Source organism: Bubalus kerabau, chromosome 1, assembly GCF_029407905.1.
Source record: "Bubalus kerabau isolate K-KA32 ecotype Philippines breed swamp buffalo chromosome 1, PCC_UOA_SB_1v2, whole genome shotgun sequence".
In the NCBI taxonomy this organism is placed as follows: Eukaryota; Metazoa; Chordata; class Mammalia; order Artiodactyla; family Bovidae; genus Bubalus; species Bubalus kerabau.
The window spans coordinates 184173152-184242757 of NC_073624.1; the positions used below are offsets into that span (position 1 = coordinate 184173152).

Genomic DNA, 69606 nt, shown 5'->3' on the forward strand with positions numbered 1-69606 from the left:
TGTTTTATGGGGCAATTTGGAAGAGCCCTCTAAAACTATATATGATGAAGCAGTTAAAATCTATAAACAATTCCTAGAAAGGAGAAGGCAAGTAGAGAAAAGGGGTGGGGGGTAAGTTTCCAACATCTCTAGTTTTTGGTTTTGAGTCAGAGGGGAGATGTCATTGGCCAATTAGACGATTTGGAAGGACAGATAGAATCTTCTTTGGGCACCAAAGAGAATATAACAATCAAAATTTGAGAGAAATTTAAAGGAGATGTGGGATTTCATTTTTAGGGTGGGCGTGGAGGCGGCTCAGCTCTTCCTGCCACAAACCCTGCAGCCTGTCCAGGACCAGCTTTGGAAAGAACTGGAATCTGAGTCAGGGCTTCATGGGTTAAGAAGCCCATGTCACATCGGCCGTTTGAAACTCCTCCTCTCCAAACTCCTCCTCCCACAGTGAGGTGAAGATATTTGAAAATCACCCCACTGCAAACTCCTCCCTCTCCGGGAAACCTCACATAGAAATGCTGCAAATGACTGACGCACCGCGTGCAGTCGCGTCCGGGCCGCGCGAAGCCCGGGTTTCCAGAGCGGTCACTGCGAGCGTACAGCGGCCTGCGCCGGGGCGTGACAAGCGGAGGCTGGGATCATGAGGCTCGCGGGCTGGGGGCTGCGCTGGGCCATCGCCCTGCTCATCGCTGCGGGGGAGGCTGCAGGTAAGGCTGGCTCCGGAAGCCCGCGCGGGATAGGGGTGAGCTCCTGAATTGGGGGAGCCCCTTGGTATTTTGGGGGGCCGGCGGGAGAGAAAATGAAAAATCATTCAATCCATGGAAGACGTGGGAAAATGGCACAAAGTCCTTCCCCAATGGCTGCATTGGGAAAAGGGTTCGGGGGGATAGGTGTCTGAGGGGTCTGGGAGGGAAACGCGACGCGACTTTCCCCACAAGTATCCCCCCAATGGGGGACCACTCTCCTTTTCTTAGAGCCGGGTACGCTTTAGGAGGACGTACTCCCTCCCAGAGTTATTCCAGGGGTGAGACGGACCCAAAAACGGGCTTCTCAGCCTGGAGGCTCCACGGGCGCTCCCCCACACCGTTTCACCCTCAGGGGTTACGGCGGCGGTCAAGTTGGCTTTGTGCTTCCCAAGGGCGCTGCTGCCCCTCGAAGCGGAGCGGGACTCGTCTAACCTTCACCAAGCTTCCGCCCTTAGCCACCTCCTCCAGCCCCGCCTTCAGCCCTATGGGCCCTCCTCCGAGCTCCCATTGGACGCCATTCGAACAGGCGAGCCTCGAGCCGCACCCCTTGGCCAATGGGAGGCGGTAGTTGCTGAGGCCCGGGCGGCGCGGGGCGGGGCTGGCGCACGCCTCGCGCCTCGCTAGATCTCCGGGAGGATGTCGAAGGCGATTCCTCGGGTCGTTCCGGGCTCCCGTCACAAATGATGCGCCAAGTCCCGGGCCCCTGGAGAAGCTCTGCAAGCATGCCCGCCGAGCGCTTGAGCCCCGCTCGGCCAAGGCCTGTTTCCTCCTCTATCTGCAATGATGCCTTCGTACCCACTTTGTCCTCGGGAGCTTCTCCGACCCCGCCCGACTGGGACCAGTTCGCTGACATGACCCTCAGGCCACCTTCAAGGCCTCAGTCCCTTCCCAGTCTGAAACGTTGCCTAGAAACTCCAGTCCTTCCCGGATCGGAAGTGAAGGGCGCTTAACGGAGACTTTCATCCGTGCCTGGGCAGGGACCGAGAGTTGGGACCTAATGGACCCCTTTGGGGTTGCCTTGTCTGTTCATAGGCGCTAAAATGAGTTCAGTTGAGCTGCTCTCATGACAACATGATAACCTTTCATTTTAAGGGGTTTGAATTTTAGATTTGGGCAAGAGGCTAGTTGGTGCAACATCCTGAGTTATCCAGTGGCTGAGAGAGACATTTGACCTCGCCCTGGATAATAAAGAAATGGTCCTTTTCCAGCTTAACAACCATCTGGGCCTAGAAAAGTATTGGAATTGTCCCATGAACAGGATGCAGGAATCTTTTTTTTTTTTTTAATGGGGGGAAGGGGTGGCTTTGAGCGGAGACCTTTGAACTCTTGGAATCAGTACCTGTGACACACACATCAGTTTCCTCTGGGAGGAAAGGAAGGAGAATTTCAGCCACACGGCAGAGGGTTATTGTAATAATTCGGCCATTGGGTTGTGTGAAGCAGAGGGATGGTGGCTTGGAAAAGAGACAGTTGATGAGCCTGTATTTAACACACAGATCCACTCCTTCCCTAAGAGGATATTAATGGCAGTGAAGTTTCATTGAGCAAGATATGTTGCTTCAGTTTCCTTTTTCACTAGGCAGCTTGAGGAAATGATGTATTTTGGTTCTCAAGGAGGCTCTGAGTCTGGGTGTGTTCCCCAGACTCCTGAGAGTGAGTGGGCAGCTACTAAATATCTGCCTGCAGTGTGGGAGACCTGGGTTTGATCCCTGGGTCTGGAAGATCCCTGGAGAAGGACATGGCAACCCACTCCAGTATTCTGCTGTGTATTTCACTAAGTATCTACTCTGCTGTTAACTTGATGATAGACATTTGTAGCAGCCCTGGCTACTCCAGTTTGCCCCGAGGGAGCGGGAATTTCTTGTCTGTTTACTTTGGGAATGGTAGTAATTGGAATCTTAACTGCTTGCTTTCTTTCCTTTAGCCAAATCAAAGTCAATTAATTGACAGTTGTGTGTAGGGTATCAAATATGCCAGGGACACACCCAAACCCGGAAAGTAGAGTGTTCCCACTAAGTTGTGTCTGCTGTAACAGAGGATAAGATGGTTAGATAGCATCACTGACTCAACAGACATGAATCTGAGCAAATTCCGGAAGATAGCAGAGGACAGAGGAGCCTGGCATGCTGCAGTCCGTGAGATCGGGAAGAGTCAGATACAACTTAGTGATTAAACAACAACTGCTTTAACAACAAGCCCCAGTGGGATTCACTGGTCATTGTCAGGCATATTTATCTTTCAGGGCAACACTCACTAAAGATAGAGCGAATGTTTCTGAGATATCTGCCTCATGCTGTCTTTCTAGGGCATTCCTGCTCATATCTGTAGGGTTCCTCCCCTTAATAAGACCCAATTCTAGATGCCTTTTTTGCTCAGTGCTTTGATTGCCTTTCACATTCCACATTCAGTATGTTAACATCATCCACACTGCTCCGCTGTCTAGCAAGTAACCATGTGTTGCTAAGACACCATGCAAGTAGTCAGCAGTGGACAGTGATAGAAACTGGCTACCCCTCCCTCAAAAGGAGCAGACAAAAAACTACCACGGAGATCACCTCTGGGGAAAATATCTTGGTGGTCCCTCTTGTGGAAAAGAGCACTGGCAAAAGGATTTTTCATTCATTTTCTGCTAAGTCTCTTAGCTTCAGACATTTTTTTTCTTTTTAAGATTTTTTTGGTGTGGAACATCTTATTTTGAAAGTCTTTATTGAATTGGTTATGATGTTGCTTCTGTTTTATGTTTTGGTTTTTTGGCTCTGAGGCCTGTGGTATCTTTGCACTGGAAAGTGAGGTCCCAACCACTAGACCGCCAGGGAAGACCCAGGCCATTTCTTTTTCAAGAAAATGATTCCAAGTATTTATTTTTTAATTTTTTTTTTTTGTCCATGTCTCTCGACTTGTAGGATCTTAGTACCCTGGCCAGGGGTTGAACCCAGGCCCTGGCAGTGAAAGCACGGAGTCCTAACCTCGGAACCGCCAGGGAATCCCCTCCATGTATTATTTTGGTTTTCTTGAACAACCACTATCTTCAGTATCCGCGGAAGGAAAACCTTGAAAGCATTTACCATCTCATATGTGTACTGGAGAAAAAGCAGAAATGTATATTCTCCTTTTCTGTTTCGATAACCTTGTTTCTGATTCCTCACCCGTGACAGGAGAGGTCTAAGGGCTAGAGTTTCGATTGCTTTCTTTTTTTGCGGGGGAGGGGGTGTGTTGCATATGTAATTTTAGGCATCCCCAGTATGAGGAGGAGAAGGCAATGGCAACCCACTCCAGTACTCTTGCCTGGAAAATCCCATGGACGGAGGAGCCTGGTAGACTGCAGTCCATGGGGTCGCGAAGAGTCGGACATTAACTGAGTGACTTCCCTTTCACTTTTCACTTTCATACATTGGAGAAGGAAATAGCAACCCACTCCAGTGTTCTTGCCTGGAGAATCCCAGGGACAGAGGAGCCTGGTGGGCTGCCGTCTATGGGGTTGCACAGAGTCGGACACGACTGAAGCGACTTAGCAGCAGCAGCAGCAGCATTATGAAGAGTTATGGGATGTAGTGCTCTGGTTTGCTTTTGCTGAAATTCAACTGAAACCGACATACAAAACCCAAACCTTGCTTGTGGAACTGGGAGGAAATAAGAAAGAGCTGTTTGTTTCTCTGGGCTGTGGTGTTTGAAATAGGACTAGTTCTGACTCCTTACTCAGGTGGGGGTTGCCCACTGCCGGGACACCCATCTTGAGGTGCTCTTCTGGGTGCTCACCGTCCCTTATCCTTGGCCATATAAGCAAGGCCAGGAGATATTTCCCAGCTGACTGCTGTCGGTAATGGTGAAATCCATTCACTTTTCATTCAGATGTTACAGCTGATGGTCAGCTGTTGGATGAACAGCTGTTCAGGTAGAAATATGTAGTAGTAGGGTCTTCTTGTTGGTAGGGTCTTCAGCCATCGATGATGAGAAAATATTTGATTAACTGCTGCCCAGGGAAGGGCTCATTGGTGTCCAGGGAAGGGGGTTGTTGTTCTTTCTCTCTTACTTTTGTTATTACTGTAATTTTTATTTTTGGCTATGCTGGATCTTTGTTGCGAGGTCGGGGCTCTCTAGTTTGTGACACATGGGCCTAGTTGCAGAATGTGGGATCTTAGTTTCCCAACCAGGGATCGGACCCAGTGCCCCTGCATTGGGAGTGCAGAGTGCAGAGGACCACCAGAGAAGATCCTCCCTGGGATTTCTTTGGAAGGAATGATGCTAAAGCTGAAACTCCAGTACTTTGGCCACCTCATGCGAAGAGTTGACTCATTGGAAAAGACTCTGATACTGGGAGGGATTGGGGGTAGGAGGAGAAGGGGACGACAGAGGATGAGATGGCTGGATGGCATCACTGACTCGATGGACGTGAGTCTGAGTGAACTCCGGGAGTTGGTGATGGACAGGGAGGCCTGGCGTGCTGCGATTCATGGGGTCGCAAAGAGTCAGACATGACTGAGCGACTGAACTGAACTAAATTGAAGATGGTTTAATGATTCTAGCCTTTCCAGTAGGGTTTCCCTGGTGGCTCAGATGGTAAAGAATCTGGCTGCAATGCAGGAGACCTGGGTTTGATTCCTGGGTCGGGAAGATCCCTTGGAGAAGGAAATGGCAACCCCCTCCAGTATTCTCGCCTGGAGAATCCTATGGACACAGGAGCCTGGTGGGGTAGAGTTCACGGCGTTGCAAAAGAGTTGGACACGACTGAGCGACTAACACTTTCATTTTTGCACTTTCAAGATGGTTTAATATTTTTAGCCTTTCCAGTAGCACATTCTGCGTGTGAGATGGTTCCTTGGGCAAAGTGGATTAGCAATGATTGAAACTGCCATCTCCTGGCTGGGAGAGCAGATGGCGAAGTTCCTCCTCCAGAATCCTCCTCCTCTGTAGAGAATGCCCCTTGCCTGAACTTCCTTTTTTTTTTTTTTTAACTTTTTTTTATGAGAGTCCTGGAATTCTGATTGCTTTTTACCCACCCCATGTGGGAAGCCAAAAATGAGTCATTTCCTTTTTCAGGCATAATCACGATTCAGCTGTGAGTCAGTGGGGGTGGGGTATATTGCAGAGGCACCTCAGAGGGCGATGTCCTGTCTTGGATCAGTAGCTGGGCTACATTATCAGTCTATCTTCTGATAGCGGCAGGTAGAGCTCAGCTCATTTGAATCTCCTGAGCTCTCCACTGGGGTTACCTCCAGCCTGGTCTCTTTGTAAGTTCAATTACCAAGTTCTGTTGATGCTTCTAAACACTCCTTGTATGTATTTCTCTCTTTATCACCTATAGTCTCCTCCACCCCTCCACTCATCGCTCTCTTAATCTCACCCGACTGTTCCTCTGGGCAGGAACACTGGACAATGAGCTTTGAAGACCCAGAATTTGTTTCTTTTGAATTAAAGGTGCAATTGACATACTATAAAATTGACAGATAAGAGTTCAGTGAGTTGTGATAGACATCTACTTCCGTGTAGCCACCTCTCATTAGGACCTAAAGGACTTCTCTCCCCCCAGGAAGTTCCCGGCTCTCTTCAGCTTACTCACCTGCCAGACACAGACAAGAGGCACCTCTAATCTGATTTCTGTTATTTCGAAAAGTGAAAGTGTTAGTCACTCAGTTGTGCCGACTCTTTTCAACCCCATGGACCCACCAGGCTGCTCTGTCCATGGGATTCTCCGGGCAAGAATACTGGAGTGGGTTGCCATTTCCTTCTCCAGGGTATTTTCCTGACCCAGGGATCAAACCGTGTCTCCTGCATTGCAGGCAGATTCTTTACTTCTCAGCCACCAGGAAAAGCCCAGTTTCGACCATTATCGGTTAGTTGTGCCTGAGCTAGAACGGCACATGAATAGTATGTACTCGAGCAAAAGAAACCGGACAGGGAATTCCCTGACTGTCCAGTGGTTAGGACTCCGAGCTTCCACTGTAGGGGGCAGAAGCTTGATTCCTGGTCGAGGAATTAAGATCCCACAAACCACACCGCTCAGTGGGGGAAAAAAGGCTTTGGACCTTTTTTAACTTGACATTGTTATACATCTGTGTTAATAATTCTTCTGGGTCCCGGGGACTTTGCACTTTAAAATTTGACAGATTCTGCCCTGTTGCCCTCTGAAGAGATGGAACTAGAAGAGTTCCACTTTTCCAAAATCTTTGCCCAGTAGTAATATGATGGACCTGTCTCTGATTGGGGCATAACAGCTCAACAAATCTTGTTTTGACTCAGGCCTTGGGCTCTGATGGTTTCACGCTGAAAGGAAGAAAAAGACATTCCTTACTCTCCAGGAGTTTAAATCTAGGCTGGGGGACTCGGTAAACAAACGCTTTCGATCTTGTATGTTAGGAGTGAGAAATGGGTGTTTTAAGAGCTCTTGCATGCGTGCATGCTAAATCACTTCCAGTTGTGTCCAACTCTTTGCAACCCCATGGACTGTAGCCTGCCAGGCTCCTCTGTCCATGGGATTCTCCAGGCAAGAATCCTGGAGTGGGTTGCCATGCCCTCCTCCAGGAGATCTTTCTGACCCAGGGATCGAACAGTGACTCTTACCATCTCCTGCATTGGCAGGTGGGTTCTTTACCACCAGCGCCACCTGGGAAGTCCACAGGCTGCTAAACCCAGTTTCGGGGAAGGTTAGCTTCGAAGCTGAACTGTTAGCCAAGCAAAGAGGAGGGAGTTAGGAGGGGGCATTGTACCAGAAGGGACTGCAGAGGTTTGGGATCTGAGGTTGTGAAATTTTTTTTTACCAGATCCAGCATGTTCTCCTTAATATAATTATTTGTCGTATAACTATGCTATCATCTGGTGTACATTAAAAACCATAATTATACAGAAAACCAGATATGTTAAAAAGGTGAGATAAAAATCGAACACACATTTTAAAATATCTTGTTATTTGCGATGGCTTCCTACTATAGTTAAAAATCTCAAATCATGATGTAGTGAGGGCAAGGTTTTTTTTTCCTTTATATCTCTATATATGAAGTAACATGTATATATATATAGTAAAGTATATTTGATTTACAATGTTGTGTTAGTTTCAGTGATTCAGATTCTTTTTCAGTTTCTTTTCCATTACACATTATTACAAGATAATTGAGTATATAGTTCCCTGTGCTACACAGTAGGTCTTTGTTGGTTATCTATTTAATATATAGTAGCGTGTATGTGTCCATCTCAATTTCCTAATTTATCTGTCCCTCACTTCTTTCCTCTTTGACAACCATAATCTGTTCTCTGTCTGTGGGTCTAATTTCTGTTTTAAATCAGTTCATTTGTATCCTTTTTTTTAAGATTCCACATATAAATGATATTGTATAATATTCATCTTTCTCTACCTGGCTTACTTCACTTAGTATGATAATCTCCAGGTTTATCCATGTTGCTGCAAATTGCATTATTTCGTTTTTTTTTTAATTGCCGAGCATTAAGGGCAAGGCTGATGATTAGCAATTGGATACAGGGAGCCATACTTCAAAGAGTGCCTTTGATCATTCTTATTTTTATGGCTTGACCTTCCACCATATCTAATTAGGTCCGTTTTTATCTTGTACGTTGAGATTAAGAGGGGCAAAATGCTCACTAGTAGGAATCAACTTGTCAGTGCCACTCTCTAAGGTCGTGAACTTTGCACATTTACTTTCACTCACAGCTCATTAACTTAAACTTGGTCCCATGGCCACACCTGGCTGCAAAGGAAGCTGGGAAATTATAGATCCTCCCTTGGGTAATATGCTCAGTTAAAACTTGAAGGTCTCAAACTTCCCTGGTGCTCCAGTGTTTAAGAATCCACCTTACAATGCAAGGGACATTGGTTGGAGCCCTGGTCTAGGATGATCCCACATGCCACGGAGCAACTAATCCTGTGCACCACATCTACTGAGAGTTTAAAGAGAATGTATATGCGTGCGTGCTCAGCCATGTCCAACTCTTTGCCATCCTATGGACTGTAGCCCACCCAGCTCCTCTGTCCATGGGATTCTCCAGGCAAGAATACTGGAGTCGGTTGCCATTTCCTCCTCCAGGGGATCTTCCCGACCCAGGGATCAAACCCAAGTCTCCTGTGTCTCGTACATTGCAGGCATATATTCTTTACCATCTGAGCCACCCGGAAAGTCCACTTAAAGAGAATATCAAGGAGGAAAAATCTGAATACATAAAAAGACACAAAGCATGTAAGATCTTGAATCTTCTCCCATATGCAGAATGAAGGAAGAAGAGACTTCTTGCATGAGAAGAATCATTCAAGGATCAAGGATCTTTTTGTCTGGAAGTTTCTCCCAGGAATGAACTAATTCTGGAGACATAGTTTCTGCCTTGTGCACCAAGAGTTCATTAATTGCCTTTGTGCAAAATGAGCAAATGAATACATTTTGTGCAAACTATTAAACTTTTTTTTTGTTTGTTTCGGTCAACATTCAAAATAAAGTGATAAAAGAAAAACTTTCTTCTTACGAACGTAGTGAAAAATATAATAAACGTAGCCATCAGCCCGAACTTATATTTTACATATCATTTGCCTTCAGAATATCTGCCTCATGAGGAAATTTCTGCTAGCTTCTTCTTTCTTGGTCTTATTTCCTTATCCTGAGATAAACTGGATCATAATTTTTATTAACTGTGTTACTTTAGATTATGAAGGGGATCAAAGTCTATATTTAAAGATTAAAGGAGTAATACCAATTTTATTACCAACTAATAAAAGTTTATTGGAAACCTGGTGTGCTGCAATCCATAGGGTCCCTGAGAGTCTGACACAACTGAGTGGCTGAAATGACTGACCCACTCCAATATTCTTCCTGGAGAATTCCATGGACTGTATAGTCCATGGGGTCACAAAGAGTCGGAATGAGCAACCTTCACAGTAAAAGTTTGCTTTGATCATAGCTCACACGTAACAATGCACCTGAATCAAAGCATGATACCTAAATCTAAATGCAGTCAGTATTATTTTGCTCTCTTTGTGTGCTTGGTCGCTCAGTCGTGTCTGACTCTTTGCAACCCCGTGGACTGTAGCCCTCCAACCTCCTCTGTCCATGGGGATTCTCCAGGCAAGAATACTGGAGTGGGTTGCCTTGCCCTCCTCCTGGGAATCCTCCCCACCCAGGGATCATACCCAGGTCTCTCAAATTGCAGGCAGATTCTTTACCATCTGAGCCACAAGGTGTAAAAGTCATATATTTTAGAGGGGCTTCCCTGGTGGCTCAGGAGTAAAGAATCTGCCTGCCAATGCAGGAGACACAATTTCGATTCCTGGTCAGGGAAGATCTCACATGCCTTGGAGCAACTAAGCCCGTGCACCACAACTACTGAAGCCTGTGGGCCTAGAGCCTGTGCTCCGCCACAAGAGACGCTACCACAATGAGAAGCCAGAGCACCATAGCTAGAGAGTAGCCCCCACTCTGGGAGACAGTGAAGGGCAAGGAAGCCTGGTATGCTGCTGTCCATGGGGTCGAAAAGAGTTGGACACAACTCAGCGACTGAACAGCAACAACCCGTTTCTTTAGATCTGAAGTTTAGTTATATGATTACCTTTTCTGCTGGATCTCTGCTGTCTGACCTCTACATTAATAATTTCTCATAACTTATATACCCTTTTTGTGGGGGCCGTGTTGGATCTCAGCTGCATCATGTGGGCTTCTTGGGGTGCACGAGCTTAGTTGCCCTGTGGCAGGTGGGATCTTAGTTCCCCAACTAGGGATCAAATCTGTGTCCCCTGTACTGTAAGGTAGGTTCTTAACCACAGAACCATGAGAGAAGTCCCAATTTTTATCTCTTTAGTTCCTTTCCACCTACTGGAGAAAGCTTTTCAAGTTTGCTGCTGCTGCTGCTGCTAAGTCGCTTCAGTTGTGTCCGACTCTGTGCGACCCCATAGACGGCAGCCCACCAGGCCCCGCCGTCCCTGGGATTCTCCAGGCAAGAACACTGGAGTGGGTTGCCATTTCCTCCTCCAATGCATGAAAGTGAAAAGTGAAAGTGAAGTAGCTCAGTCGTGTCCAACTCTTAGCGACCCCATGGACTGCAGCCTACCAGGCTCCTCCGTCCATGGGATTTTCCAGGCAAGAGTACTGGAGTGGGGTGCCATTGCCTTCTCCCTTTTCAAGTTTTCCTCCAGCTTAATGCTTTTGCAGTCTCAATTTTCCTTCGTACTGTCTCCAATACAGGTTTGTGACATGCTAAATCATGTCCTTTTCTTTGGTAATGTGCACCCAGGTTCTAATATTTTGTCCCCATCGCCCAATGGATCCACACTTTGGACTCACCAACCATGATGTCAGAATCTCACACGGGGGATGAATCTCTTTTTAGGAAGTGTTCTTCGCATCCTCCACTACACTTTTGGTTCACTCAGTTTAGTTGTGGTGTATGTTTGATTTCCTGGAGACCTGACTGCTGCAATAGGATTGTATTTCTGGTTCATTCTTCACTTGGCAGGAAAGAGACACAAAGAATTCGGTCATTTTGTGATCCCAGCCCTAATTCTTCCTTCTCTTTTCCTTCTCTTTAGCGGAAGACAACTGTGGGAGAAACGAGTTTCAGTGCCGAGATGGGAAATGCATCTCCTATAAGTGGGTTTGTGATGGGACTGCCGAGTGCCAAGACGGCTCTGATGAATCCCAGGAGACGTGCAGTGAGTTTCTCCTTGCCTTTGGATGTGACATGTGTCCTAACCTTTTTTTTTTTTTAATCTAAGTATAGTTGTGTTACACTTAAACATTTTCAACGTTAATTTTCAATGTGTTAATTTCTGTTGGATGGCAAAGTGATTTGATGATAGCGGGTGACAGACGTGGTAGAAATTGACAAGCATACTAATGTATTCTTCTATGAATTAGGAGATGGGCAGAGAAGATATTGGGCTTTCCAGGTGGGTCAGAGGTAAAGAATCCACTTGCAATGCAGGAGATGTAAAAGACTCGGATTTGATCCCTGGGTCGGGAAGATCCCCTGGAGGAGGGTATAGCACTCCACTCCAGTATTCTTGCCTAGTATTCTTCCATGGACAAAGGAGCTTGGCGAGCTATAGACCATGGGGTTGCAAAGAACTGGACAGGACTGAAACGCTTAGCGTGCACACAGAGACGATATTATTGGAACTTTCCTTTAAAGGCTCTTTTTTTTTTTTCATTGAGGTTCATGTTACACAGATTAGCCCTTTTTTAAGATTTTTTTTTTTGGTGGACCATTTTTAAAGTCTTGATTGAATTTGTTATAATATTGCTTCTTAATGATTTAGGTTTTTGGCTTCAAGGCATGGGGGTCTTAGCTTCCCAACCAGGATCGAACCTTCACCCCGTGTTAGAAGGCAAAGTCTTAACCATTGGACTGCCAGGGAAGTCCCACAAATTAGCCTTTTTGTGTGTTTGTTTTTTGTTTTCTTGGCCACTCCAGGTGGCTTGTGGGATCTTAGCTTCCCAACCAGGGATCAAACCTATAACAGCTGCAGTGGAAGCTTAAGAGTCCTAACCACTGAATTAGGCCACTGGGGGTAGGAATAAAATAGGAATTTGGGATTAACAGATGCATACTACTATATATAAAATAGATAATCAACAAGGACCTCCTGTATAGCCCAGGGAACTATATTCAATATCTTGTAATAACCTATAATGGAAAAGAATCTGAAAAAGAAAAAAAATATATATATATACACACACACACATGTATAACTGAGTCACTTTGCTGTACACCTGAAATTAACACAACATTGTAAATCAATTATGCTTCGATTTTCTAAAAAAGCCACCCCAAAATTTTAAGTTAAAAAAAAAGTGACCAGTTTAGTAGCATTAATATATTCCCAATGCTTTGTAACCACCACTTCTATCTCATTCCAAAACCTTTGCAACACCTAGCATCTTAAAAAAAAAAATTATTTTTCTGCACTGAGTCTTAAGCACAGCATGCAAGACCTTCAGTCTTCCTTGTGGCATGCGGGATCTTTAGCTGTGGTATGTGGTATGTACTTCCCTGACCAGGGATTGAACCCAGGCCCCCTGCATTGGGAGCATGGAGTCTTAGCCACTGGACTCCCAGGGAAGTCCTCAGCAACTAATTTTTAATAAGTTCTATTAAATTTCCTTCATTTTGGTCCAGAAAAGTGAGCCTGAATCTCCTATCAGAAAACTCTGGGTTCTTCCCTTGCAGAGCTCGGAGTGGCAAGGCGGTCTTCCCTCTGCATTAAGGTTCAGTTCTGTTTCTTCCATAGAGTCTGTCACCTGCAAGATGGGGGACTTCAGTTGTGGGGGCCGTGTCAACCGCTGCATTTCGGGGTCCTGGAGATGCGATGGCCAGGTGGACTGCGAGAATGGCTCGGACGAAGAAGGCTGTTGTAAGTGGTGTCCCTTGTCTGGTGGCCCGTGGACCCTAGCCGTGTCCAAGCGACCTGACTGGGTTCGTGGCTGAGGTCAGAGTTTGTTCCAAACCATAGAGAGTTTCAGACAGGAAGGCACTCTGCAGCAGGTTCTGTCTTGCCTCTTCGATTTTATTCATTATTTATAATTTCTTTTCTAATTGTGTAGATTTTTTAAAAACAAAGTAAGACTCTTAAAAAAAAAAAAAACCACCCTGGGGGAAATTTAAATAATTGAGATCACATCAAATCTTCAAGTTGACAAAATATGAAACCCCCAGAGAGAGTATTAAAAAAAAAAAAAAACCTAAAAAGTGAGTGAGTGCTTAGTGATGCATATCTAACCTTGGTTCTCACTGGGGAACATTTTAAAATTAAAGGGATTGGGCCTCTTTTCCAAGTGTTTTATGTTTTCTCCCGGCTTTATTGAGATATAGTTGACATGTAACATGGTGTGAGTTTAGTCTCCAGTGTGATGATTTTATATATATTGTGAAATGATTATCACAATAGGGTTATTCAACACCTTCATCAGTTTACATAATTACTGTTTCTTTTGACTCTTTAATAATACCAGCATAAACAACAAGGTCCTATTATATAGGGCTGCTGCTGCTGCTGCTAAGTCGCTTCAGTCGTGTCCGACTCCGTGCGACCCCATAGACGGCAGCCCACCAGGCTCCCCCGTCCCTGGGATTCTCCAGGCAAGAACACTGGAGTGGGGTGCCATTTCCTTCTCCAATGCATGAAAGTGAAAAGTGAAAGGGAAGTCGCTCAGTCGTGCCCAACTCTTAGCGATCCCATGGACTACAGCCTACCAGGCCCCTCCATCCATGGGATTTTCCCGGCAAGAGTACTGGAGTGGGGTGCCATTGCCTTCTCCAATTGTATAGGGCAGGGAAACTATAGTCAGTATTCTGTGATAAACTACAATGGAAAGGAATATGAAAAAGAATACATTTACGTATAACTGAGTCACTTTGCTGTAGAGCAGAAATTAACACACCATTGGAAATCAACTATACTGCAATCCAACTTTAAAAAAAAAATTATTAAACTCTGTCCACAATGGGGGAAAAAAAAAGATTGACATGTATGTACAATAAAACCGAAGAAGTTAAAAAAAGAAATAATAGTACCATCAAACCCAGGAGGTGGGAGGATGAGTAAAATAGAGGAGGGAGATTAATAGGAACCAACTTCCTCCTGTAAACTAAATAATTCACAGTGATGTGATGCACGGCGTGGTAAATGTAGTCAGTAAGATGGTGATAACCTTGTCGGGTGGCACACAGTAAGTGGACTTAGCTTGGTGATCGTTTTGTGCTGTCTAAAGTCACTAAGTCGCGTGTGGCACACCTGGAAACTGGCACAGCTTTGTAAGTCAACTATACTTCAATTTAAAAAGTCCAATATGGGCTTCCCTGATATCTCAGTTGGTAAAGAATCTGCCTGCAATGCAGGAGACCTAGGTTCAATCCCTGGATTGGGAAGATCCCCTGGAGAAGGGAAAGGCTACCCACTCCAGTATTCTGGCCTGGAGAATTCCATGGACTGCATAGTCCATGGGGTCCCAAAGAGTGGGACACGACTGAGCGACTTTCACTTTTAAAAAGTCCCATGTCATTGTAAATAAAAACAAGCAAATAATAATAATAAGGGCAACAGTTTTTATTTTTATTTTTGGCTACTCTGAGTGGCTTTCGGGATCTTAGTTCCTCCACCAGGAATGAAACCTGGGCCCTTGGCAGTGAGAGCCTGGAGCCCTAACCACTGGACCGTCATAGAAGTCCCCAGCCATTTTTTGGTTTTGTTTTGTTTTTTAAAGCTGAAATTACCTCTTTTTCATTTTATAAGTACTACAATGTGACATTTAAAGTGCCGTCTCTAAGCTTCCTCTGAACCTGAATGCATTATTTTCAGGGAGATATTTGAGCTGAAGGTCAAGGAGGATGATCACATTTACTATCTGGTATTTCAAAGTCTCCAGTCAGATCAAAATATTCTACTTTACCTTCCTTCAACACCCAATTTCCAAACGTTCAGAGCTGCTCAAGGACCACTAATAAAATGAAGGATAATAAAATTTGAATAGTAAAATGACATGACATGACTCTTTGTGACCCCATGGTCTATACAGTCCATGGAATTCTCCAGGCCAGAATACTGGAGAGGGTAGCCTTTCCCTTCTCCAGGGAATCTTCCCAACCCAGGGAACAAACGCAGGTCTCCCACATTGCAGGCAGATTCTTTACCAGCTAAGCCACAAGGGAAGCCCTTTAATAGTAAAGGGACACTTAATTATAAGTGCTCAAGTCCCTCAGTTGTGTCTGATTCTTTGCAACCCCATGGATTGTAGTCTGCCAGGCTCCTGTGTCCATGGGATTCTCCAGGCAAGAATACTGGAGTGGGTTGCCATTTCCTACTCCACTTATCCTTTTTTTTTTAAACTAAAGTATATTTAATTTACAGTGTTGGGTTAGTTTTAGGTGTAGAGCAAAGTGATTCAGTTACACACACTCACACGTATATTCTTTTTCCTCTTCTTTTCCACTATATTTATTATAAGATACTGACTATAGTTCCCTGTACAAACTCTTAAATATAGGTTCCCGTGTACCTTTACATCCCAGTCCTCACAGTAACATTTTGAGACAGGAACAGATGAGGAAACTGAGGCCCAGAGGGGGCCCAGGAACTGGGTGATTGTCGGCCAGGTCCCCTGACCACTGCCCGGAGTCCACTCACTGCGCTCTGGCCTCTCCTCAGCTCAGTGTCCCCGTCTGTGCAATGAGTTGGTGTCGGGATTGGGGAGTGGTTTCCCCGGTGACCAGGCTGTCCTCTCCTGTCTGACCCCGCAGCCCCCAAGACGTGCTCCCAGGATGAGTTCCGCTGCAATGACGGCAAGTGCATTGCCCCGAAGTTCGTCTGTGACTTGGACCTGGACTGCTTAGATGGCTCGGATGAGGCGTCCTGCCCCACGCCCACCTGCGGCCCTGCCAACTTCCAGTGCAACAGCTCCATGTGCATCCCCCAGCTCTGGGCCTGCGACGGCGACCCTGACTGCGACGATGGCTCAGACGAGTGGCCGAAGCACTGCGGGACCCCCCGCCCATCAGGCCCCCTGCAGGACAACAACCCCTGCTCGGCCCTCGAGTTCCACTGCGGCAGTGGCGAGTGCATCCACTCCAGCTGGCATTGCGACCATGACCCTGACTGCAAGGACAAGTCTGACGAGGAGAACTGCGGTAGGGGCGCCTCGGAAATCCCCTCACCCAGGATGGGGGCTCCCCCGGCAGGGGACAGGGGTGGGGCAGTGCCTTTAGGTGCTTAAATGATTCCGCATCACACAATGAGAAAGTCAGTCCTGGACTTCCTTGGTGGTCCAGTGGTGAAGACTCTGCTCTTCCAGTGCAGGGGTGAGGGTTGGATCCCTGGTCAGGGAACTAATATCCCATATACCTTAGCTCCGTCAAAAAAAGAAAAAGGAATACTGCTTCCAAAGGTCTTATCTCCAACTATAATAAATCCTTGATGGAATGATTCAGATACAAGAAAAGAAAGAGCTAATATCCTGCATAAAGAATATGATATCCAAAGATATCTTCAGATTATATTCAAGGCAACATGGTGTCAATAAAGCATTGACCTAAAAAAAAATACTAAAAGTCGGTCCCATTTCATGTTCCTTTCAGTCTTTCTGATCACATAGAGGACACTGTCTTCCAAAGGAGTTCCCTTTTGAACGCCTGTTTATTTATTTTTAAATTTTATTATTATTTTATTTTATTATTATTTTAATTCAGTTACTTACTTTTTGGTTGTGTTGGGTCTTCACCGTTGCATGAGGGCCTTCTCTAGTTGTGGTCTGTGGGCTTCTCCTGTTGCAGAGCACAGGCTCTAGGCGCACAGGTTCAGTATTTGCAGCACACCGGTTTAGTTGCTGTGTGCCGCGAAAGACCTTCTCAGACCAGGGATGGAACCCATGTCCCCTGTATTGGGTGGTGGATTCTTATCTACTATACCACCAGGGAAGCCCCTCGAACCCCTATTTAATTTATCTCTTGCCAAGAGGAGCAGACTGTAGCACGCTGTATTATTTTGGTCCAGAAAGGATCCAGGCCTGACTGGTGATGTCCAAGCTGTGTGACCCTTGGCCGGGGACGTAGCGTTACTGTGCTTTGATCTCCTCCCCTGTAGATGGAGCAACAGTATCGGCCTCGGTGGACCTGGGTTACGACATAAAAGCACACACACACACACAAACGAGTTCCAAACATTTGCATACTTATTTATCATCTTTTTTTTTTTCCCCACTGACCTCTTGAAATTGAATTTTCACATTGTCAGCATTTTTATAGTGAAATATAACCCACGGGAAAGTGGAGAAAGCATAAGCTTAGAGCTTAATGAATTAGGGTTAAGTGAAAACCTGTTTCAGGTCAAGGTCTAGTCAGAAACATTTTTCATGTTCACAGTTTGAGTCATTGAAAGGGCTGTGTGATACTCAGTAGTAATGACTTTTTTTGGAGGGGGAGGTGGGCAGTGGGCTTCACTGGTGGCTCAGTGGTAAAGAATCCACCTGCTAATGCAGGAAACTTGGGATCAATCCCTAGGTCAGGAAGATATTAATTCCCTGGAGTAGGAAATGACAACCCACTCCAGTGTTCCTGCCTGGGAAATCCCATGGACAGAGGAGCCTGGTGGGTTACAGCACATGGGGTCACAAAGAGTCAGACACAACTTAGGGACTAACCAACAACATCATAACGTACCTGGCCAGGCTTCTATCTAGACTGGGACCACATCATTGCTTTTCTGCCAAGAATGGCCTACTAGCTCTGCCAGCTTTTTTTTTTTTTTTTTTAATATTTATTTATTTACCTCTGCCAGGTCTTAGCTGTGGCATGAGGGATTTAGCTTCCTGACCGGGGATCGAACCTGGGCCCCCTGTATTGGGAGCACAGAGTCTTAGCCACCAGGGAGTTCCCCGATCTGCCAACTTTTTAATGAATTTCCTGCATGCAAGGACAGACTGGAGAGAAATCTATGAAAATGTAATGGTTGTGTTAGGGTGCCTTCCCTTTCCTAATTCTCCACACTTGGCTCTTTCTTTCCCAGCTGTGGCCACGTGCCGGCCTGATGAATTCCAGTGCTCGGATGGGACCTGCATCCATGGTAGCCGGCAGTGCAACAGGGAGCCTGACTGTAAGGATCTGAGTGACGAGCTGGGCTGCGTCAACGGTGAGCCCCACCCCTCCAGGATCCCCGGCTGTGGCGAGATGTGGGGGCAGGAGCACAGTGCCTCCCAGACAAGGGAGGAGCCTCCTGTGTGTCCTCAAGCAAGTTACTTGAGCTCTCTGAGCCTCACTTTCTCTAATCTGCAAAATGAAAACACCCACTTCAGGACTGTGAGATTTAATGAGGTTGGAGTGTACATAGCTCATGAACCTGAGCTCACAGGGTTACGTGGACAGTACAATTCCACTTTGCTGAGTTTATAGTGTAGCAGTTCCGCTCGTGGGAAACTTGTATCTGTGCACTGGGAGATAGGCTCTAGAATGAGCAGAGTAGCACTGTCCTAACAGCAAAGCAGTAGAAGCAACCTGAATGTTCATCGGCAGTAGAAGTAGTTTATATATATATATATATATATATATATATATATGCCATGTTGCACGGCATGTGGGATCTTAGTTCCCTGACCAGGGATCAAACCCACGTACCTTGCATTGGAAGCTCAGAGCCTTAACCACTGAATCACCAAGGAAGTCCCAGCAGTACAATTAATGTAAAAAAATTTTTTTTTAAATTGTGGTGAAATAGAGGCTTCCCTGGTGGCTCAGATGGTAAAGAATCTGCCTGTAGTGCAGGAGATGTGGGTTTGATCCCTGGATCGGGAGGATCCCTTGGAAAAGAGAATGGCAACCCACTCCAGTATTCTTACCTGGAGAATTTGGTGGGCTACAGTCCATGGGGTCTGGAAGAGTTGGACAGGACTGAGTGGCTAACACAACTCTGTCCCCATTATACACTCGCTATTCTCCTTCCTCGAGCCCCTGGTACCCACCATTCTACTGTCTCTACAAATTCCACTCCTCTAGTATTTGACCTTATGTAACTGGAATCACAAATTTGTGTGACGGGTTGATTTCACTAAGCATCGTTTCCTCAACGTGCATCCATGTTATAGAAAGTGTCAGAAATTCCTTCCTTTTTAAGGCAAAATAATATTCTGCTGTATGGATGGACCACATTTTGTTTATCCAGTCACCCGTGGATGAACACGTGGGTTGCTTCCACGCCTTGGTTGTTGTGAATTGCGCTGCTGTGAATAGGGCTGCCTGCAAATAATTTTAAACGGCAGTGTCATCAGAGTGGAATATCATGCAGCTGAGAAAAAAGAGGCTACAGCCCCCGTCTGCAGCCCAGGCGAACTTCATAACCTTGGGGTTGCAAGCAAGAAGGCAATTGCAGGAATTTAACTGGATACAGTTATTAAGACTCAAAAGCAAGCAAAATTCAACAGTAGATTGTTCATTCATACATGTTTGATAGAACTATTAATGAAAAAATAAAGAAGTGGTAATCAAAATTCAAGATTCTCATTACCTCTGGGGGTAGTAGAATGGGATGGCTTAGACCACTATAATAGTTTATGTCGGGGCTGGAGAGTAGGAATTTTCAGCTCTGCAGGCCATAGTCTCAATTACATCTGCTTGACTCTGCTGTTCTAGCATGAAGTCTGCCATTGACAGTATGTAAACCAATGGGCAGCGCTGGGTGCTAATAAAACTTTTATTTAAACAAACAGGCATCAGGCCAGAGTTTACCAGCCCCTGCTATTGGTGATATTCTAATTCTTAAGCTGAGTGGAGGCTTCATTATGATCAGTAACTGTTCTGTTTTACCACCAAATACATTTGTATCTATTCTTGCATAAATAATCATATTCATAAGAAGCACTAAGCCACCTCCTGTCACCTGGAAGCCCCTGACCCTCCTCTGTGGTTCTCATAGTGACTCTTTGTGAGGGGCCCAACAAGTTCAAGTGCCAAAGCGGTGAGTGCATCTCCCTGGACAAAGTGTGCAACTCCGTCAGGGACTGCCGGGACTGGTCGGACGAGCCCCTCAAGGACTGTGGTGAGCCCTGGGGTGTGGGCAGCTGGTGGTGTTGAGGGTGGGGTCCACCACATTGAGACGTGGGTGCTGTGGTGCTGTGAGGGGCCAGCCCTGCCCAAGCCCACAAGTGCTGTGACTCTGGGGCTAGACAGATGTTAGTGGGGAGCCTGGGGAAAAGTGGATTGGCTTCTAAGCCTCAGTTTTCCCATCTGTAAGATGGGGCAGTAACTTCCCAGACATCCTAGGGCCGCTGGGGATCAGGTGTTGCAAGTATTTTCAGCAGCACTTTGACCCATGATTTGGACTTTCCAGTCCGTAGGGTCTCTGTCGCAGCTCTTCTACTTGGCCTTTGTAGCAGGAGAGCACCCACCCAAGCCCATACACGTGCATTTGAATGCTTAGGGCCATGCTCCAATATTCTATTATGGATACAGACACTCAAATTTCATAGAACTTTTGAAATATTTTGCTTTTGATTCTTATTTTCTTCTCAACTATTTTAAAATGTAAAAACCATTCTTAGCTGTCAAAGAGCAGGTTGGGGGCTGGCTTTGGCCCACACTTGGTATAGAGGGTAAGAGCATGGATTATGGAGCCCAGTGCCCTAGGTTTGCGTCAAGCTGTGTGATCTTAAACAAACTGTTTAACCTGGCCATGCCTTGATTTCCCCAGCTATAAGTCTCATGCCTTTAAGGTCATAGGGAGGATTTTGTGTGTGTTAGTCACTCAGTCCTGTCCGACTCTTTGCAACCCCATGGACGAGCTCCTCTGTGCATGGGATTCTCTAGGCAAGAATACTGTAGTGGGTTGCCATTTCCTGTAGGGAGGATTAAGTGAGTTAATACATGTAACTGTAGTAAGTGGTATGTGGCTTTTTTTTTTATAATTAAAATTTTTTTAATTATGGTTAAAAAACCCCACAAGATTTATGGATTTACCGTTTTTAGGTGTTCATGTTTTAAGTACAGTCGCAGTGCGTAACCATGACCACCATCCATCTCCAGAACTATTTCATCTTGCAGAACCGAGTCTCTGTCTCCACCGAACACTAACTCCCCCTCCCCCAACCTCTGCACCCACCCTCCTACCTTCTGTCTCTATAAATATGATCCCATTAGGGGCCTCATGTGGAATAGTATTTGTCCTTCCGTACCTGGCTTATAATTCACTCACTATTACACCCTCATAGGGCTTCCCTAGTGGCTCAGCTTGCCATTGCAGGAGACTCAGGTTCCATCCCTGGGTTGGGAAGATCCCCTGGAGGAGGAAATGGCAACCTACCCCAGTATTCTTGCCTGGGAAATCCCATGGACAGAGGGGCCTGGTGGGCTACAGTCTATGGGGTTGCAAAGAGTGGGACAAGAATTAGCGACTAAACATCGACAACATCCTTGTGGTTCATTCATGGTGTCACGCATAACAGTGGCTCTAAGACCTCTTAGGAATCATGGCAACTTCACCAGCAGTCATCATGTTGGTTATGATGAGGTAGAAATTGTGCAGGATGTTGGGCGAGAGGTGGCTGGAGGCCAGAGTGTGACCGGTGCCCCTCCTGCATCTGGCACAGGAACCAACGAGTGTCTGGACAACAAGGGCGGCTGCTCTCACATCTGCAATGACCTCAAGATCGGCTACGAGTGCCTGTGTCCCGAAGGCTTCCAGCTAGTGGGCAAGCACAGATGTGAAGGTAATTCCCAAGCCCCCGGCCCTTTCCTTGGAAGAAGAGGGGATCAAAGCCTCAGCCTCAATTTTCCCATCTGTTAAGTGGGTGCAAGTACCATTTCCTCCTCACAGGGCTGGTAGGAGGCCAGGTGCTTGAACCAGCTGTTGCCAGCTTGGCCCTTGGGGAGCACTTGCTTTTGGCCTTTGGGGATTAATAATTAAGAAAGAAATCTCAGTTGATGCAACTTCGCCCAGTTGACTGTGCCCTAAAGTGAATGGTGAGGTTGGGGTTAGAGATCATGCTTGGCCATTTTCAAGATTTTGGTGATCAGGGACTTCCAGTGGCTCAGACCTCATGCTCCCAAAGCAGGGGGCCTGGGTTCGATCCCTGGTCAAGGAACTAGATCCCACATGCTGCAATTAAGAGTTTATATGCTACAGTTAAAGATTCCACGTGCTGCAACTAAGACCTGGTGCAGCCAAATCAATAAATTAAAAAAAAAAAATTGGTCAGAGCATCCTGTCCTGGAGGGTTTCCCGAGAGGGGATGGGTTGTCCGCCATTTGCCACAGGGAGGCATGGCTGTTGGTCAGAGCCCATGGTTCCATCTGCGCCCTGCTGGAAAGATGCTCCAGTTCTCTCTGTGTCCCAACTCTCAGATATCGATGAGTGTCAGAACCCTGACACCTGCAGCCAGCTCTGCGTGAACCTAGAGGGCAGCTACAAATGCGAGTGCGAAGAGGGCTTCCGGCTGGAGCCCCTCACCAAGGCCTGCAAGGCTGTGGGTAAGTGCAGGGAGGTGGCAGGAGGGGGAGGCCATATGGTGGGACTTTCATCATCCTGTGGACAGAGGAGCATGGCAGTCTACAGCCCATGGGGTCAAAAAGAGGACTAAATCAACTTAGCATGCAATGAAACAAATAGACATCACTGAGTTTCTTTTACCTGAAGTTTAGGTTAGAACTGCAGTGATTCTTAGAAGCACCTAAATCCGGGGATCCCATGTTTCTGGAGGTTGGGGTCCCTTCCACTCCGCTGAACCGCCCCCCTTCCCGGCTCCCCAGGCACCATCGCCTACCTCTTCTTCACCAACCGCCACGAAGTCAGGAAGATGACTCTGGACCGAAGCGAGTACACCAGCCTTATCCCCAACCTTAAGAACGTGGTCGCCCTGGACACAGAGGTGGCCAGTAACAGGATCTACTGGTCTGACCTGTCCCAGAGGAAGATCTACAGGTGAGCCTGCCCGCCTCCCAGCCGCACGCAGCCCCAGTCCCTGAGTGGACGGAGGGCACCCGGAGCTGACACTCTCCTCTTCCTTCTCCTCTCCCCTCAGTGCCCAGATCGACGGAGCCCCCGGCTTCTCCTCCTACGACACCGTCATTGGCGAGGATCTCCAGGCCCCCGACGGGCTGGCGGTGGATTGGATCCACAGCAACATCTACTGGACCGACTCCATCCTAGGCACCGTCTCCGTGGCTGACACCAAAGGCGTGAAGAGGAAGACGCTCTTCCAGGAGGAAGGCTCCAAGCCACGGGCCATTGTGGTGGATCCCGTCCATGGGTATGTATTCCTAGGGCTGGGGTTCACAAATGGATTAGAGCTCCAGATGGGGGGAGGTTTGGGCTTAGGTAGACCAGATGACCAGACCAGACCAGATTAGCTTTTTGTTTGTTTGTGGCTTTTTTTTGGGGGGGGGGCACAGGTTTTTCTTTATGTCTTTATTTATTTTCGGATGTCCGGCTCTTCATTGTTTTGCACAGGCTTTCTCTAGTTGTGGGGCACAGGCTTCTCACTGTGGTGGTTTCTCTTGTTTTGAAGCACAGGCCGTGTGGGCTTCAGTAGTTGAGGTTCCTGGGCTCTAGAGCTCAGGCTCAGTAGTTGTGGCACAAGGGTTTAGTTAACTCCGAAGCATGTGGGGTCTTCCCACGTCCCCTGCACTCTCAGTGGGAGGGGGGTCCGTCATGGTAGGAATTTTATCATCTGAACTTTGCACAGAATGGGGGATGTTTGCTACATCCCCAAGACCTCTCCCAAATGAACACACAGCCCAGTTAGCATGAAAACAAGAGAGACAATGTCGTTAAGAAATACTGAACACTTAAAAAAAACAAAAAAAACAAAAAAAGCCCCGTACACACTTCAGGCCAGCATTAGCCAAACAACAATTTTTGCAAACGAAGTGAAGGTCGCCACCCTGTGGCACGCCCCCTGCAGGTGGGACCAGGCTGACTCAGCAGCTCCAGTGCCCACAGGGACCCCTGTGAAAGCATGGTCTCGTCCCAAGTACCATGCCCTGCAGAGGACACCTGCTCCAGCACATGACATGTGTGTCTGGGAGGGTCTCTGGGGCTGGGAATTTCACAGCCCCAGGATGGGCAGCCTGTTCTGGCTGCAGTCATTGGTGGAGAGGGAGCAATGGGCCTCAGAGAGAAAAGGTTGGCGAAGCCACACTTGGCTGTGCTAGCACGGTGTCCACGGCTCAGATTGGAGGGACCCTAGGATGAAAGTGGGCCCAGCAGGCCTTCATCCAAGACTAATGCCCTCATTTGGTGGAGGGCCATCGGTCTATCCAGATGCCAGGAGAGAGAGACCCTCCCAGACACACACTCCACTTAGACTTGTATCACTTGCTCTGCCCTTATATTTCTCCCCCTAAACAGCAGGGACCACCACCTGACTCTTCCATTTGGTCTATGAGTTTCCTTTCCTTTGGCCTGATGGGCCGTGATTTATTTAAACTGCTCTCCAGCACATGGAAATTTAAGTTTTTCTCCCCTGCCTCATACAAAGTAGCCAGAATAGCTTTGAATGTCTTTGAACATGAGTCCTTGCAATTTATCTGCAGGATAACATACACTTAACCTGGTGGTCCAGTGTTGATACTCTGTGCTCCCAACGAAAGGGGCATGGGTTCAATCCCTAATCGGAGAACTTAGATCCCACATGCTGCACAGCCTTAAAAAAAATAATAAGAATAAATAAATAAATTTGTACTTTACCAAAACAAATTTATAAAAGCCCTCAGGCTCAGAAAGCAGTGTTCAGAGAGCGGATTCCAGTGCCCCAGTCCCAACACTGGAATGAAAACCTCCCTTTGTTCTCCAAGGTCTCTGAATCTTGCCAGGTCTCACCAGGTTGCAGGCCCTGGAACCGGCAAGGTTGGTGGGGTTTAGTCCCTAAGTCGAGTCTGACAAGCTCCTGACAGTCCATGGAATTCTCCAGGCAAGAATACTGGAGTGGGTTGCCATTTCCTTCTCCAGGGGATCTTCCCCACCCATGGATCAAACCCAGGTCTCCTGCACTGCAGGCAGATTCTTTACCAACTGAGCCACCAGGGAGCAGCAAGGTTAAGTTAGGGGACCAGAAAGAACCCATCCAGGGCCTCCCCCAGTAGGGACTGTAGGGGCGGGGCGGGGGGTTCCTGGCCTGGCTGATGCCAGGGAGAGAGCAGCTCTTCCGGTGGTCACAACTTCCCTCTCTGATGTCCCCCTGTCTGTCCTTCCCGCTGCCTCCCCAGCTTCATGTATTGGACTGACTGGGGCACCCCTGCCGAGATCAAGAAGGGGGGCCTCAACGGCGTGGACGTTTACTCGCTGGTGACCGAGGACATCCAGTGGCCCAATGGCATCACTCTAGGTACACTGGGGGGACAGTAGTCCTTGGTGTCAGGCAGGGTCTGGAGGAGAGATGACCAGGGGGCTCCGTGAGAGTGTCGAACTGGAAACTCACCTCCCCTCTCCCCACACCACACCTGCATGCGGTTCGGGTGGGAGGCGGATGTGGATCTGAATGTCTTTCCCAGGCGCTGGGTCCGGTTGGGTGGGGGGTTGGTTCCCTCCTGAGAAGAGCAGGATACCCAAGCCCCACGGCCCGGGCATTGCCTGTGACCTTTCCTTGCCCCCACTGTGGGTTCTAGATCTTTCTGGCGGCCGCCTCTACTGGGTCGACTCCAAACTGCACTCCATCTCCAGCATCGATGTCAATGGGGGGAACCGGAAGACCGTGCTGGAGGACAAGAAGAAGCTGGCACACCCCTTCTCCTTGGCCATCTTTGAGGTGGGGGCTGGGGGCACGCAATCACTCTTTTTTTTTTTTTAATTAAGACATTTTTAAAGAAAAAAGGCTCTGGGAGAGAGATGGCCAGGCGGCTCTGTGAGTTTATAACCTAAAACTCAGTTCTCTTCCCCCGACACACCTGCATGCAGTTCAGGCTTGCAAGTCAGGGCAGGAGCTGGGGGGAGCCGATGGTTTTCCCCGGTGCTGGGTCCTCGGGGTGGGGCCCTTCCTCCTTCGGGGAGCAGAATGCCCAAGTCCTAAAGCCCCCGACATCGCCTATGACCTCTCCTCGCTCCCTCACCCTGCCAGGCGCACCCCTGTGGACCCATTTGGAGGGGTGTGGAACCAGTGGTCGTGTCCCCTATGGCTGATGGGGATATGTCATATTCCTTATGCCCCTGTAGGATAAAGTATTTTGGACGGATGTTATCAACGAAGCCATTTTTAGTGCCAACCGCCTCACAGGCTCAGACATCAGTCTGATGGCAGAAAACCTGTTATCGCCGGAGGACATTGTCCTTTTCCACAACCTCACGCAGCCGAGAGGTAAAGATGGGGTGGCCTCTCCCACTACCTCCACTTCTCTGCCTGTGCTCTGGAATGTTCCAGAATTTTTCTGACCTCATTCTCATCCTGCCTCCCTGCCTTTTCCCGCCGCAGGGGTGAACTGGTGTGAGAGGACTGCCCTCCGCAATGGTGGCTGCCAGTACCTGTGTCTGCCGGCCCCACAGATCAACCCCCGCTCACCCAAGTTCACCTGTGCCTGCCCCGACGGCATGCTGCTGGCCAAGGACATGAGAAGCTGCCTCACAGGTGGGGATCGGCCTTCTGCCACCCTTGAGGGTCGGCCCTGCAGCCTTTCTTTGCTCATCTGTCAAATGGGAGAGCAAGGCCCCTGGAGGCTGTTGTTAGGCTTTTCTCAAGGCTGGGTACATCAGCACTGACTAGCAGGGAGACGGACTCAGGTCCAGTTCTCTCTTTCCCAGCCCTCTTTGGCGGGAAGGCCCTGATTTTAGCTGCAGACATTAAGGGAGAATGCAGCCCCTTTTTCGGTCTCTGCATCCTCAGAGAAAGTCCCTACTGGGGGCAGTGTGTCTGCGGCACTTACGAATCTCCCTTTTGAAAGACAACGTGTAATATAATAACATAGACACTAGTGGGTTTGTATTTTCACTGCATTTGTCTTCAGTTTTTTCTGTGGCCCATGGTACTTGCTTCCTACCTGTTTTCAGCAGCAGCACAACTCTCATTGGCTCTCAGGCCACAGGACACTCAGGAAATGTTTATTCTTTCAGAGTCTGAATCTGCAGTGACCACCCGAGGACCCTCCACGGTCAGCTCGACAGCTGTGGGGCCGAAGCACACGGCCAGCCCTGAGCTCACCACAGCCGAGTCGGTGACAATGTCCCAACAAGGTAAAGCCTGAGGCCACCTACACCCCGCTCCCTGCACCAGTTCATTGATAACCAGCATCTCTGTGAAGAGACAGAGTGGATTTAGTCTTAGTTCTTTGGCTGACTGTCTCTGGCATGGCTTGTGCCTGTCTGAAGCCTCAGTTTCCCTACCTGGAGCTAATAACAGTGCCTGCCCACCTCCCTGGAAAAGTGGGGATCACATGAGCGTGGGAAGAACCTGAAGTTTAAGGTGTCTGCCCAGCAAGGCCAGGACTAGTGTGAGGCAGGTCAGGTACTCCCTGGCGTAGCGCTTAAAGGGATCACCAGAAAATCAAGGACTCAGATAATATTTTAATGCAATTTTTTTTTCAGTTTTTAGGTTTTCTTTTACACTTTAAAAATAAATTTATTTCTAATGCATTATTATTTTTAAATCAAATAATCAAATTGTGGCCTGTGGGGACAGTCCTGATAAATAAAGTTTGCTTGGTCCCAATGAGGCAGGTTTTGCAAAGTGTATCATCAGATCCTGTTTTCCTAAAAATTTTGCTCTTTTGTTCTTCATGAGATATTGGCATTAATTTTTGTTTTCTTTTCTTTTTCTTTTTTTTCTTGGCCATGCCACGTGGCTTGTGAGATCTTGGTTCCCCAACCAAGGATTGAACCCAGACCCTCAGCAATGAGGGTGGAATCCTAACCACTGGACCATCAGCCAGGGAGTTTCCATTGGCATTAATTTTGATATTTTAAAAAATGCATTATAATGTTACTGGTTTACTGAGTTTGGGGGGGAATCCCTTTAAATTTTGTGACTGAGGCGAGTCCCCAGTTCCCTTCTTAGCCTGCCTTCAAGGTCTTACTCTACCACCTCCCCAGCTTGATTGATTGGAAACCCGCTGTTCACTGATTTGTCCAGCAGAGGGCGCCCGACCCTGTTTTTGAGCAGTCCGGAAACAGCACAGGCTTTTCTGGCCAGGAAAACCAAAAAAAAGCACAATAGCAAGTTTCAGACATTTTTTTTTTCCCTTTCAAAGTAACTGAATCCTTTGTTCCACCATAAAGGGGATACAACAGGAACTGTATAGTAGAGAGAGGCCCAGAACCGTTTTCGATTGAAGTGCCACTGCTTGAAATACCATTTCACGGATGGGCCCATCTGGGGCTTCTTGAATTTGGCAAAGGAGCTCTTTTAAAAGAAAAATTTCTCAAGGACACTGCTGCTACTGCCCTAAATTATTTTTGTGGTGAGGGTTCTTAAATAAGCGCAAATGTAAAACTGGGTACAAACTCTGTCCAAAGCATGTATGACAGCTGGTAGATACGGATTTGAATATAACTGGTGATGGTCATTACTGCTCACTGGCTTATCGTGTGGCTCGGACGTGACTTGTGTGGTCTTCGTAGTGCATTGGCCTGTTTGGAGGCCTTTATATTTTCACTCACACGGGCCCTCACGTTGTCTGGCCCAGGTGCACACATGTGATTATATAACGATGTCACCTCCAATATCTTTTTTTGTTTGTTAGTTTTTTTTTGATGTGGACCATTTTTTTTTAAGTCTTTATTGAATTTCTTACAATATTGTTTCTGTTTCATGTTTTGGTTTTTTGGTGGTGAGGCATGTGGGATCTTAGCTTCCCAACCAAGGATCAAACCCATACTCCCTGCATTGGAAGATGAAGTCCTATCCACTGGCCCACCAGGGAAGTCCCTTCCCCAAATATTTATTAGCTGGGGCCAGCTGGCACAGGACTATGGGTCTTTGGTGCGATCCAACCCAAGCACTGAAATTGCTGAGAATTATGGGGACAGAAGGTGACCCCTGCCCTCATCCACAATAGGCTCCTTGTCATCAAATGCAGGGGCTTCCCGGGTGGCTCATCTGCCGAGGCAGGAGATGTGAGTTCAATCCCTAATCAGGAAGATCTGGAGAAGGACATGGTAATCCACTCCAGTATTTTTGCCTGGGAAATCCCATGGGCAGAGGAGCCTGGGGGACACGACTTAGCAACTGGACAACAACAACAACATCAATGCAAGAAGCAGGTTGAAAAATTCCATCAGTGACCTCTCCAGCCCTGGGAATGTATCCACAAGTTTTGGTCTCAGAGGCCGGCATCCGCCTTCTCTATTGCCTCATAACACGAGCCTACAGGACCCTCTTAAATTCGGGCCATACTCCCAGTTGCCCACAAGCGAGGCCTGGACAGAAGCCAGTCTGCACTGTTCAAGCCTGGGAGATACTCCAACTTCCTTTGGACGTTTGAAGACACTGGGAAGTGTCGGGTGTTCTCTGCATGTTGACATCATATACCTGTGTTTCCCACCCTTTCGTGGTGCATCTGGGCCTCACTTTCTCCCTTGTCTCCCGCAGGCCTGGGCAACGTTGCCGGCCGAGCGGACACGGAGAGGCCCGGGAGCGTGGGTGCCCTATACATCGTCCTCCCCATCGGTAAGCCTGTGGCCGGTCCTCCCCTGGCTCCTTGCTTCCTTCAAAATGACTTCAGCTCCCAGCAAGCTGTTCTGGTCCACCTTCCCTCCAGTAATCAGCTGGCCCCATTGTGTGTCCTGTTTATCACTGAGCAACCCCCTTCCTAGCTTCATTCACTAAACAAGTATAGTTGAGCGACTACTGTATACCAAGGCCATTTCTGAGCACTGGGGACAGAGCCCAGAGAGAAACAAACATCCGCCCCCTTGGAGCTGAGAGCAGAGTGGGACATCTGAGATGTCACAGGGGAGAAAGGGGAACTGGGCCAGGGTTCCCACTGTGATTGATGGGCACTTTCATCAACACCCAAAGGATGGGAAGGCACCAGCAGGGGTACCTCCCGATGAGTTGTTCTGTTTCAGGGCGCAGTTTGGAGATTTCTACTTTCCTGTCCTCACCTGTCAATCATGACTTGGTTTGCATCATACCCACTTTCCTTTTTGAAAAAAAAAAATCCTTTCATGGTGTCCTTTCACAGAGACCAGAGATCTAAGTCCCCACCAGTTGTCCAGCTGTGGGTTGATACACTTGCCCAGGGAGGCCCTCACCTCCCTTGGGGCTGCCCCAGGGTGATGCCCACCTGGCATCTTCCCACCCTCTGGGTACCAGCCAGGATCTTTTCAGGAAACGGCACCCCAAGACCCACCATCAACGATGCAAAGAGGGATCCCACGTTATCCACATTCATGCAGAAGCAGAGTGTGCCATGGTGGCCCCGAATGTTGAGAACAATCCCATTTGTGAAACGAAGTAACCGATGTGTGACTAATACACAAGAAACATGGAAAACTGACAATAGTCTTCTTGTCATGAAATGCAGAAGCAGGTTGAAAAATTCCACCAGTGACCTCCCCGGTCACTGGGAATGTGTCCTAAATCTTTGATCTCAAGAGACGGGCAGCCTCTGACCCAGTGCCTCATAATGCAAGCCTGCTATATACCCAACAATAGGTTTGGGGGGGCGAGGCAGTCACAGTGGTCTTCAAGCTAGAGATTTCTTATACTCACTGATGGATTTTTTTTTTTAAACACTGGGCAAGTATTGTCTTTTTTTTATGTTTTGTGGGGCATTTGGGAAGATCTTAGTTCACCTACTAGGGTTGGAACCCACTTCCCCTGCAGTGGGTCTTAACTGCTGGACCACCAGAGAAGTCCCAAGTATTAGGAAGATTGGAAAAATACAAATAATAAATTGGGAACAAAAACATTTCCCCGTGAAAGGGCCTGGCGTCTGAAGGCGGCACCCCTCCCCTCTCCCCGCAGCACTGCTCATCCTCCTGGCCTTCGGAACCTTCCTCCTCTGGAAGAATTGGCGGCTGAAGAGCATCAACAGCATCAACTTCGACAACCCCGTGTACCAGAAGACCACGGAGGACGAGGTCCACATCTGCCGCAGCCAGGACGGCTACACCTACCCCTCGGTGAGCCGCCCCGCTGGGGACCTCGCCGGCACCCGGCTGTCTGTCTGAGAGTTCCTCATGCCTCCTAAAGGCCAGGCCCTCCTCGAGAGAGGACGATCTCACGGAGTGGCGGGTGGGGGGTGGGGGCGCGGCAGGGCCAGAGGATAATCCAAGGGAACATAGGTCCAAGGGTGAAAGCCGGAAGGGGGACTGAGTTTTTTTGTGGGAGGTCTGGAAAGGAGGGGAGGCGACTTCAGATAAGGTGGCCCGGAAGGCTTTCTTGAGTAGGGAGTGTACGGAGTGCATCAGGCACCACCTGTGCAAACGCCTGTGGCTGAACCCTGCCTGTGGTGCGAGGGGCGCAGAGTGGGAGGGGAAGGGGCAGATGGAGCAGGACGCTGTGGGCCTATGGGAGCACCGTTGCTGGGAGTGAGATGGGCTCCACGGAGCCACTTGATCAGACTCGGGTGCTCACGGGCGCCCCTGGTGGTTGTGTGAGGAATAGGCCTGGGCCAAGTCCCAGAGCCCCGAGACGAGGGTGGAGGCCTTTGTGCGGGTCCAGCGGTAATGAGGGGGGTGGCCTGGGGGACCAGGAGAGAGTCAGGCGTGGGTGGCCTGTGGCCATGTTTACTGCATGTTGGACTGATCGTTTCCGGCGTTTACTGCTTTGTTGACAGAGACAGATGGTCAGCTTGGAGGATGACGTGGCGTGAGCTGCTGCCTTGAGTCCTCTCCCTCCCCCGAACCTGCTGCCAGTCACTCAAAGGCAGCAAGAACACTTTCACCCCTGACCCTTGACCTGCTCCCAACCCTTCCTGAGACTTCTGCACCAAAAGCGCTGTTGGGGACTGCCGCCCAGGCACTGTCTGCCCGTCTGCCAGAGCTTTGTTTTATATATTTATTTTTCTGGGAGGCAGAACAGGCTTCAGACGGTGCCCTGGGGCGGCAGTTGGATTGCTTTTTTTTCTTCCTTTCTTTACACGTGAAGGAGAAAGCCAGAACAGCTTGGGAATCTGTCCTCTCCGGGAATCTCTGAGCTGCTCTCCTTCTAGACACACTCCTCCCCAGAGGGAATGACGGAGGGACACGGAGCCGGAAAGCTAGTGGCTTTGAATGCACGAGAGCAGGTGCTACCCACAGGGTCCCAGGTGGCTGCTGTTGCCACCCACCCTCTAGCCCAGGCCCCACACTCAGGACTGAACATGTTTACTTCTGCCAGGCAAGCCTGCGGGATGGCCAGAGTTGGTCTGCCACCCCCTGGTCAGGATCAAACTAGGGTTTTCCAAGCTGGGTTTGTCCTCCACTTAAGCCAGGAGGGGACCCTGGGTCCAACCTTCCAGGAGCGGCACCCGCTGAACCCTATTCATTCACCAAAACCCTGATTATCCCCAGAGAAAACAAATGCGAGCCACCAGTCGCCCTTAACGTACATGTATTAAGTGCCTGAGACCCCCTTACTTTGTGCGTGAAGATGAGCAGCTCCCACCTCTAACTGTATCCCTCTGTCCGGGAGTGGGTGTCTGGACCCCAGCCCCACCCCTTGCACTTTTCCAGTTCAGGGTCGTACACTGTGTAAAGTCGACATTCTATTATTATTTTGCACTACTTTCCGTTCTGGTTCCCTTCTGGCTGCAAAGAGTCCGGGTTGATGATTGGTACAGACCCGGCCCTTCTCCCAGACCCGGCCCCTCTCCCAGCACGTAGGGAGACGTGTGCGCGGTGGCTTGATCATGACTTCAAAGCCAAGATTACGACTAGACGATCTGCCTACTGTTTCCACTTCTAGGCAGAGGCCACTGAGCCATTCATATCCCCAACAAGCCCGTCATGGTTGGCTGGTGTCCATCTGAAACATGCATGGCAGGTCTGCCCTGTAAGATGTGCTCTGGGCTCGGGAATTTCATGGGATTCATTAAACAAGAATGCTTTCTGAAATTGCCACACATATCATATTTATGACCACTGGGGGCTGGGGGTTGGATGGGGAGCAGCCTCCCATGGAAACGTCTGAGTGGGTTGACTACTGTACAACCACAGAACACGGGCACCCCTGCCGCAGACTGTGAACACCTTTTCTCTTTCTGAAGCATGTAAATAACACCCCCACCACCGCCGTGCAGACAGTGGGGACTTTTTGTTATGTTTGCACTTTGTATATTTGTTGAAACATTTCTCACTTACGTGTATATATATAAAAGAAAGATCTATTTATTTTTGCAAATCCTGGTTGCTGCAAAGATGCCTCGTCTTTCTGTACAAAGCTTATTTGAGCGTGCCGTGCACAGCCCTCTTCAAGAGAATCAGGTTCTGTGTTGTATATATGGGTTGCTTTTTGAGGATGGGTGTCGCTTTTTAAACCACTGTATAGAATGTTTTTATAGCCTGAATGCCTTACTGTGATCGATTACATTTCTTAAATAAAGTATTTGACTAAACCGGAAGTGCTTTCTTCTGCCTTTCTCTGGCTCCTTCCATCTGTTGATGGACAAGACTACCCCCAGGGAGAAGGATCTGGAAAGGGAACATTTTCCTACAGCATCAACACAGGCTGCAGCCTCTAAGGGGATATTGTGCTCAGCTGGGGACCAGCTCTGCTGGGTGCTGAATTGAAGTTTTGCTAAATTTCCTGCTTATTCACTCATTCAACAAATATTGGGCACCCGTTGTGTGCCAGGTCATGTTCAAGGAGTGTGGAACACTGCCGTAAGTGTCTATGCCCTCAAGGAGATGACATTTTAGAAAAGGAAACAGATACAAAAAATTATTTTGAAAGATTATTCTAGAAGAATATTTAAAAAGATAATGAGACAGAACTGACTGGCAAGAGGCTCTTTTATATAAGGGGGTGGGGGGAGGTGTCAGGGAAGGATTCTCCTTAATTTTTTAATTTTAAGAATCTGCCTCCAATGCAGGTTCTGTCCCTGGGTTGGGAAGATCCCTTGGAGAAGGGAATGGCTACCCACTCTAGTGTGCTTGCCTGGAGAATGCTATGGACAGGAGCTTGAAGGGCTACAGTCCATGGGGTCACAAAGAGTTGGACACGACTGAGCGACTAACACTTTCACTTTTAAATTTTATACTGGAGTATAGCTGATTAACAATGTTGTGATAGTTTCAGGTGGACAGCAAAGGGGACTTAGCCACACATATATGTATCCATTCTCCCCCAAACTCCCCTCCCATCTAGGCTGTCACATAACATTGAACAGAGTTCCCTAAGCTATATGGTAGGTCCTTGTTGGTTATTCATCTTAAATATAGCAGTGTGTACATGTCCATTCCAAACTCTCTAACTATTCCTCCTCCCCATCCTTCTCCTTTAAAAAAAACCCTTTTTTCCTGAATTTAATTCTATTAAATTCATTGCTAAGATAGAAATAAATTGAGAGGTTTCACATCACAAATCTGGCTTCATCTTGATAACATTTGTCCAGAGCCATAGACATCGGAGTACGTGGACTGCACTCTCCTCAGTCCCCGGCACCCCTATTCTCTTGTGCATCCCAGCTTTACCTGAGTCTGACCTCAAGGGCATTTCAGACCCTTATCTTCGGGCGTGGCAGTCAAGCCACAGATAGTCCTGGCGTTTCAAGTGGGAAACAAGAATACGGCAGGTCATTGGATAGGAAAAAAAATACAAGGAACTAAGCATAAAAAACTAAATGGGACAAACCATAAGGAGATGCCACCTACATGCCATTTGTATGGCTGTAATTAAAAACAAAAAACAAAAGACTTCCCTGATGGTCCAGTGGTTAAGATCCTGTGGTTCCAAGGTAGGAGATGCAGTTCGATCCCTGATCAGGGAACTAAGATCCCACACACCTCGACTAAAGATCCTTCATGCCCCAACTAAGACCAGGCACAGCCAAAATTTAAAAAAATAAATAAAACTACCATGTGATCCAGCAATTGAAATCAGGGATTTTGATATTTGCACACTCGTGTTCATAGTATTATTCACAAGAGCCGAAAAGTGGAACAAACACAAGTGTCCATCTGTAGGTGAATGCATAAATAAAATGTATATATACACAGTGGAATATTATCCAGCCTGAAAAAGGAAGAAAGTTCTGAAACATGCTCTAAATGGATGAATCTCCAGGACATTGTCTAAAGGAAATCGGCCAGATCCAAAAAGATAACTACTGTATAATTCCACTTATATGAAGTCCCTTGTTCATTGCTCAGTCATGTCCAACTCTTTGCGACCCCATGGACTGCAGCACGCCAGGCTTCCTTGTCCTTCACTGTCTCCCAGAGTTTGCTCAAACCCATGTCCATTGAATCAGTGATGCCATCAAATCATCTCATCCTCTGTTGCCTGCCTCCTTCTCCTCTTGCCCTCAATCTTTCCCAGCATCAGGGTCTTTTCCAATGAGTCAGCTCTTCGCATCAAGACTGGAGCTCCAGCTTCAAGCAACAGTCCTTCCAATGAATACTCAGGGTTGATTTCATTTAGGATTGACTGGTTTGATTTTCTTGCTGTCCTTGAAGTTCCCAGTGCAGTCAAATTCCTAGAAACAGAAAGTAGGACAGAAAGTGGGTGCCTGGGGCTGGGGGAGGAGGAGGGGGAGTTTAATGGGTACAGGCTTTCAGTTTTGCAGGAGCAAAGAGCTGGATGGTGAGCAAGGTTGCACAACAAAGCGAATGTGCTGAATGCTGCTGAACTGCACACTTCAATGTGGTTAAGATGGTAAACTTCAGGGCTGCCTTGGTGGTCCAGAGGCTAAGACCCCGTGATCCCAACACAGGGAGCCTGGGTATCAGGCCTGGTCAGGGAACGAGATTCCACATGCTTCAACTAAAGATCCAGCTCAGCCAAATGGGACTTCCCTTGAGGGTCCAGTGATTAGGAACTCAGAGCTTTCACTACACCGGGCACAGGTGAATCCCTGTTCGGGGAACTAAGATCCCGCGTGCTGCACAGCACAGGCAAAAAAAAAAAAAAAAAAAGACCAAATGCGGGGACAATGAGGCATCCAGAAATAACAGCAGAAGGGGTGGCATTACTGGAGCCCAGGAATTGTGGGAGCTGGGAGGAGACCCGTCCATGGCACAGAGAGAGGAGATTCTAGCCTCTCCCCGCCTCCAGGCCCCGCCTCCCGCCAGCACCCCCCTCCAGCCAGCGCCTCTTTGTGCTGAGCCCAGTAGGACGTGGAAAACGGGGTTCCCTGCAGGACCCGGCCCAAGGGCAGAGGACCCGAAGTATGGAGGCAGTGGGTGGGAAAGGGTGCAGACTGGCTGGAGTTGGGTGACTTTGGACCCATCCGAGCCTCCGTTTCCCCACCTGCAAACGGGGCGATGCTAATCCCCGCCTCCCGGGCTCCGCGGGTGGCGGGTGTAGCGGTGGCGGAGGGAAGCGCCGGGAGCCGCCGGGACTGCGATCTTTTCTGTGTCCACAGGGTGGCACTTCCTTCCTTCCTTCCACCTTTTGTCTTGGGAAGGTTCCAAACTGCCTCTGGGGGCGAGAGCTGAGCGGACCGCACAGGAAGCGTCCGGGGCCTGCAGGCGGGCGCTCGATAATTGGTTGATTGACTGACTCCATGCTCAGCCGCGTGGCAAACCGGACAAATGAGCCTGAACAGTCCGGGCGCGCGCGGGAGGGGCCGGGCAGTGGCCGAGAGCGCTGAGAGGGGAAGGTGGGCAGGACTTGGAGAGGGGGTCTCCTGCAGCCTGGGAGAGACTGGAGGTGATGGAAGTTTCTGATCCCTGGCCTGGGCAGTTTTCTGTTAACGGAGGGAGTAGTAACCGAAATCCTTCCTCGGCGCCCCCAGCGTGCCAGTGAGTGTGACACAGACACACAGGACTAGAGTGTCAGGAAAAATAAGAGCAGACCCTTCTTGGGGATTAACTGTCTGCAGCCTCTCTGTGGCGGCCCAAGCAGGGGCCCAGAGCCCATTTGACAGATGGGAAAGGGGAGGCTGGGGTCACTGGGTTTGGGTCCCAAGCTCCTGGCGAGACCTGGATGCCCTGCCTTTTTATCCTTCAACAGCGGCAGCCTAAAGGGCGAGGCCGTGGTGGTGAACCTCTCTGGGCTCACAGGGGGTCCCCTGGGGAAAGGCGTGGTTGTCACTCAGGTAAGATGAGGGGCAGCTGGCTGGCTGCTTGGAGTTGGTCTGTGGGCTTCCCCAAAGGGGTGGGGAGCAGACTGGAGCTTGGGAGCTGCTGTCCCTGAGGACAGGGTGTGGGCAGGTGACTCGGAACTCCTGCCTCTCCAAGAGGCTCGACAGCTCCGACCAACACCAGCCGGGTAGTGGGAGGAATTTGCTCCCCAAAGCCTGACACCCCAATTGACATCCTCTGCTGCCTCCACCCCCAACCCCCAGCCCCCACAGGCATCTGAAACCACAGCTGCCTGTGGTGAGTCAGGCTGGAGCCTGCGGGGCTGAGCCCAGGTCCGTGGGAGGAAAGAGGGGAAGGCAGGGAGGGGGGAGAGCTGTCCGCATGCCGGCCCCTCCCCCATGGTGGGGGGCAGCGCCCCCCTTCCTCTAGGCAGTGAATTCCCTCAGTGATGAGGAGATGAGAGCGGCTGAGAGTTGGAATTTGAGCAAATACTGGTCATATCACCCACCCTATGGAGTGCAGTGGAATTGAGAGGCTGGGAACAGCCCCCAGGACTCCTGGGTCCTGTCCAGCCTCCCCTCCAGGCAGCTCAGGTTTCAGCTCTGACTCCTGCCCTCGGTGGAGGGGCTCCACCCTCCCCGGCACAGCTGCTCTGCTTACACCACAGCCTCCTCTCCCAAGCTGTGCCTATGATTGGGCGGAAGGCTGGGAGCTTGGGGGTTCAAAGCAAAACCACTCCCCTAGTTGGCTGGGCCTCTGCACCATGACCTGTGTCAAGAGGGCAGTGTCAGACTCTACTTTCCCAAGGCCCAACTCTGAGCTCCCCCACCCCACCCCCGGAATCTGAAAATCCTCCTCATGTCTCACTGTGGACTGCAGGCCTGGCTTGATCCAGCCCCATGGCCTCTCATTCTCTCCTTGCTGGCCTCTTTGCTGTCTCTGAACCTTTGTACTTGCTGTTCCCTCTGCCTGGGTCACTGTCTCCATACTTCTGTCCCCTGGGGGCTCAGGTCTGTCTGGGCTCAAATTACTCTTGCTCCCTGGGGCCTCCAATAGGCTCTGTCTTCATCAGCTGTGACGCTGTTCTGTCACTGAAGGGCACTGGGAACCAGCATATAGCACCTGATCATGGCCTCCACAGTAGCGTGGCTCCCTGGACTGGGGGGCCTGGCAGGTCACAGATGTCCACTGCACACTGCTGAGTCAGGTGGGGAGGCCACCAGGAGGTCCTGGGGCCTTCCTGGGGGTGGTCCAAGCACTGCTGTGTCTGTATTGATCCCCTGTGGTCAATCTTCCCAGCCTCTCCCCAGCCTCAGCCCACCAAGCTTGCCAGAGGTCCAGGTGAGAGGTTCGGCCTCTTGACTCCATATACCCTTGCCTATTTTCTCCAGAAACACCAATTAAAAGCCAGGGTGCGTAAGAGATATGGGTTCAATCCCTGGGTCAGGACAATCCCCTGGAGTAGGAAATGGCAACCCACTCTAGAATTCTTGCCTGCAGAATTCCATGGACAGAGGAGCTTAGTGGGCTACAGTCCATGGGGTCGCAAAGAGTCAGACACGACTGAAGTGACTTAGCGTTTCGCAATGTAACTTTAGTGTTTTAAAGCAGTCTTCAAACATCACTTTCTGAGATGTCAGTTATATGAAAATGTATGAAAGCATAGAAAACGGATTGAAAGACAATCATTGAAATGTTAGCTGTGTTGTCTCTAGGGAAAAAAAAAAAAAAAGCCAGGTTGGCCAGGTGTGTGGATATTGGACCAGCAACCACTGATTACTAAGAACTTCAAGTGCTCTGTTGCCTGGCAGGGCTCTACTAAGTACAGGCCTGAGTTCCAGTTCTTGGTCTCTTTCCACCTGGGTAACTTTGGATAAGAGGCAGGCACCTCAGAGTCTGTTTCTCATCTGTAGAGCCAAGAGTCTCCTCCATGGACCCTGGGGCCCCCCTGCTGGGTTCAGCCTCCTGGGGAGGGGATGTCACTGTGACTTTGGGCAACTGACTGGACCAAGCTGTGCCTCGGTTTTCCTATATGTAAAATGGATCCCCCTCACCAGCTTGGGGTGCGGCTGGCCAGAGAGGATGCCAGAAGAGGAACGGGGTGGGTGTGTGGGGTCAAGTCTCAGTTCTGGGGGCGCCAAGGTTTGGGTTCCATGCTCCCTTCCTGGTGGTAGAGGGGAAACTGATCCTGCACCCCTACCAGGGCTGGCCTAGCATTCAACATGCCCCTAGCCAGGTTCCATAATCTGGGAAAAGGCTGGTGGCTGCTGATGGGCTGGCTCTCAGGGGGAGAGCAGGCAAGGCGGGGGTTGGGGTGCAGGCTGGAGGCCGTGGGCCAAGACCATCCGGGCGTCTGGCCAGTGCTGGGCAGTGAGTCAGGGCCCAGGCATGCAGAGGGCCAGGGCCTCCCCGGCCCCTGTGAGCTCAGGCACCTCCCTGAACCCGCCCGTCGGGCCCCACTGGGCTGCATGCCTCACCCCCTTGCTCACTCCTTGGACTGGTCTCGGGGGGCTGCCTGGGGAGATTGGACATGGCCCCTCTGAATCTTGTGTCCATACAGCCTCCTTCAAATGTCAAATGTCCTTCTTCTTGGTCACTGAGCTCTGGGCAGGCAGGCAATGCCTCCTAGGCCCCTCCCCGAAAAAAGCCACTGCTTGGAGGTGGGTGTGACTATGGCAGGGGAGCAGATCCCTGGGGAAGGGGCTCAGGCCCTGAGCTGGGGCCCAGAGAAAACTTTTTCTGTAACTGTACCTGCCTCCCATCACCAGCTTTCTCTCCCAGGGACTCTGTGCCCATAAATTTGAACTAGACAGAAATACACTTCTCTGCCAGCCCTGGGACCCTCGGCTGGGCCCCAGTCCTCTCAGGGCAGGGAGCCCTCCTGGCACCTTCACTCATGCAGGGGAGCAGGTGGAGGCTGCCTGTGTCAGCAGGAACGGCCATCAGGGTGACAGCAGCTTCTCAACTGACCTTGGCAGAAGACTCATGGATTCCTGGCTCAGGCTACAAGGCGGGGCTTGGGGGGGAGGTGGGGGTGGCAGCCCTGAGTATGTCCGCCCCCCTAACCCCCAGGGTTTTCAGGACAGGGGTTTGCTTCTGGTATCTACAGGTGGAAGCCAGGGTTACTGCCAGATTATCCTGTGATGTCCCAGACAGCCCCCAGCAGAGAGGGACCTGGCCCCAGCACTGCGAAGGCTGGGGCAGGAAAACCCTGGTCTAGGTCGACTTTTGCCCTTTGGAGGCCAAAGGTACCAATGCAGGGCTCTGCTTCTTCTTCACATCATAAAACAACTCTGCCAACCTTGAAAATGAAAACAGCCCAGGAGGGCTTATGGGAACATAGCCTTGAATATGAAAAGCCAGGCCCTCGGCATAAAAGCAGGGCCTCTGAAGTTCTGGGAATCTTGTGAGCCAGATGGCCTGGGGATGCTTGCATTTCAGTAACACTAATAACCCCTTTTTGGGGTCTATCTCCTGGACCCAACAGGCAGGATTACTTGCCCTAGTATCTCCAAGGGGTACGGAAATGGACTATTTTTAGTGCCCATTTGATGTACTCAGGTGCTGCTAGAACTTAACTGTTCCTTCTGCCTAGAAATGTCCTTCTCTGATCAAGAAATACAAATTGTACTTATTGTAAGTTGTACAGAGGTGCACAAAACCAAACACCCAGAGGTTCGTGTAACTGCTGAATCTACTAGCTTCAGGCAAAGCTGTATCCAGGAGGCGCTTGATAGCAAAGGGACCCTACTTCTCACTTGCTGCCCTCAGACAGGCAGGCAGGCTGGCCATAAACTTCCTACTGGTAGTAGTACCTCAGTCACTGAGGATGGGGGTTAGGTGAATGCATTGATTGGCTGGCCCAGGCTTTGGCTGCATGCTCAATCAGTGAGGGTTTATTATGGGTGTTTGTGATAGAAAAACTAAACTAAGAAAGACACACACAGCAGGTTAGCCCTTGCACCCAAGAAGTCCAGTATTGATATCCAGCTCCACCATCATCAGAGAACCAGGCTCGTATCATCTCTAGAGAATTTCACCCCTCCTCATGTGGCAATACAGCTGCCAGGGCTCCAGCCATCACATCCAAATTCCAGAAAATAGAGGGGAAGGGGAGGGGGGTACTCCCTTGCCTTTAAAGGAGAGGTCACATATAACACTTCTTTTTACATTTCATTGTCCTGAATTTAACTGCAAAGGAGACGGGAAAGTTGTGTTTTGTTTTTAATTTTTTAATTATTATTATTTTTTTACTTTACAATATTGTATTGGTTTTGCCATACATCAACATGCATCCACCACAGGTGTACATGTGTTCCCCATCCTGAACCCCCCTCCCACCTCCCTCCCCAGAAAGTTGTGTTTTGACTTGGGCAGTTAAAAGGAGTTCCTTACCAAGTGGAAAATAAATATTAGGGAGGCAACCAGTGGTCTCCAATACACAGTCCACCCTGGAGCCAGGGATGGGTCCCTACATAACCTCTTTGTGACTGGCTCTTCCTTTCTAGTCCCAGCATGAACACCACCCCCATTCTCTAGGCACATTCCCTTCCTGGCCGAGGTCCCACAGCACTCTGGACACTCTCTAGCCTGAGGGTGGCATCTGATCACTTCTGATTCCTCTGTTGGCTGAAGAGATCCTTGTCACCTTCACCTTGGGCACACAGCAGCACTCAGAGACTGAACAGATAGAAAAGGGGCCACACTTGAATCACAGATGAAGACCTGGAATCTGTTATTGGCTACCACAGTGTCATTGGCATGCACTGTTATAGATGTGAAGTTACAGCCCTGGCAAGGTTAAGTTGGTTCTCTTTGATTACCTAGTCCAGCATCCAAGGCCAAAGTCGGGAGAGTGGAATGGGTGGCAGGGGGGCGGGGAGAAAATCAGTAAAAAACAAAAACTCATTTATGTGTCAACATTTAATTTTAAGCTCATCTCACCACCGAGGCACTGACCACCCACCACGGCTGATTCCCACTGAGTGGGGCTGTGTGACACAGTCCCAGAGGCTCCAGGCTACCACTCCGTGTCCACCAGATTCCAGAGATAGTCGCTGATGAACTTCTTAGAGAGCTGGGTGCTGTCCAGGTGGATGGGCTGGGCAACGCTGGGGCCGTGGTGGACTGAGCATGGATGTAAGGAAAGCCAGCATGCACTGCCCTCTCCCTCAACCCCACGACAAAAGGATACTGCCTTGCAATTGTTATTATTAAGATACTTAGAGGGGCTTCCCTGCTGGCTCAGTGGTAAAGAATCTGCCTGCCAATGCAGGAGATACAGGTTCAATCCCTGGTCCAGGAAGATCCCACATGCCACGGAAGAACTGAGCCTGTGCACCCTAGAGCCTGTGCTCCACAAGAGAAGGCACCACAGGGAGAAGCCCACACGCTGCAATTAGAGTAGCCCCTGCTCTCCACAACTAAAGAAAAGCCCACGTAGCAACAAAGACCCAACACAGCCAAAACAAAACAGATGAAGCTTTAAAAAAAGAGAGACTGAAACAAATTTTCATAAACAGAAAAGTAAATTCTGACAGTGTACTTTAAAAAAAATTATGGTAAAATCTATGTAATATTATACTGACCACCTTAAACATTTTCGAGTGCCCTGTTGAGTGGCATTCGGTATATTCACGATGTTGTACAACCGTCACCATTCATCCCCAGAACTCTTCATCTTGTAAAACTGAAAAGTCAAAGTGAAAGTTACTCAGTTGTGTCCGACTCTTTGCGAGCCCATGGACTGTAGCCCGCCAGGCTCCTCTGTCCATGGAGTTCTGCAGGCCAGAATATTGGAGTAGGTAGTCATTCCCTTCTCCAGGGGATCTTCCCAACCCAGGAATTGAACCAGAGTGTCCTGCATTGCAGGTGGATTCTTTACCAGTTGAGCTACCAGGGAAGGGCCCTGTAACACTGAAACTCTGTCTCCATTAAACACTGACTCCCCCTACCCCACCCTGATCATCCTCATCTTATTTTCTGTCCTCATGAAACTGACTCCTCTAGAGATCTCAGGCAGGTGGAACTATATAGTATCGACTTTTTGTGTCTGATTTATTTCACTCAGCATACTATACCCTGGGTTCATCCTCTGTGTAAACTGTGTCAGGATGTCTCCCTTTTTTCCACCATGTGGATGGACCACGTTTTGTTTATCTGCTCATCTGCTGATAGATGCTTGGGTTGCTCCCACCTTTGGGCTCTTGTGAACAGTGCTGCTGTGAACATGGATGTACAAACACCTGTTCAAGTCCCTGCTTTCATTCCTTTGTGGGTACACCCGGAGCGAAACTGGGTCATATTCCAATTCCCAAAAGTGGAATTGTGTCGTATGATCATGCTGTTCAATGTGTGGGATCTGCCACAGTGTCTGCACCGTCTAATTCTCCCCAGCAGTGCCCAGGGTTTCATGGCACAAAGGATACTGCCTTTGATCATCCCAGGCTCACACTCATAATCCCACTCGATTTTACTAATTCGGCGATAAAGTTGAGCCACGTATCTGTGTGAGAAGACAAAAAAAAATAGAGAAAAGAAGTCATTCCAGGGTTAACTCTAGCAAAGATCCATGGGCTACAGACACACACACACACACTCACAGGGATACGCACTCACGTCCCATCTATGGACCTACACAGCTGAAGGGATGGTGACTGTCGTGTCCTCGTCAACTTCCTTCTCTTGTCTTTCGAGATCTGCCTCAATCTCCTTGAGCTCCTCCAGTTCTCTTGTGAGCTGAGTAAAGCAGGTAGTTAAGGATCCCTGGTTTTGGAGGCAGGGCTGCCCACATGCTCACACCTCACACCAACCCTGTGGGCCCCGAGCCACTGGCTCTAGGTGTGTTTCCTAGCGTGAACAGGTGCCTCCCAGGTGGGGCTGGGGTCCGACCATTCGGCACACACAGGAAAGGATATAGGAGGTTGGCCTTCAGGTGGGTATCCTCCTCGCTGGCCCTCTGAAGCTCAGCTTCAAGCTGCCGCACCTCGACACCACCCTGGTGTGCCTGCTCCTTCGCATCCAGGAGGCTCTGGGCCACCTCCTTCTCTGCGGTGAGGATCTCTGCAGGGCGGGGTGAAGTCTGGGCCCCTCAACTCAGGCTCCCCAGGAGAGCCCCGGAGCAGAGGGCGGCTTCAACGCCCCCATCTACGCCCACTTCCATTTGTGGCTCCCAGACCCATCGTCCTATTTGCAAATACCCACCAGCGTCCCACCTGGAATCTGACTCAGGGTATCCATTTCACCGAGACACCTGAATCCATCAGGCGAAGAAACTCCAGTCCCTCTTTGTCCACCTAGTCTTAATGTATGACATCACTCTCCACCCCGTTGCCCAGACAACAGGCCCAGGACTCACTCTTTGGATGCAGTTGGCCATCCATCCTGGCAGGGCCCCTCCTTCCTCGTGCTGGTCCTTCATCCCTCCAGGACCACCCTGTCAGCCCCCCTGCTTTGCTTTGGTTGCTCCTGTTGCCAGTCTGTACTGCTCTCTGCCTTCAGAGTGGCTGCGTCAGAGGCCGAATGCTAAGTCACTCCTCTGCTCAAAGACCTCCCAGGGCTCCCCCAGTGTCTCCAGGATAAGGACCTTCCCCTTCCTTGCCGATGTCCTTTGTCCTTGCTTTTCTCCCGACCACATGTTTTCCCTCTGTTCGGGCTGCAAAGATGTGTCATTAATACGTGCAGACATGCCATGTTTTCTCACGTGTGTCCCTGGGCCCCTGCCTGCCTGTCCTCCAGGGATGCTGCCATCGGGCACACCCATTCCCAGCCTGAGGACCTCCTGGATAATGCCCGACTCAGGCGGAATGGACACTGTCCTCTCCCTCCTGGGGCATGACTGTGCTCTTAGCCATCATCCTGGCCTATTTACTTCTTGTCTCTCTTCTTTAAGGCACAAATTGTGTCTTACAGTCGCTAGATATCAGCCAACACCTACTCAGAATAAATGTGTTTGGAACAGAACATCTGAAAAGATCAAAAACACCCTAAGAAGGTTATTGTGTTCCTTCTCATTAAGTCAGAGAAACCGGCCAACCCAGAGAAGACACAGATGACAAGGCTTCTCAGAGGGCCAGTGTTTGTTTACAAACTTAGATCGAGTTAATTTTTAATCAAAGTGCTACATGTCTATGGTTGTGAAAATTTAAACACACACTTGCACATGTGCACACACACACACACTCCTCTCTAAGCCTCTCCACCCTCTGAAGCAGCCACTTAAACTCCTTACTGTTTTCTCTGGCATCAGCCTTCATATTTCTAAATAATTTGCTTATGCTGCTATTTCTTGACCTGTGTTAGACGGTGCCTGCTGACTTCCTGTCGGAGAGCTGGGGGTCTGGCTCTCTTACGCAGCCTTCCCGCCCCTTCTCCAGGCACCGTCCGAACCACAGCCAAGTCTCCTGGCTGTTCAGTCTAAGCCGTCACTGCCTACATGCGTGCTCTGGCCACGGGTGACCAGGGAGCCCTAACCCACTCTGTACTCTCACAACCCTCTGAGGGCGGCTTAGCCCTCCTTGAGTTTGAGAGGCTATGAACGGAAGTTCAAAGAAGTGGCTTGTCCACAAACTTAGCTCCAAAGCCGGAATCTGAACTGGATTCTTTTTCTTTTGGCCACGCTGGGCAGCATGTGGGATCTTAGTTCCTCAACCAGGAATCGAACCCGAGCCCCCTGCACTGGAAGCGTGACTGCCACCAGGGAAGTCCCTGAACTGGATTCTTTGATCAAACCCCAGCACCCTAGATTGCTGACTCTTCTCTCCTTGTCCCAAATCCATCCATTCTGCTGACCTAGGCAGGTTGGGTTATGTTGATCTTCTCCCCAACCACCCATGGAAGTACAGTTACCGGAAAGGGAGAGGAGAAAAGGAAGAAGGAGGAAAGAGCAGAGGACCCGGCCCAGGGCGTCCACCACGCTTAGTAGTTGCTGTTTTAGTTGCTAAGTCATGTCTGACTCTTATACGACCCCATGGACTGTAGCCCACTAGGCTCCTCTGTCCAAGGGATTTCCCAGGGAAGAATACTGGAGTGGTTGCCATTTCCTTCTCCAGGGGATCTTCTCGACCCAAGGATTGAACCCCAGTCTCCTGCATTGAAAGGCGGATTCCAACATGCTTAGAACCAACATCCAAACTCCTCCTGGGGGCTAGCAGGCTCTGGCTACTGCTGACCTCATCCACCTCTTTCTCCTGGGTCTCCAGGCTCATTCTCACCTCGTGACCTTGTCCCTGAGAGTCCTCTCTGCCAGGATCCCTCCTCCCCCCAGGACTCCTATGGTTAGCTCCCAGCTCATTCAAGTCTCAACCCAAACAACACCCCCTCATAAAGTGTAATTGTCAAAAGGCATTACAAATCCCTGGCACTGAAACCACAGTGGAAAACTCGATGACATTTCCTCAAAAAAAAAATTATATATCAAATTATCATCTGATCCAGCATTTCCACTTCTGGGAAAATACAAAAACAGAATTGAAAGCAAGGACTCAAAGAGATTATTTTGTACCCTCCTGTTCATAGCAGCATTATTGACAATCGCCAAGAGGTGGGAGCAACCCAAGTGTCCAGTGATAAATGGATAAACAAAATGTACTGTATCCATACAATGGCATACTGGAGATGATGGTGGTCATGGTTACACAGCAATGTGAATGTGCTTAATGCTGCTAAACCGGACACTTAAAAATAGTTAAAATGGTAAACCTCACGTTACGTCAACTTTACCACAATTAAAAAAAAGTCTGAAGCCTTTAAAAAAACCCAAAATACCCTGATGCTGAGAAAAGCTGCAACATGAGCAGCCCCCACCTCCACCCCTTTCAAGGGCACAGTGCTATGCAAGCGTCATTTCTGTGAATTTCACTTTGAGTCATCAAAGGGGTGCTTCAGCAGCCCCCGTTCACAGATGAGGAAACTGAGGCTCGACAGGGAAGCCACTGGACTGCGACCACAGAGCTCATGAGTTAAGGGCTGAAATCCTTAGCCCATCACCTCCTGACAAATTCATTTTTCTTGTTTATCCTCTCCCTCAACCCGCTGGAGTATCAGCAGCCCCCTCACCCCAGGGATTGTGTTTGCTCTATTCCCTGCTGTCACCCCAGGGCTGGCACTATGCCTGGGCACAGCAGGCGCTCAGTAAAACATCTGAACAACCTCAGCAGGAAGATGTGGATTATTTATTGTTACAACCAAGTTATAGGAAAAAGAGGCATTGTGAGGTTAAGTAAGTCACCTCAAATCTCACAGCTGGGAAGTGGGAATGCTGGGATTCAAACCCGGTGTTTTGACACTTGAGTTTCAATTCAAACCCTGAGTACCCCAGCTCCTGCTCACAAAGCGGCAGAGCCTGCAAACTCCTATCTTCACCACTAAACCCCCTGGCTGGCTCAGATGGTAAAGAATCCGCTTGCAATGCGGGAGGCCTGGGTTCGACCCCTGGATTGGGAAGATCCCTTGGAGGAAGGTACGGCAACCCACTCCAGTATTCTTGCTTGGAGAATCCCCATGGACAGAGGAGCCTGGCGAGCTACAGTCCATGGGGGTAGCAAAAAAGAGTAGGACACTACTGAGCGACTAACACACAAACCCCCGCTGCTATCCTGAAGCCCATTTCATGAAGGGGAAACAGAGGCTCAGAGGGGACAGTGCTCACCTGCACGGGGAAATAGGTTAGGGGAAGGGGCGCCCTAAGGGAGGAGGTTCGTGACTGGCTTGGCCACCGCTCCCATGACACGGACCCCGGCTGCCCCTCGCCCCGCCCGCCCAGGTCCTCACCTCGCAGCCACTTCTCGGCGCCGTCTTGCGTCTCCAGCAGCCGCTCCACCATCTGCTCGTGGCGCCCCAGCAGCCTCCGTTGCTGCGCCTCCGCCCGATTGGCGCCCAGCAGGCTCAGCAGCCCCTGGCTCACCTCCTCCATATCGCGGAAGGCCGCCATGACTACTTTAGAACAAATCCCGCGCAAATTTAACTGTCCCCTTAGCCCTGCCCCCCTCCCGGAGAGGCTCGTTTCCATTGGGTTGATCCCACGTCAGTCATCAGCGAATGAGGGCGGCTGCTTCGAGTCGGACAAGTGCGCCTGCGCCAGTTCTTCTGTCAGTCACTGGCGAAGGCCAGTCTGCGCAGGGAGGGCGTGTCTCTGCAGGCCTGCCTGATAGTCTTGCCTGATGATCCTGGGCTGGATGGAGAGCGGCTGCAAGAGGTTCAAACTTTCCTTCTTACCAAATTCAGTGCTTGCTGCTTCCAGGTTGGGGTTCTAGGGACTAAGCTGATAACTGCCTCACGTGGAACCGACGTTCTGTGGTGTGTGCATGGAATACTCACAATAATCATAAATAAATAGTCTATAAGAGGCTGCATAGCAAAATGGAGTCTGCAACCGGATTTATTGGGTTTCAACCCCAGATTTGCCACTTACTGGCTGTTTTACTGGGCTTCCGTGGTGACTCAGTGGTAAAGAATCCTCCTGCTAAGGCAGGAGACCCAGGTAACACCCCTGGGTCGGGAAGATCCTGTGGAGGAGGAAATGGCAGCCTACTCCAGTATTCTTCACTGGGAAATCCCATGGACAGAGGATCCTGAGGGGACTACAGTCCAAAGGGTGGCAAAGAGTCGGACTTATCGACTAAACAACAGCAACAAGCTGTGTTACCCCAGGCAAATTGCTTCATCCCTCTGCTCTTCATGTTCCTCTTCAGCAAAATGAGGGTCATCATAGTGTCTGCTTTAAGAGTTGGTTTGAGAATAAATGATCCTATCTACAAAACAGTATTCTTGCCTGGAGAATCCCATGGATGGAGAAGCCTGGTGGGCTACAGTCCACGGGGTCGCAAAGAGTCGGACACGACTGAACGACTTCACCTTCACCTTCACAAAACAGAAATGAACTCACAAACATAGAAAACAGACTTGTGGTTGCCAAGGGGGAGGAGGAAGGGAAAGAGATGGACTGGGAGTTTGGGGTTAGCAGGGCTTCCGTGATGGTTCAGCAGGTAAAGAATCCACCTGCAATACAGGAGACTCAGGAGTGTGGATTAGATTCTTGGGTGGGGAAGATCCCCTGGAGAAAGAAATAGCAACCCACTCCAGTATTCTTGCCTAGAAAACCCCATGGACAGAGGAGCCTCATGGCTGCAGTCTAAAGGGTGGCAAAGAATCGGACATGACTGAAAATTAAGCACTCACTGACTCAGATGCAAACTATTACATTTAGAATGGATAAACAACAAGGTCCTACTGTATAGCACAAAGAATTACACCCAATCTCATGGAATAAATCCTAATAGAAAAAAATATTTTAAAATATTATATATATGTGTGTGTAAAACTGTCGCTTTGCTGTACAGCAGTAATTAGCACAACACTGTAAATCAACTATACCTCAATAAATAAAAGAATTGGCATGAGGGTTAAATAAGGGCAGTACCTGGTATTCAGTAAGTGCTATACAGGTGTTATTGCTTCCCTGGTGGCTCAGTCGGTAACGAATTGTCTTCCTGCAATGCAGGAGATGCGCATTTGATCCCTGGGTTGGGAAGATTCCCTGGAGAATAAATGGCAACCCACTCCAGTATTCTTGCCTGGAAACCCCATGGACAGAGGAGCCTGGTAGGCTACAGTCCATGGGGTTGAAAAGAGTTGTACATGACTGAGCACCCGTCTAGTCAAGGCTATGGTTTTTCCAGTGGTCATGTATGGATGTGAGAGTTGGACTGTGAAGAAAGCTGAGCGCCGAAGAATTGATGCTTTTGAACTGTGGTGTTGGAGAAGACTCTTGAGAGTCCCTTGGACTGCAAGGAGATCCAACCAGTCCATTCTGAAGGAGATCAGCCCTGGGATTTCTTTGGAAGGAATAATGCTAAAGCTGAAACTCCAGTACTTTGGCCACCTCATGCGAAGAGTTGACTCATTGGAAAGGACTCTGATGCTGGGAGGGATTGGGGGCAGGAGGAGAAGGGGACAGACAGAGGATGGGATGGCTGGATAGCATCACTGACTCGATGGACATGAGTCTGAGTGAACTCCAGAAGTTGGTGATGGACAGGGAGGCCTGGCGTGCTGCAATTCATGGGGTCGCAAAGAGTTGGACACTACTGAGCGACTAAACTGAACTGAACTGAGCACAAAGCATTTAAGGTCCCTTATCAGTCGATTCTGAGTGAACTAAAAGGGATTACTATATAGGTGCTAAGTAAAACATATATAGAAAGCTAATAGGTGAGGTATCCAGCTTTTACTGAACACCGTGCTGTGCAGGGTTACAGTACAGGAAAGAAAAACTGTTCATTTTTGTGACGTGTCCCTCAAATGAGGTGAAGACATCAATGCAGCAGGTCATGACCAGCATTTTCTACAAAATACAATGGTGAAAAAAATCAGTGCATTGTGTACAAAAAGCTAGGTATTGTTTTGGGGGAAACTCCAAACATTTGTCTACTGGGTGTGGCAGGTAGTATTTTCCAAAAAATAGTGACAGAAATAGTTCCAGCTTTGCCACTCCCTGTCAAGAGACAGACTTCTATTCTTTTGAACTTCAGCAGGATTTTGTGCAACTTACAGAATGTGGCAGAAGGGACGCTGTGTGACTTGAAAGCCTCGGTCAGAAACTAAGATGCACCTTTTGCCTGGTGCTAGCTTTCTCCCTCTCTCAGTTCCAGGATAAGCTCTCTGAGTCCATTTGCCATGTGGTGAGGAAGCCCAAGCCACATGAACTGTCTCCCAGATAAGGGCCCAGCCAAAACCAGCATCAACCACCAGACAAGTAAGGGAGTGAGCACTGAAATGATTCCAGCCCCCAGCCTTTGAGCCTTCCCAGCTGACACCAAGAGGAGCAGAGAGAGATGTTCCCAGCAAGCCCGCTCAAACCGCAGGTTTGTGAGCAAGATCCATGTTGTTGTTTAAAGCCAGTAAATTTGGAGGTAATTCATGATGCAGTTGTAACACCTGGATCCCTGGGTCACATAGGAAATTTGTGTCTTGCTGTGGGACAAGTGAAAAATCATGAGGACCTCCCTGGTGGTCCAGTGGTTAAGAATCTGCCTTGCAGTGCTGGGGACACAGGTTCGATCCCTGGTCCGGAAAGATCCCACATGCCGCTGGGCAAGTAAGCCCATGTGCCACAACTACTGAGCCCACACTCTGCAACTAATGAAGCCCGAACACCCTAGAGCCCATGCTTTGCAACAGAGAAGCTACCACAATGAGAAGCCCGTGTACCACAACTAGAAAGCTTATCTACAGTTTTGAAGACCCAGCACAGCCAAAAGAGAATAAATAAAAAGATATAAATTCTATTTAAAAAATTTTAAGGTAAGGAAACCACTGAATTAAAAAAATTTTAAGGGAGTGCCAAAACTCTTTTTTTAAAAAATAATTGAAAGTCACTGCTCTAGTGACAAGACCTCACAATAAGCAAATAAATGAATGAGATCATTTCAGTCTGCCAGGAAGACTTGCTTTGAGAGCAATAACACAGGGTCATAGGACAAAATCACTAGAGTTGGAGCAGGGGAGGGAAATGGCTTTAGGTTGGGGGCTCAAGGATGGATTCCCTGAGAAGGGGACATATGAATAGGAACCTGAGTGATGAAAAGGAAGCAAGACACAAGGCAAAGGAAAGAACAAGTTCAAAGGCTTCAGAGGTGTGGAAGTTTAATTTCTTTCTTTCTCTCTTAATATTTATTTATTTGGCTGCACCAGGTCTTCGTTGCGGCAGTTAGGATCTTTAGTTGCAGCATGCAAACTCTTAGATGTGGCATATGGAATCTAGTTCCCTGACCAGCGATGGAACTCAGGCCCCCTGCCTTGGAAGCTCAGAGTCTTAACCTCAGGACCACCAGGGAAGTCCCAGCCGTTTAATTTCTTTAAGGAATGGTGAGGAGGTTGTCATGGCCAGAGAGGAGTGAGCAAGAGATTTTGCGAGTCTTTATTCTGATGCACCAGGAAGCACTGGAAGGTGTTACGTAGGGGAGAGCTAGGCAGGGGATTGGCTCTAGATCTTCTGGAATTGAGAGGACTTGCCAGCAAGCCTGGATGTGCAGAATGAAGAGAAAGAAAGCTCCTGGGTGTTTGGCCCAAATACCTATTAGGTGGTGGCCCAAATACCTATTAGGTACTTGTGACCAATATGGAGAGGAACAGACTTGGAGGTGAGAGAGTGCGTGAAAGGAAAGGTTTGGGGAAGGTCCCAGAGCCTGGAGGATGACTGTGTGGAGCTATCAAGAAAGCAGTTGCTTGGCTGTATGAGTCTGCAAAGACATTTGAGCTGTGGATAGAAATTCAGGCTGTCAGGATGCAGCCAGTATCAGATGACAGCTCTCCTGGGGGAAGAATATGGAGAAGAGGAAGTTCAAGAACAAAAGCTCTGGGATTTCCCTGGTGGTCCAGTGGTTAAGACTCTGAGCTCCCAATGCAGGGGGCCCCGGGTTCAATCCCTGGTTAGGGATACTGGATCCCACATGCCACAGCTGGGACCCAGGGCAGTCAAATGAATTGATTAAAAAAAAAAAAAAGAAGTTCCCCATCCCTTGTCTCATAAAGTGGCTTGCATACAAGTGATGTCACCTTTGTAGTTTCCTGCAGAAATGTCGGTTTCTGGGCACAGAGCTGGGAGCCCAGAGTCAATGCTTATGGCATTGCTCACCATCCTGATGGCGGAGCATTTGATGCTGAGTTTGCTTCGTTACCATCAGCTATGAGACCTTTGTTTGGTGTTAGGGGCTGACCTTCTCTGCGTTGAAAGGCAGGCACAATGCTGAGTGGAATAAAAAAGCGATAAGACCATGGATTCAGTTTCTGGCTGTGCAGATCACCTGTGACCTTGGCAAGTTCTTAACCTTTCTAAGCCATGAGCTAATGATAGCTCTCTTATCAGCTGGGAAAGGCTGTTCAAGAGATAAGCCATTCCAGGTTGCACCAGCAGAGCCTGAAAGATATAAATGCTTCTGTCAGAAAGGCCACTCACTTCATTGCCAAAAAATAAAGCAAGAACTACTCACAGCCATTATGATGGCTCCTATGAAAAATAAATCATAAAGCAGAAGCTAAAGCTTTACAACAGTGTAAAGCAATTATTATATGTGCTTGCATGCTCAGTCAGTAAGTTATGTCTGACTCTGCGACCTCATGGACTGTAGCCCGCCAGACTCCTCTGTGCATTGAATTTTCCAGGCAAGTATACTGGAGTGGCTTGCCATTTCCTTCTCCAGGGGATCTTCCCGACCCAGGGATCAAACCTGCATCTCCTGCATTAGCAGGCAGATTCTTTACCACCACCTGGAAGCAACTATACTTCAATAAAAATTAATTAAAATAAAACAATTAAAAAAATCAGAAAATAACAATTGTTGGTGAAGAAATGGAGCAACTGGTTGGTGGGAATGTAAACTGGGCCAACCGCTCTGGAATAAATTATAGCTATTCCTCAAAATACTAAAAATAGAACTACCACATGATCTAGAAATTGTATTCTCAGGTATATACCCCCCGTGTTGAAAGCTGGGACTTTGTTTGTACACCCAGCACGATTTACAATAGCTAAAATGTGAAAGCAACCAAGTGTCCCTCAATGGATAAATGGATAAATAAAATGTGGTGTATGCAAACAATGGAATTTTATTCAGTCTTTAAGTACGAACATTCTGCCACGTGCTACAGCATGGATGAATGTTGAGTATATTATGCTAGGTTGGATAAGCCAGTCATAAAAAGACAAAAACTCCCCACTTCCACTTACACGAGGTCCTTAGAGTACTTGAATTCATGGAGACAGGAGAATGGGAGTTGCTAACAGCTGGGGGTGGGGGTGATGAAGTTAATGTTTAAAGGGGACAGAGTTTCACTTTGGGAAGATGAAAAGAGTTCTGGAGATGGATGGTGGGGAGGGTTGCACAACAAAGTGAATGTACTTAATGCCATTGAACTTCACAGTTAGAAATAGTTTAGACGGTAAATGTTTTGTTATGTATATTTTGCCGCAAAAATAAACAGACTTGTATTTTTTAAAAAGCCAAACAAGACACCGGGTTTGGGGAGTAGGGAATGAAGTCTTCAGCATGAGCTGGACAAGGTAGCAAAGATGATGAAATGATCCTGGGTGACTGCTTACGAGAAAGAATTTTTATTTTATTTGTTTTTTGGCCATGTCATGCAGCTCGTGAGATCTTAGTTCGCCAAGCAGGGATCGAACCTGAACCACAGCAGTGAAAGCACCAAATAGCAACCTCTGGACTGCCAGGAAGTTTCTGAAGAATATTTTTTTTCTTAGCAATTATCTTTTTTTTTAATTGGAGTATAATCACTTTCCAATGTTGTGCTGGTTTCTGCTATACAACAACGTGAGCCAGCTATGTGTATACATACATCCCCTCCCTCATCCCCACTCCTTGGGGTCATCACACTGAAGTGAGCTCCCTGTGCTGTACAGCAGCCTCCCACTATCTATCTTTTTTTTTTTTTTTTTTTAATATCCAAAAGGTCTCTTCTTGGCTCACAAACCACAGACCCTTCCGAAAACTGACAAGATCAGTGAACCCTTCCACTTAGGAATATACAACATTGCATAAAATTTCTAGGACTTCCTATAACCTCTGAAAACCACCCATTATCTCCCAGTCCAGAGGGAAAACAGAGGAAGTGAGAATCAGGAGACCAATCATCCGTTATAAGCTATCCTTGGGGAAGAGGGAGAGAGAGGTCCCAGGACTGGAGAGGGGAGGGGCTGAGGAGACTGCTCTTCCTGTCCTGGTAACCCAAGGATGTTCACTTTGTTCACTTATCAAACCGCCATGGAGCTGTACACTTTTTTTTTTTTTTGCTGCATGGAGGGTCTTAGTTCCCTAACCACGGATCAAACCCATGTCCCCTGCATTGGGAGCACGAAGTCTTAACCACTGGACTGCCAGGGAAGCCCCCAGCTTTTGTACACGACTCATACACAAAAGGTATAATGCTGCCTCAATAAAAAAATAAAACAGGAAAACAAAGTATTTTAATACTCAGCCTGTTAAGAAAATGTTTGGCAGGAGATGCTCCAAGAGTTGACAATGGTACACATTTCTACCAAATGGGACCATGGCACCCTCCCCTAGGCCAGATGTTCTCATTATTGTTTAAAGTTTGCCTTTTACAATCACTGTAAATTATTTTGTCATGAAGAAAAAAAAAATCAGGAAAATTTTTTTTCTGAGGTGCCCACAGTTGGTTTGTTTAGAACTTTCTAAACAAACTATGACTGTGTTCTGTATCTCTGCAGCCCAGTCTGGTAGCCACCAGCTCTGTGCAGCTACTGACTATGAATGCATTACAACTGATTTGCATTTAAATGGAAATTGCCACCACTGGCTACTGACTTCATTATTGGATAGTGTCGGTGTAGGGCGGAGCATAAGGGCGTTTATTTTAATAGTCTCGCCACTTTTCTGTAGTGTTGAACATTGTTCAAATAAGTCCATGTTTAAAAAGAGATCTATTTTAAAGCTTCACGAGAAATACAAGGACTTCCCTGGTGGTCCAGTGGTTAAGAATCCCCCTTCCAATGCAAGGGACATGGGTTTGATCCCTGGTTGGGGAACTAAGATCCCACAGGCAACTAAGCCTGTGTGCTTCATCGAAGACCTAGCTCAGCCAAAATTTTAAAGATTAATTGATTTAAAAATAAAAAGAGGAGTACAGTAAGACAAACACCAGACACATACACTTTGGCCTTCTCATAAGGTAGCTTTATTAAATTCCTTTACCGTCTAAAAAATGATTACAAAAAGGAATACTTCATTTAAGTGTAATACTGTCTTTATGGACGTACCATGGTCGGAAAGTGAAGTTCAAGGTCTTGAATACATGTGAGAAGAGAGCAGGGTCAGACACAGAACCCCCTGTAACCTACCACGCCAAGCCCAAGGGGTAAGGGCAGGGAGAAGGGAACACACAGGGATAAATATGGACTCACAGTGCGAAGCAGGGGGGCACGGTGGTCAATGAGCTGCTTCTAGAAGCTTAAAATAAACACAGCCACAGCTCCAGGGCCGGACACACAGACACACAACTCTCGTACCGCTTCTCAAAGCTGCCCAAAGCTGTGGCCTCCTGTCAGTGGTCATCCCCAGTCAGCTTGGGTTTCCTTTCCTTTTCCTTTACACACACACACACACACACACAAACGGGGGTGTCTCTCTCCTTTGACCATCCAAGCTCTCTTGTCTTAGGTACTATCCCTTCCATCATAATCAAAGTGAGCAGACTCCATCAGGCCAGGAAACCTACTTTTCTAGGAGAGAAGCCAGCACTTGGCTTCGGTGAATGAACGCGTGTAGTGCCGAGGGCTTGACCCGTCTTGCTGGGGTTTTAGCGCCCACCCTGGTGGCTACGCTGAGAACTGGACAAGAGAGGGCAGGAAGTCTAAAGACTAAGGGATCTTACTCCCCGGTCACAAGGCACTTTTCGAGGCTTAGAACCTGTCCCCCTCCTCCCCTCCCTGTTTCCTTTTCTCTTTCTTTTTTGGTCACAAAAGGAAGGAATGGGAAAGAAAACTATGTTGAGATTCTGAGACAAAATAGACCATGCAGGAAACTGCGTGTGTTGGGAGAGCCCCGTTTCCAGCAGGCTGTGTTCCAGGCGGCTCCGGAAAGCCTGTAGGTTGTTTAAAGAAAAAAAAAAAAGACAACCAGCTGGCCCTTGTTTGGTTTTCGGCAAAGCTCTGTCTCTTTAAGTTTGTACTGGGAGCCCTCGGGGGCAGCCAACTTTGAATCGAGCACACATGGGAATTTTGGAACGGGGCCTGTGCTTGCCAGCAGTCTCATGCCCTGTTTTCCTTCCTTAGAGGAGAGACATTCTGGAGTCTGCAGAGAAGGATGGTCTTGTCACTGGGGTTCTAAGCCTAGGGATGTAGGCACCCCTCTGGGGACCGGATTCATTTCCTACATGTCCAGGTCTAAAGGATTTTCTAGGAAAATGAATATTTGCCAGGGCCCCCCTGTGTGGAGGAGATTCTGGGGAATCGCAAGAAAGGCACAACTCGCACCCCTCGCTGCTGGCTCCCGAGCCCCACACCTGAATGGGGCAGGCGGGTGGGCCGCTCGCAGTGGGAAGAAACAGAAGGCAGAAGAACTGACTAAACCTCCCACCCCGGGTGACAAAGACAGAATCTGCTTTGTGAAGAGACCACAAGAGAATGCCACCAGGAAAGTCGTCTGGGCAGGGGGCAGTGGACAAAACTTGATTATATACCAGACAATTAAATGTAGGGGGGCTGGGTGTCAGGCCACTCTAGACAGTGCGATCCGTGCGTAACAACATTTAGGCTTAAAGTGAAAATATACGATTCCAGTGACTTTCAAATTTGGCAACAAGTAAGTAAGTGATTTTTTCCCCCTCCAACTGTGATTCAGAAATACAATATTTTTCCCTCTTACCCTCCTCCAACTGTAATTGCCAGTTGATTGTTCTCAGCGTTCCTCACAAACCCACGCCTCAGAGCCAGCCACTGGCGCCGATTTACATATGAGTTTAGCTCCAGTCTGTGCTGCGGCTGCTTTGAACCGGGGTACTGGGAAAAAACCCGCTTTCAGCTGAAGTCTCCATGCTGTTGGGGTCTCCCCCTGGGAAGCAGAGGAAAACCCCGATTGCCTTTGATACTGGGACCTTGGTGAATCGAGTAGAGGCTGGCCAGGGGGACAGTTCTTTCCGGGCTGCCTGCCTGGTCCCCAGGAGTGGCACCTTGGGCTCTTCTCACGGCTATTCCTCTGCAGAGGATGACGCAGGACTCTCATCATCTGACATCGGGGCAAACTGAAATGAGAGGCAGGATTCTTTTAGTTTGGCCTCCCCTTGGGGGTCTGAGGTGGTGACTTTGCTGGCTGGCCCTGCGCCTGTGGAGAGTGAACAACAGGCTGTGGTCCCTTGGCCTCAAGGAGGTGACATTGCTGGGGAGATAGCTTCACAGAAGCTCACAGATGAATGCAGTGGAGGGTTCTTCCTGAGTGACAAGGTGGCAGGGACAGTGGCGAGCAGGTGGTCTGGCAGGGTGACGTCTGAAGGATGTTGGGGGGGCACCCAAGGGGCAGGGTGTTCCGGGCAGGGGAAACCGCAAATGCAAAGGCCCTGAGGCAGGAGCGGCAATCAGGCCAGTGTGGCTGGAGCAGAGTGAGCAAGGAAGGGGGAGGTAAGAGTTGGGGGAGGTGGGCTTTGAGGATGACCCCACTCCAAGCGGGGTGGGAGTCACAGAGTGCTGTGAGCAGAGGAGGGCTGTACCCCAACTCAGGTGCTCACAGTGACCTCTGGCCACTTTGGGGAGGACAGTGGAGGGGGCAGTGGGGGTGCGAGCCAGAGAAGCAGTGCGGAGGTAGCTGCAGTGGTCCCAGAGGCCAGTGATGGAGCCCCTGGGAGCAGGACCACATGTCAGACAGCAGGACACCACCCAGCCTCATCACCCCCATCTCCCAGTGTGGACATGGAGGCCCAGAGCTGATCCCAAGGGGATCCCCGAGCACCTAAGACCTGAAGCAGTGATGCTGGGAAGACTTGGAGCCTCAGAAAGAACCTGTAAGCCTAGCAGGAGCCAGATGGCTTATGTCTCAGCAACCTTCTCTCTCCTGGACTACTTGGGGAAATTGCTGTGGTAAACACCTACCTCGCCACCCCGGAACCTGGCCCCAGACATGCCTCAGGGAGGCCAGGGCAAGTGGGAGATGGGGGTGAGGAGGAGCGGGCAGACAGGTTCCAGTCCGAAGTCTGGATTCACACCCTAAGGTCTCTGCCCTTTCCTGTCTGTGAGGCTTTGGACCAAGAATGGAACCTTCTAAGTCTCAGCTTCCCCACCTGAAAAATGGTCACAGTAACAGTACATTATGCAACTGAAATAGGGTTCATGTGGACGGTTCTGGAAATCCCGCTCGGGAGGCATTTGGTATACAGTCCGTTAGACTAGCAGGCACTTCCCAGGTGGCTCAGTGGTAAAGAATCCGCCTGCCAATGAAGGAGACGTGGGTTTGATCCCTGGGTTGGGAAGATGCCCTGGAGGAGGAAATGGTAACCCACTCTGGTATTCTTGCCTGGGAAATCCCACGGACAGAGGAGCCTGGTGGGCTACAGTCCATGGAGTCGCGAAGAGTCGGACACAACTGAGTGCACACACATGCCATCAGACTAGAAGGGCTTGTCTCCTCCATCAGACAGGGCACTGCTTTGGAGACCTATGAGGACTGCCCCTGCCTCCCCCATCAGACTGGCAGGGCTTTCTCCTCCTTCAAGCACTCAGGACACAGCGAACATCAATCTTATCCTCCTGTTAGGCTTCCAGAAGAGCATTTTGCTAATGGGCATGATTAAAAAAAAAAAAACAAACCCAGATTTCTAGGGTCAAATCAGAGAAATTCCCCATTAAGACACAGTTAGGCTTCTTTACAGTGAAACTTCTCAAGGCCTTGACTATAATGACACACTTTGAGTAAATGCCCCAGTCCTCCACATGGTCATGAAGAACACGATTTGGAACCAGACAGATCTGGTTTGAATCCTGTGATCACCAACCATAGCTGCACAGTCTTAGTTCTTGTATCTTGTTTCCTCACGGGGCCACCATGAGGGTTCAACAAACAGCTGCCTCTGCAGCCCTTGGCGTGGTCCCTGTTTGCCATCCCCCCTCAGAGCCCCCACCCCCTTCCCAGCTAGGGCTGAGACTCACCGAGCACTTGATGTTCATGCGGGAATACAGCATGGACGCAATTTCACTGTGTCCCGCGTCCAAGGCCACCATCAGAGCCGTGCTCCCGTCCTGCAAAGCATCGGTTGCTATGCTGATGCCCTCTGCACTGTGCTCCCACCCTCCCCGCTGGGCGCACCGGGGTGGGGACTCACACGGTCAGTGATGGAAATGTCGCAGCTGGGCACGGCCAGCAGCAGCGCAGTGATCTCCTTGTGGCCGTGCTCGCAGGCACACATGAGGGCCGTGGAGCCGTCATCATCTTGGACGTTGACGTCCGCCTCACAGGCGAGCAGGGCTTTGACCACATCCACCCGCCCGTGGCTGACCGCCAGCATCAGGGCTGTCTGCCCCGCCTGGATAGGGCAAAGGAACAGGCTTATGGATCATGCAGGCCCCAGAGGATGACACCCCTGCTCTAGAACCTTCCATGGTTCCTGAGTACTCTGATGCTAACTGCACCTCCACTCATGGGCCTCCTTCTGTATTTCGAATAATCCTACCTACCACTGGGCTTTTGTACTTGCTGATCCCTTTTCTTCCCGCTGGTTCCTTCTCATCCCTCAGGTCTCAGCTTAAATGTCTCCTCCTCGGGCACATGCTCTGTGTCTCCCCATCCCTTGTTGTTGCTGGAGTTTAGTTGCTAAGTCATATCTGACTCTTTGCAACCCCATGGACTGCAGCACGCCAGGTCTCCCTGTCCTTTACTATCTCCCAGAGTTTGCCCAAGTTCATGTCCACCATATGATGCTATCCATCCATATGCCCACTTAAATCAGATTCCTAAGTCACAGGTGCAAACATAAGTAAAATGTGTTCAGCTAAGAGTTGTACGCTTTTCTGTCTACCAGTTGGTGGTAGTTTAGTGGCTAGGTCATTTCTGACTCTTGCAACCCCATGGACTGTAGTCCGCCAGGCTTCTCTGTCCATGGGATTTCCCAGGCAAGAATACTGGAGTGGGTTGCCATTTCCTTCTCCAGGGGATCCCTCCCTCAATCCCTGACCCAGGGATTGAACCCAGGTCTTCTGCATCACAGGCAGATTCTTTACCGACTGAGCTACGAGGTTAAATCTCAATAAAAACCAACGTCCAGGGACTTCCTTGGTGGGCTGGTGCCTAAGACTCCCAGCTCCCAATGCAGGGAACTGGATCCCACATGCCACAACTAAAACCAGGCAAAGCCAAAAAAAGAAAGAAATTATGCTCTGTGACAAGAGCTAGACACAAAAGGACACAATACTACATGATTCCATTTATATTGTATCCCTAACAGGCAAATCCACAGAGACAGAAAGCAGACTTGGGGGGCTAGGGGCTGGGGGAGGGAAGATGGGAGTGAAGTGACAGCTGCGGGTGCCGGGTCTCCTATTAGGGTGTAAAGGTGTTCTGGAGGCAGAGAGAGGCAGAGGTAGCACGGTACTGCAGCTATGCTAAATGCTACCGGTCACGCGAAGAGCTGACTCACTGGAAAAGACCCTGATGCTGGGAGGGACTGGGGGCAGGAGAAGGCGACGACAGAGGATGAGATGGCTGGATGCCATCACCGACTCGATGGATGTGAGTCTGAGTGAACTCCAGGAGATGGTGATGGACAGGGAGGCCTGGCGTGCTGCGATTCATGGGGTCGCAAAGAGTCGGACACGACTAAGCGACTGAACTGAACTGGTCATCTTAAAAGGGTTCATCGTATGTGCTGCTGCTGCTGCTAAGTGCATTTCACCTCAATTTTTTAAAAAGTAAACCACCTGGATATATACCCAGAAAAGATGAAAACCCTAATTCAGAAAGATACTTGTACCCCAGGGCTCATTGCAGCACTTTTACAACAGGCAAGACGTGAAAGCATCGATGGATGAAGAGACCAAGAAGATGTGGTACAATGTGGTATGATGGAATACTACTCAGCCATAAAAAACAATGAAATAATGCCATTTGCCGCAGCATGGATAGACCTAGAGATGATCACACTAAGCAAAGTAAATCAGACAAAGCCAGATATCATATGATACCATGTATGTGTGGAATCTAAAAAAATGATACAAATAAACTTATTTACAAAACAACAACAAACTCACAGACATAGTAAAAAAAAAACTTATGGTTACCAAAGGGGAAAATGTGGGGAAGGAGAGATAAATTAGAGGCTTGAGATTAACAGATACACACTGCTGTATATAAAATAAACAACATGGTCCTACTGCATAGCACAGGGAACTATATTCAACACCTTGTAATAACTTATAATGAAAAATAATCTACATATATACAACTGAATCACTTTGCTGTACACCAGAAATAACACATTATAAATCAATTATACTCCATTAAAAAAAAAAACAAAAACCTAAACCACTAATACAATTCTTTTAATTAAAAATAAATCAGTAAAAAAGCAAGCAGGGTCTGGGACTTCCTGGTCATCCAGTAGTTAAGACTCCAAGCTCCCAAAGTAGGGTGGCCCAGGTTTGATTCCTGGTCAGGGAACTAGATCCCATATGTGGCAACTAAGATCTGGCACAGCCAAATAAATAATTTTTTTTTAAAAAAGAATGGGGCTCTGGAGCTAGACCCCCAGGTTCAAGTCCCCCTCCTCTAGCTGAACCTCGAGGAAATGAATACTTCTCTCCGCCTCAGTTTCTCTGCCTGTGGAATGGGGGTTCTCGCCTTTTGGGCTCGGGGCAGGGCTAGGACGTCATAAGTGGGAAGGGCTGTCCAGGTCGCCAACGCCAAGGGCCTATACCTGGCTGGCTTTGGCATTGACGTCTCCAAGCCGGAAGAGCTGTAGGATGGTCTGGATATCATCTTGGGTCTTCAGGGTGGCCAGGGCGGTGAGCATGATGGGGCTGTAGCCGGCGCGGTTCTGCTTGTCCACCTGGCAGACACCTGCCGGCCGGGGGCCAGGAAGAGATCGGGTCTCAGACCCCCACGATGCTGGCTGGGTCTGCCTCAAGGCTGGGAGAGGGGCCCTGAGGACCAGGCCTTGTCTCTGCCATCAGACTGGAAGCCCTTTTCACTACCATAGTGAGCACTGGGCATCATGTCTCCTCCATTAGTCTAGGTGTGGATTCAGTCCTTCTTTTTCTTAGACTGACAACCCCATTCTGCCCCTGGGTCCCCATCTCTACTACAGGAGGGGCTCCTAACAGTGAAGTCTGTGACTCCTCCATCAGACTGGGCTCCCACATTTAGGGCTGAAAGCAGGATTTGTGTCTCCCTCATTAATCTGAAAGGCACCCTGGTCATCTTTCGGTCTGGCGTATGTCTCCTCCATTAGACTGTGGGCTCTGCCTCCTTCATCAGATTGACTAGTGGAGAGTTGCATCTAATTTCTTCACGTCTAATTGCAGACCACGACTTGTCTCTGAGCCCCAGATGGGAAGCCACATCCTTTCCTCAGATTAGGGTTCCAGGGGTGTCACCTTTGTCATACAGGGGTCACTGGGGTGGTGGAAGGGCCACGTGTTTTCCATAAGACCATGGCTGCCTTTTCCAGTACCCTGGGGCCACAGGTAGGGCCTCTATCCCCTCACCAGCGTGGGAGGGCAGCGTGTCCCCCGTCAGACTGGGAGGGCGGCGCCTCCCTGATCAGACTGGGAGGGCGGCGCCTCCCTGATCAGACTGGGAGGGCAGTATCTCCCTCACCAGACTGGGAGGGTGAGATCTCCCCCAGCAGACTGGGAAGGCAGTGTCTTTTCCATTAGACTATGTGGGTGGCATCTCCTCCAGCAGACTGGGAAGCAATGTCTCCTCCATCAGACTGGGAGGGTGATAGCTCTCCCATCACATCAGGAGGGTGGCATTTCCTCCATCAGGCTGTGAGGGCACCCTCCCCCATCAGACCAGGAGGGTAGCATCTCCCCCATCAGAACATCAGACCCGGGTGGCAGCCCACCTGCTCCCCCCGGGGCCCCCTGCCCCGATCCCCAGGCTCACCACTGTCCAGCAGCTGCTGCACCACAGGGAAGTTGGCGTGGGACACGGAGTAGTGCAGCGCTGTGTTGCCATTGCTGTCAGCGATGTTGACCACGTAGTCCAGCAACCGCGCCGACATGGCCCGGAAGGTGACCAGGTGGCGCCGCACGAGCTCTGGGTGGGCGTCACTGCGGCAGGCCAGGCGCAGCCACTCCTGCAGCACCGTGGTGTAGGCCACTTTCTGGACGTGGGCAGGAGAGAAGAGGGGAGTGAGGGCCACGGCAGCCCACCCTGGCCCAGATGAAGCCCACCCTGAACAAGAGGGGACATGTGGGTGCCCCACCCTAGGTGAGCTCCCCCTGGAGAAAAGTGTAGTGTCCCCTGCTCTAAAGTGAAGTGTAGACTCCATGGTCCTAGGTATGTCCCCAGAGGAAGGTGTGAGCGTCTCCACCCTGGATGGGATCTTCAAGGTCAAGTGTACACACCCATCAGAAGAAATACAGCAGCAGGAAATACTCCCCTTCCTCAAGCCCAGGAAGGAAAAGGAACCAAGGCTAGCTTTGCTGGCAGGTGACCATCCTTGGCCCTCCCTCCTCCCTGGCGCCTCTCCAAAGACCACGACTCAAGTCTTGGAGCCCCTCGCCCACCAGCTCCCAGCTAGGATCCTGGGGTACCCATGATCCAAAGCACAGAGAGACACTGTGGTCGAGGAGAAGCCAGGATGGGGGTGGAGGGGAAGGAGGCCCCCGCTTTAGGCCCAGGGCCCCACCGTACCAGCTCCCGCTCAGTGAGGGCTTTGGGGTTCTCCAGGTACTTCTCCAGGGCCAGGCAGGCTGAGATGAGGTCAGGACTCAGCTCCATCCTGCCAAGGGCAGACGAAGGGGAGTTTATCTTAGGAGCACTCGCCTTAGCTTCCTGGGTGTCCTCCACCCACCATGTCCAACTGGGGTGCTCACAGAGGGTCTCAACACTCTGCCCCGTGGCCCTCACCCAGTCCTGCCAGGGCTCCCCTGAGTGGTGGAATCTCAGACCCCCATCCTTCTCAGACACTTTTACATGGCACCCCAAGGGGCAGACATGGGGAACACAGACCCCAAGAGAAAATGGACACAGGGGTCAAACTTTATTCCAAATGGCCAGAGGCGGATGGAAATCTTTTTCTGAGGATGTATTTTTCATCAAGGGGAGAAATAGGAGACATACACAGGATGGACATGTGGGGCAAAATGTCCCAAAGAAGGTGGGTGACTTAAGAACAGACTTGGCCTGCCCCTTAAACCCTAACCCCAACAGCCCAAATTGCCCCCCTCAGGCCCTTTATCAAAGCCACCAGATCTTCAGATGCCCAGAAAGAGAAAGCGTGCGTTCATTAATTCAGACTAAGGTGTATATGACTGATGGGAGTTTCCTCTCAGAGGGCTTGAATGGTGGGATCTGAAGCAGGGGTCACCCTCTCTGCCCCCCCAGGCCCTGCCTGAAGCCCTCCCACCCAGAAAACTGACCGAATCTCATCTTTTGCACTTGATCCTGATGCCCCCTCAGCCGTGGGCGTGTGCAGAGACTCCTGGGGCAGTTGAGACTCCTCCCGGCTCATCTTGGCCTTCACCGTCTCCTTGGGCCTGAGCTGGGGGGCTTCGGCCACACTTGGAACCCTCTCCTCTGGCTCTGGGGCCTCGTTCTCTGTGCTCTCGTTGTCCGAGAAGTTCTCTGCGGTACTGGAGTCCTCCGAGGAGGACTCATACCTGGGGGAGACGCTGTAGGTGGTAGAGAGGGCACTTGACCTCTTGGGGCCTCAGTTTCCCCATCCATTAAATGGGGATGGTGGCACTATGAAGTTGACAGGGCTCCAGAGATGCAATAAGTTCTCAATAAACACTGCCTGTGATGGGGATCATGTCTGGGGGGTCTGGGAGGGGCACTGCTTTTCCCTTCTACCCTTCGGTACCTCTTACACTTTGCTCCTTATGCTAGAAAGTGTGTTAGTCACTCAGTTGTGTCTGACTCTTGCGACTCCATGGGCTGTAGCCCACCAGGCTCCTTTGTCCATGGAATTCTCCAGGCAAGAATGCTGAAGTGGGTTGCCATTCCTTTCTCCAGCAGATCCTCCTGATCCACTGATCGAACCCAGGTCTCTCACATTGCAGACAGATTCTTAACCATCTGAGCCACCAGGGAAACCCACTTTGCTCCTTACACAGGTGTTATACTGATTCAGACCCTCACCCTACTGCAAATAGGACCCTCATGCTTTTTGCTAACTCTTGACAGAGTCTAAGCTTCTGTGCCTGGCAGTCAAGGCCCCCAACTCTTTCTGCTCCCCAGGCCTCCCACTTTTTTTTCTTCTTTTTTAAGATTTTTTTTTTTTTTGGATGCAGACCATTTTTAAAGTCTTGATTGAATTTGTTACAATATTGTTTGTTTTATGTTTTGGTTTTTTGGCTGTGAGGCAAGAGGGATTTTAGATCCCCAACTGGGGTTCAAACCTGCATCCCCTGTACAGGAAGGTGAAATCTTAACCATTGGACCGCCCAGGAAGTCCTCTCCTACTTTTCATGTCATGGCTTCCTCTTGCCTCGGAGCGTTTTTCCAGGATGTGTCCTCCCCAGGAGACCTCCCACCCCCCTTGTGCCTTGCAAGGGTCTGCCTGTCCTGCAGCACACATGTTCCCCTCTGTCGGTGACTCTCCCCAGGGCCATCTCTGCCTCCGCCAGGCCCCCCTCACTGCCTGAGCATCCTCACCATTGCTCCAACCATGCTGGGTTGGGACCGCCCATCAGTGCCCCAGGTCACAGTGGACCAGGAGCTCCATGGGGCACACAGCGGAGTCCAGCGCCTCCCATGGGGCAGTGAGATGTAGTGGTTACAGCATCAGCTCAGCACTGGACTGACTGGAGTCAGCCCACCAGGCCTCCCTGTGCCTCAGTTTCCTCATCTGTCTCCTGTGCTTTGGTTGAATGAATGAATCAAAGTGAGGGGCTCAGCCCAGGATCTCTTACCTGCCGTTGACCCCCACGAACTGGAGGCTCCTCCGGTGGGCCTCTGGGTCTGTGGGCTCCTCTTTCTGCTTCATGATTGACTGCACGCCTGCCTGGGCCCCTCCTGGAGGGGCAGGGCTGGTGTCATGAGAGTGTCCCAAAGCCAGACCCCATGCCTGGGCTTCTGGCGCCTGGTCCTCCGTGCAGCCACTCCCACTTACCTGCACCCCCAGCCTCCTCAAACTCCGATTCCTGACAGGCTGCTTGCCTGATGGGCTCCTTGATGGTGGTGTCGTCATGGGCAGGCACCTGGCCTGTGTTCTTCTCTGGCTGCGCCTGGGTGGCCCCCTCAGACTCCGGGGGTGATAAGGACGATTCTGCAGGAGCCTGTGGGTGACCTGAAGAGGCAGGAGAAGAGGCGTTTACTGCCGGTAACAACAGCAAAGCAAGAACAGTAATAACAGCTGCCTCTTGTCACTTACGCTGGGCCAGGTGCTCCGAGGGCTAATTCTTGCATTACTTCATCAAAACTTCCCATGTGGAAGCTGGACTGTTACAGATGAGGAAACTGAGACCCTGAGGGTGGCCTAAGGTCACCCTGCAAAGAAGAGGCAGGATCCATTCCAGTTCTGGTTTGCCGCCTGCCTTATAGCCGGTCAGGGTCAGGGAGGATCACACGACCCCTATAATCCTGGCTTGTGACCTCTCCTCTGACATCATACTGAGTGTTGTCTGGAAACTACAGCCAAAAATAGCGGTCATGGTCAGGACTCAAATCTCCCACAAAAGAGCTGTGTGACCTCAGGCAGGTCACTAACCTCTCTGTGTCTCAGACACGACATGTCCTACATCATGATGCCATACACACTAAAGACAGTAGAGTGAGAGAGAGGGCTTAAAACAATATGCACAAGGAGAGCATGAAGAACATTTGTTAAGTCAAGAGAGCTGTCAGCTACATTTTGATAAGACTTACTATTATCACTTTATAATATTATTTCACTATTATAAATTATTTTATAATATAATATCATTTCAATATTATAAATATCTATAGCATTGTGCTTAGACAACATTTTGTATCTGGCTTTCTGCTTCTTTACTTTAAACATTAAGCAGGTTTTCCTTTTAATAATCAGTAAAAAGAAGCAATAAGGGTAGCCACAGGGGGTGGCCAGAAAAAGAAAAAAATAAGGGCTATTAGAAAGTTAAAACCCCACCCAGGCGGGTTTCACACTGGGTCAATGAAAATGTTCTCGGGGTGGATGGTGGGGACAGTTGCATAACAATGTGAAATGGACACTCAAACATGGTTAAAATGAAACCTTTTATGTTATGTGTGTGTGTGTGTTAGTGCTCAGCCGTGTCTGACTCTTTGCGACCCCGTGGATTGTAGTCCTCCAGGCAAGAATACTGGAGTGGGTAGCTATTCCCTTCTGCAGAGGATCTTCCCAACCCAGGAATCAAACTTGGGTCTCCCACATCGCAGGCAAATTATTTACTGTTGGAGCCCCCAGGGAAACCCTATATTATATCCTAATAGTTCCTAATTTTATCTTAATTAGGAAAAAAAAACGCCCAAGTTGGTCTGAGAACAAAGGTGACATTGTAGGACTCAGGATCCCGAGGGTGCCCACTGCAAAAACAGGAGTGAAGTTGGCAGAGAGTTCTAGCCCCGGATCACCAGCCTGGAGCCAGGAACAAAAGTCCTGAGACCCTGAGTGGCTGCCCGGGTCTCAGAACCCACTGAGGTGCCCCCCCATCCCAGGCCACGTGTGGCTTCCATGTCCCCTTCCTGCCACTGACCATGGGGTCTGCAGTCCAATTCATTTTAATTCCCTTAAACTTTTTTTGACAAGCACAGCAACTACTCTCTCAAGTCCATGAGCAACACTCAACTTGAGCTAGGAACAGGGAGTAAACACTCGACACAAGCAGAGCACATCGAACGGATGAGACACTGGCCATAAAAGCTTCCGACAGCGCCCCAGCCCAGGGCGGGGTCAGGCCAGGCGGATTCCAGAGTCGGGAGCTCCAACTCCCGTGGGGAACAGAGAGCAAACGGCAGGTTTTTACGGGAATCTGATTTTTTTTTAATCTTATCAATAAATTCACATCTGACAAACAAAAGCACTATGTGGTCAAGTGGAAAGTAACAAGAAACAGTGGAAAGTATCACTGTCACCCAAAGCCAGGCTTCCTGATGGAAAACACCTGGGAGGTCTGCTGTTACTTAAATTCAGGTAAAGTAACATTATGCTCCGGGCTTCCCTGGTGGCTCAGACCGTAATGGTAAAGAATCCGCTTGCAATGCAGGAGACCTGGGTTTGATCCCTGGGTTGGGAAGATCTCCTGGAGAAGGAAATGGCAACTCATTCCAGTATTCTTGCCTAGAGAATTCCATGGACAAGAGGAGCCTGGAGGGCTACAGTCCATGAAGTTGCAAAGAGCCAGACACGACTGAGAGACTAACACTAACAACATTATGCTCAGGGAAAGAAGCCAGTCACAGAACAAATGTTGCCTGATTTACATGATCCCACTTACACGAGGTCCGTAGAAGAGTTAAATCCAGAGATAGAAAGTGGGATGGCAGGTGCCAGGGGCTGGGGGAGAAGGATGGGGAGTAAGGGTTTAAAGGGGACAGAGATTCAATTTGGGAAGATGGAAAAGTTCTGGGAGGCTTCCCTGGTGGCTCAGTGGTAAAGAATCTGCCTGTCAATGCAGGAGACGGGGGT

The 69606-nt window shown here is 49.3% G+C and overlaps 3 protein-coding genes and 1 long non-coding RNA gene across 7 annotated transcripts in view; 2 read left to right on the forward strand and 2 right to left on the reverse strand.

The window, feature by feature from the left end:
• Window positions 1-520: 520 nt before the first annotated feature.
• Window positions 521-33664, forward strand: LDLR (low density lipoprotein receptor). Its single transcript, XM_055545069.1, has 18 exons — window positions 521-698; window positions 11254-11376; window positions 12955-13077; window positions 15960-16346; window positions 18220-18342; window positions 20119-20241; window positions 21788-21907; window positions 22542-22667; window positions 22947-23118; window positions 23219-23446; window positions 25404-25522; window positions 25803-25942; window positions 26347-26488; window positions 26603-26755; window positions 27238-27357; window positions 29711-29788; window positions 31091-31248; window positions 31905-33664. The coding sequence occupies exons 1-18, from the start codon at window positions 632-634 to the stop codon at window positions 31938-31940; spliced, it is 2538 nt and encodes an 845-aa protein (XP_055401044.1). The 5' UTR covers window positions 521-631; the 3' UTR covers window positions 31941-33664.
• Window positions 33665-42201: 8537 nt separating this feature from the next.
• Window positions 42202-48256, reverse strand: SPC24 (SPC24 component of NDC80 kinetochore complex). Of its 3 annotated transcripts, none has more exons than XM_055566606.1 (5): window positions 48064-48255; window positions 44211-44355; window positions 43931-44035; window positions 43722-43798; window positions 42202-42420 (listed from the first exon to the last, which is right to left on the reverse strand). In XM_055566606.1, the coding sequence occupies exons 1-5, from the start codon at window positions 48221-48223 to the stop codon at window positions 42314-42316; spliced, it is 594 nt and encodes a 197-aa protein (XP_055422581.1). In that variant the 5' UTR covers window positions 48224-48255; the 3' UTR covers window positions 42202-42313. The 3 variants fall into 3 exon arrangements, 1 of the variants encoding a protein (XP_055422581.1); XR_008709521.1 differs by having other exon boundaries at window positions 42375-42420; window positions 43896-44035; window positions 48064-48256; XR_008709522.1 differs by having other exon boundaries at window positions 42382-42420; window positions 43908-44035; window positions 48064-48256.
• A 7725-nt stretch (window positions 48257-55981) lies between these two features.
• Window positions 55982-69606, reverse strand: part of KANK2 (KN motif and ankyrin repeat domains 2) — a 24804-nt gene continuing 11179 nt past the window's right edge. Inside the window, exons 4-12 of one of the 2 annotated variants that reach the window (XM_055545086.1) lie at window positions 67090-67266; window positions 66890-66992; window positions 65396-65635; window positions 64668-64755; window positions 63915-64134; window positions 62722-62864; window positions 60136-60336; window positions 59963-60052; window positions 55982-58068 (exon numbers count right to left, since the gene is read on the reverse strand). In XM_055545086.1, coding sequence (XP_055401061.1) covers window positions 58015-58068; window positions 59963-60052; window positions 60136-60336; window positions 62722-62864; window positions 63915-64134; window positions 64668-64755; window positions 65396-65635; window positions 66890-66992; window positions 67090-67266 — 1316 coding nt within the window. In that variant the 3' untranslated portion in view covers window positions 55982-58014. Of the gene's footprint in view, window positions 58069-59962; window positions 60053-60135; window positions 60337-62721; window positions 62865-63914; window positions 64135-64667; window positions 64756-65395; window positions 65648-66889; window positions 66993-67089; window positions 67267-69606 lie in introns of both variants that reach the window. The other variant, XM_055545077.1, reaches the window with a different exon arrangement.
• The window catches only part of LOC129625986 (uncharacterized), a 1183-nt gene continuing 696 nt past the window's right edge, over window positions 69120-69606 (forward strand). Inside the window, exons 1-2 of the long non-coding RNA XR_008701689.1 lie at window positions 69120-69160; window positions 69263-69420. This is a non-coding gene — a long non-coding RNA (uncharacterized LOC129625986). The remainder of the gene's footprint in view (window positions 69161-69262; window positions 69421-69606) is intronic.

Excerpts from the sequence above, each read along its gene's own strand:
- LDLR (XM_055545069.1), top strand. The coding sequence starts at position 632 with ATGAGGCTCGCGGGCTGGGGGCTGCGCTGGGCCATCGCCCTGCTCATC. Across the intron at positions 16,347-18,219 it reads GTCTGACGAGGAGAACTGCG|CTGTGGCCACGTGCCGGCCT; the intron begins GTAGGGGCGCCT and ends TTTCTTTCCCAG. Across the intron at positions 25,523-25,802 it reads GCCCAATGGCATCACTCTAG|ATCTTTCTGGCGGCCGCCTC; the intron begins GTACACTGGGGG and ends TGTGGGTTCTAG.
- SPC24 (XM_055566606.1), bottom strand. The coding sequence starts at position 48,223 with ATGGCGGCCTTCCGCGATATGGAGGAGGTGAGCCAGGGGCTGCTGAGC. Across the intron at positions 44,036-44,210 it reads CACCTGAAGGCCAACCTCCT|TCAGCTCACAAGAGAACTGG; the intron begins ATATCCTTTCCT and ends TACCTGCTTTAC. Across the intron at positions 43,799-43,930 it reads GTCACCATCCCTTCAGCTGT|ATACGTGGCTCAACTTTATC; the intron begins GTAGGTCCATAG and ends CTTCTCACACAG.